The sequence below is a fragment of the Phasianus colchicus genome, chromosome 3 (assembly GCF_987193195.1).
Source record: "Phasianus colchicus chromosome 3, bPhaCol1.hap1.1, whole genome shotgun sequence".
Taxonomy (NCBI): domain Eukaryota; kingdom Metazoa; phylum Chordata; class Aves; order Galliformes; family Phasianidae; genus Phasianus; species Phasianus colchicus.
The window spans coordinates 93,199,883-93,271,971 of NC_143438.1; the positions used below are offsets into that span (position 1 = coordinate 93,199,883).

The 72,089-nt window shown below is 40.3% G+C and overlaps 2 long non-coding RNA genes and 1 other non-coding gene across 4 annotated transcripts; 2 read left to right on the plus strand and 1 right to left on the minus strand.

Moving 5' to 3' along the window:
- Positions 1 to 9,379: 9,379 nt before the first annotated feature.
- LOC116227527 (uncharacterized) lies at positions 9,380 to 18,879 on the minus strand. 2 transcript variants are annotated; one of them, XR_004166593.2, is made up of 4 exons: positions 18,729 to 18,879; positions 11,149 to 11,277; positions 10,235 to 10,421; positions 9,380 to 9,566 (listed from the first exon to the last, which is right to left on the minus strand). It is a non-coding gene; the product is annotated as an uncharacterized LOC116227527 (long non-coding RNA). The 2 variants fall into 2 exon arrangements; XR_004166591.2 differs by lacking the exon at positions 11,149 to 11,277 and having other exon boundaries at positions 9,400 to 9,566.
- An 11,137-nt stretch (positions 18,880 to 30,016) lies between these two features.
- Positions 30,017 to 35,183, plus strand: LOC149918746 (uncharacterized). The gene is made up of 3 exons (XR_016465684.1): positions 30,017 to 30,134; positions 31,318 to 31,451; positions 35,028 to 35,183. It is a non-coding gene; the product is annotated as an uncharacterized LOC149918746 (long non-coding RNA).
- A 34,139-nt stretch (positions 35,184 to 69,322) lies between these two features.
- Positions 69,323 to 69,395, plus strand: TRNAF-GAA (transfer RNA phenylalanine (anticodon GAA)). Its single transcript has one exon. It is a non-coding gene; the product is annotated as a tRNA-Phe (tRNA).
- The last annotated feature ends 2,694 nt before the right edge of the window (positions 69,396 to 72,089 follow it).

Below are 72,089 nucleotides of genomic sequence, written 5' to 3' on the forward strand. Positions count from 1 at the left end.
TCTCCCTTCCAAAACGGGAAGAGTTAAGTGCCATATAAGCCATTTGTCTTTGTGCCTCAGTTTGCTGCTAACATTAAATAATGTTACTTATACATCTCAGTGACATTTTGAGGCTTGACCTATCAGCATTTGAAAAAACACGTGTAGCTCTCAAATCACCGAATGATTTAGAATCATAGAATGGTGTAGATTGGAAGAGACATTTAAGATCATCTTGTTCCAAGCCCCTGGCATGTGTTATCTCCACTAGACCATGTTGCCTTAGCACCACATCCAAATGGTTCACCAGTGCTGAGTACAGGAGCAAGATTACTTCTCTAGTCCTGCTCACCACACCATTCCTGATACAAGCCAGGATGCCATTGGTGCTCTTGGCCACCTGGGCATGCTGCTGGCTCATATTCAGCTGACTGTCCATCAGTACACCAAGGTTCTTTTCCATCAGGCAGCTTTCCAGACACTCCTCCCCAAGCCTGTAAGGTTGCCTGGGGTTGTTGTGACCAAAATGCAGGATCCGACACTTGGCCCTATTGATATACAGTTTACCTTGGCCCAATGATTCATGCTATTCAGGTCCCTCTGTAGTGCCTTTCTCCCTCTAGCAGATAATCACTCCTCAATTTGGCTTCAGTAAGCAAACTTACTGAAGGTGCTTTCAATCCATTCTTCATCCTGTCTTGTACTGGGATTGATTAATGTGCTAGACTTTACATTTGGCCTTATAGAACCTAACTAGGTTCACATGGGCCCACCTCTCAAGCCTCTCAAGGTTCCTTTGGATGGCATCCTTTCTCTCCAGTGTGTTGACCACATAGCTTGGTACTCGATTCCTCTTTGTTGGAATACATCTTTGAGCTTGGAGAAACTGATCAATGAACATTACCTAGCTTTCTGAAACCTGTCTTCCCTCCAGGGTTTTATTCCATGGTACTCTATCAAGCAGATACCCGTGGAAGCCAAAGTGCTCTTCCAAAGTCCAGGCTTGTGAGCTATGTGTGTACCCTCCTCACTGCTCCAAAGATCTCAAAGTCTACCATTCAAGCTTGTCCTTGAATCATAGAATTGGCTAGGCTGGAAGGGACCTTTAAGATCACCTAGTTCCAATCCCTCTGCTATAGGCAGAGACACCTCCCACTAGACCAGGTTGCTCAAAGCCTCATCCAGCCTGTCCTTGAATGCTTCCAGGGAGGAGGCATTCATAACCTCACTGGCAACCTGTTCCAGTGTCTCACCACCCTCACAGTAAAGATTTTCTTCCTAATATCTAGCCTAAATCTACCCTTTTTCAGTTTAAAACCATTTCCCCTTGTCCTGTCACTACATGCCATAAAAAGTCCCTCCTCAGCAGAATTTCTGTTTCCCCACCCATTCACTCCATCTCATCACTGATAAAGAGGGAGACGCTTCTTCCCCACCTCCCTCCTTGTCTTAAAAGAGCATGTATCCTTCTATTTCAACATTCCAGTCATAAGAGCCGTTCTACCACATCTCTGTCATACCAATCAGATCATAGCCCTGCAGATGCACACACCTCTCCAGCTCCTCTTATTTATTCTCTATCTCTAGAATTTTGAACTTTCTTGTTTATTGCTATTGCATCACAAAAGTGTGTGTTTGTATTAGGTAGACATATGTTATTCTTAAAAACAGCCTCACCAATAATACTATTAGCCAATCAACCATGAAAACACAGACAGCTGAGTGGAGCAGGGCTCAGGTGCTCCACTTGGTCCAATTCTCAAGCCTGTTCAGATCCCTTCCTTCTGGATGGCATCCCTTCCTTCTGTTGTGTCAACTGCACCACTCAGCTTGGTGTCACCTGCAAATGTGCTGGGTGCAGACTCGATACTACTGTCAAGGTTGGAGAAATCCTTTGTATGTAGATTTGCAGGCTAGGGGCAAGGAGAGAGAGATAAGTAACAGCTTAATGTCCTGGAAGCAGTCTTTTGTGTGGGGAGATAGCCATACCTGCATGCTCAGGAATGCTGCACATGACTCTTACCTAAGGACACCCAGGAATGCCTACAAATTACTCTTATCCAAGTGCCCAGGAATGCCATGTTGGCAGAAGAAAGAAGATAAAAAAGGGACCTGCAACCAAGAGGGTTGTGTCTGACATCAGATGCCTCATGATGTGATACCTGCCTGCTTATGGACCCTCCTGGCCCTGAATATCTGAGACCTGCCTCTTTCTCCTGGACTCACTGTCGCTGGTTGATTAGGATTTGTAATGAACTGGCTGGACCAACATTTGAACTGTTGTTTCTTAATCTCATGTGGGATATACATAAATCAAAAAACCTCTTGCTCTGATAATCGGAGTGAGACACAACCCTCCAATTGATTATTTATCCACCAATAAATCCATATCTCTCCAATTTAGAGATAAGGATGTGGTGTGAGACCCTGTTAAAGGCCCTGTGCAAATCCAGATAGATGACATCCATTGCCTTTCCTTTGTTGATCAATGCCATCACTCCAGCACAAAAGACCACCAAGCTGGTCAGGCATAATCTGTTCCAGTAATTCTTCAAAGCCCCAGTTTCCCTCCTACAGTTTTTGCTTCTTTAAGCATTTTTACATCTTCATCAGTACTCAAGTTTTGTTGCCGTGCTCTGCCAAGCTGCTCCCACCCACCTCCCCAGAGTTAGATGCAATCTTACAGAGCCTCTAGAGAAAAGGCAAAATTCCCTGCAGCTGGTACTTACGTCAAGACGTGTGTCTCCATAAGTAATGGTAAATTAGAGAGCTTGGATTGCACGCAGCTGATGGAGTATTTTTCAAGGTAGTGTTACATAAAGATCATTCCTTTCACTGCACTTTTTTTTTTTTTTTTTTTTTTTGTTAGCAGATAAGAAAAACATCACAGCAAAATGCATCATTAATTTCTAGTCTGTTTTTTTTTTTCCCCCTTCTTAATTCTCTTGTCTTTCACAAGAGGGCATAATATATAGAATAGGAAAGAAAATATCATTGTAACAATCGAAAGTGCGAGGTGAAGGTTTGATCTGTTTATTTTTCACAGTGAGTTACTGGGCATTGTGTAAATCAATATGTTTTTCCCTTGATGTTTCAGTACTTAGCAAAGTAGATTTAAAACAAAACACAACTGCACTATTACATGAAGCCTTGCAAATCTGTTAGCTTCAAGCCAGGGTTCCGTGTCAGAAAGAGAACTTGGTATCAATGGGAAGAACTGGCAACAACTGTGATCCCTTGTTATGATAAAGGTTGCAATGTCAAAAATGGCGAAGGGGAAAGCCAGAAACAACCTGACACCACTAAGTTGTGTGTTGTCAGACACTTGGGTGAAAAACTGAGATATTGTTCTCAGCTCACTGGGAGAAATAACCTTCTTGCCTCTGAGAACTTCACACAAAAAGGGAAGAAGGTCTTTTTTTCCTTTTCCCTCTTTCTGGTGGCATTTGTTATAATACATGTGGCATTCTCTGTACCTTTACTAGAAATTCTTATCCAGCAGACAGCATCTTATTCCTCTCCCTCTTTTCTCATGGGAAAATGTAAACAGTTGGTGATGTTTTATTTTCCTTGGGAAATCTGTCTCGTCAACAGCATAGCAATCCTTGTCAAAAATATTCTAGCATGGACCCAACCTTCTGCTGAGTTAATGCTCTCCTTCTGAAAATGAGTGTTTCCATTTTTGGATGGAAATGCAAAGTGCTCTTTAATGGTTAACACTCTCTTTGTTGTTCCTTTTTGCTGGGTTGGCTGAGTTTTTTGTTTTAATGAGCCTTTTTTAGCTTTGCAGTGAAACTAGAGATCTCTAGTCTCATTAGTTTGGCTAATTAACCATTCCCTTCTAACTGTCTGAGGTTCATCTAAGTTCAGGAAACCTTGAGAAAATAACTAACAGTTGCATTATCATGCAAACTTGTAAGTAGAAGTGAGCCAAGCTCCTGCTTAAAAATATGTGCACCTTTTAACTGTGTAGGCAGTACAGTATGCCCCAGTGATGCAAGAATCATAAAAGCAATCCCTCTCCCTTTAGCAGAATGAGAGATTTTTAAAAAGGATGTATACAAGTATACTCAGGACTCAAATCAGTCTGTAGTTAAAGGGGAGATCTTGTCCTCAGGGGAAATTTTCCAAAAATGTACTTCTGGCCTTAGAGAATCATAGAATCATGGAATCCTTAAGGATGGAAAAGAACGCTAAGATCATCTAGTCCAACTATCAACTCATCACCACTGTTATCTAGATGAGCATCTTGTCAGGAATGGAACAGGGCTGGCCAGCTCAGATCTAATAATGGTCCACACTGTCATGGAGTACACTGGAGCTGGTAAGTTCACATGATATTGCTTTGCATTGGGTGGACATCTTGAGGTATGCAAAATAAATAGAGAATTTCACTGTGCCCTATGTAGGATGCAGAATGGGAATGGAGATGGAAAAACAATGGTTCGTTCAGGAGAAAGACAAACCTTCCCTGACCATTCCAGACAATCCTCTAGGACTCAGTTTTCCACTGGATTTCCCTTGGGTAATGAAGATCATCTAGTTGAACCTTCACGACCATGTGTAAAATACCAACAGAAAATACTTTCTGACCTGACACCATGGAAAACATTATAGTGATGCCTACAGAATTTAAGGTATCATTCATCACATCTTAAAGTAGATAACGACATCTATCCAGAAGAATCATCTCTGTGTTCCGGTAACTCCATGCATTAATTATCCATGGTCTAGACAGGGATCAATGCCACTCAGATTAGATTAAGACACTCACCCTTCACAATTCCTGTGGTGCATCTACGGCACATGGCTTTTGTGTTTCTTCTCCCATTCCTGGCACCCAGACCTCTCACTCAAACTGCCAGACAGCCCAGCATGACATTTAGCAAACTGTCCACACATAACAAGTTGTATGCTCAGACAGAAAATAGTCAGGAAAGGGACTTGGTAAGATCAAACTGTGATGGATGTCAGACAATGGACAAAAAAAAAAGATTTTTTTGGACTCAGCTAGTTCTTTCTATCTTTCTTTCTCTCCATTTCCCCATGCTGCTTCTTCACTGTCCTTCCCTTTCATACCTGCCTTTCTCTGCCCTGGTTTTCTCCCTGATAAATAGGAGTTGGATTTGATGATTCTCATGGGTCATCTTCCAATTCAGTCTATTCTATGATTCTATGAAATAATCACCCCAATTACTTTTCTCTCCATCAGTCCTGCTACATACCTCCCAAATTTGGTATTTTTGAAGCAATTACTGCAGCACTGGTGGCCTTGCAAAATTCCACTTCAAAAAGGTCCCCAGTGCTCCCTTTAATTAACTGTGAATTTTGGCTGTCTCTCACAAAACTCCTCCTTAAACATCTGTGAAATCTGTCCATTCCTCATGGCACTATCTGTAGCTTTTGTCAGACTCTCATTCTGTTCATTTGTTATATTCAGCAGTTTCTCATGCCATATTGAGTAGTTTCTTTGAGTGCATTCATCTAGATAAATCTCAGGCCAAGATTTGGTCTTCTGCTGGCATACCTTAACAGAAATTATTTTAATTTAAATGTGGTGGGGTTTTTTTGTTGTTGTCGTTGTTTTGTTTTGTTTTGTTTTTAAATGCAGAAGAACTGAAGCCTCAACAGTCAAACTGACAAGCATTTGGCTTTTCTCTCTTCCACATTTAATTTCCTCGGGAGGGACTTTAAGAGAATTGCCTTAATAAATGCAAAATGTCTCCAAATCCTTGTGGTCTCCCATGTATAAAATTCTTCTGTTACTTACATAATTACTATGGATTTTTTTGTTTTTTGGGTTTTTTTTTTTGAGTGGAACATCATATAGATTTGCACCCACAGAGTCTCCTTATGCAATGTGGTGTTAGACATTTATGTGGATTAGAGGCTAAGGGATATTTTAAAACCTCTGATGATACTCTTTGCTATAGATTCTCTGTAAAAATGTAAATCAACAAGAACTACTTGTTGCATGCCAGGATGTGGTTGATATTAAAGGCAAGGAGAGGATAATAATACAAAAAAAGAACTATGCTGGTCAGAGTAAAGCACGGTTTTAACCCTGAGGTTGAATGACATGTGTGAAGATGGTTGGATTAGATGATCTTATAGGTCATTTCCAACCTTGTGATTCTATGATTCTATGATTCTATGACTTAACAACGCATTTGCTCTTTGCTCTTATTCATAAGACCAGAATAGACTCTTTTCCCTGGACTTAAAAAATGGACTGTACTTGGCAATGGTAAAGCTGCACCTCAAGTACTGTGTTCATTTTTGGGCCCCTCACTACAAGAAAGACATTGAAGCACTGGAGCATGTCCAGAGAAGGGCAATGAAGCTGTGAAAGGTCTGGAATACAAATCTTATGAGGAACAGCTGAGGGAACCAGGATTGTTTAGTCTGGAGGTGGGGAAGCTCAGGGGAGACCTTACAGCTCCCTACAACTCCCTGAAAGGAGGTTGTGATGAGGTGGGGATTAGCTTCTTCCCCCCAAGTAACAGCAATAGGGTGAGAGGTAATGGTGTTAAGTTGTGAGAAGGAAGGTTCAGGTTGGATATTTGGAAAAAAATATTCTCAGAAATAGTGATCAGACATTGGAACAGATTACTCAGGGAATTGGTGGAGGCATTGTCCCTGGAGATGTTCAAGAAATGTGGAGATGTGGCACTGAGGTTCATGGTTTAGTGGACATGGTGGTGATAGATCAGCAGTTGGATTAGATGATCTCAGTAGTCTTTTCCAACCTTAAAGATTCTTTTGTTCTATGACTGCAAAGGCAAGTGACTTAAATAACCCAAACCATGCCTGATCAAGCAAGCAATAGAAGAACAGATTCTAGACCCAAGTCTCACAAGATGTATGATGGCAACTTTGTGGCCTGAAATGTTTGTGCCAGAATTTGCATGTCAGCAAAACTCCAAAGGGTCTTCTGGAGAATGATAAAAAAATAACTTGGATTTTTCAGGCTTAAGAGTATGATTTCTACTACTTTTGAGTCTAATATGAGGCTATGGAGAGCAGCGTTCACTTTTACTACTGGCTCAGGGCAGTTAAATCTTTTCTAGATAGCAAGATTCTAAATATTCTGTAGTTGGAGGAAGCTGATATTTGTAACATGTGGCTTCCTGCAGATTCATTTTCTGCATTCCCCATACTTTTTAGGAAAATGTAAGGACAAATAAGTTGAAACTTATTTCTCTAAGCTACTGAAGGTAGAGACAGTTCCATAAACACATGTAAGTGATTAAAAAACTATTCAGGCATCTAAGTAGAAATGAATGAACAATATATTTCAGGAAAACTGGCTGGTCTTCTTTTATCTCTAATTATAGAGCTTCCTATGATTAAATCCACTTCCTTTGGCTTGTGATACTTTATAGCTATATTATCTCCCACCATACCAGTACCAGGATGCTACCTGCAGCTTCACTGAATACTGTCATCTTCAAAACTTTTTTTAAGTTATTCTCCCAAAAAAGACCTGTAAGTCATATTTTTAGAAACACAGCTGAAGCCAGGCACACTGCAGTATCAGAATATTCTTCTCCCTTTTCCACACACCTCATGCTTTGAGAAGGGTCACAGCTGCTTCGTGAACACTGATGCTGTGCTATGATGACACCCCTGTGATCTTACTCTGAGTTAAGAGAGCGTCATAATTCCAGATGCACTCCCCCAGGTTTTGCATCAGAATTGCCCCCCGTTCCCTGGACTCCAAAAGTACTGACACTTCTCACTTTCCTCAGGAGTGTAGATTTATGCTTCATTTGAACACACTTCGTTCTATGCTGACGGATCTCCTTGGCTCCTAGGAGAAAGTCTTTATGAGAAATGTCAGTAAGCCATAATGATTTACTCATATGTCAACACTAGAAGAGAAATTCCTCCTCTGTCTTTTATTTCCAGCATTACAGTAGCAATCATTTTCATATTCATTTCCCCATAAACATTGGTTTTCTAGTGGCTGCATATGCTTTATGCAGGACAGTAAATAATAGGTAGGTACATTCACATAGATTGGCAGAGCCTTTGTAGCTAACCCATGTGTTAATGATGGATTGGAAGGGTTCTCAAAGATCATCTAGTTCCAACTCCCCTGTTGTAAGCCAACCACTAGATGAAGCACCATCTCAAGCTGCCCAGAGCCCCATCCAACCTGGCCTTGAATGCCTCCAAGGATGGGGCATCTACCTCTCTAGGCAGCCTCCTTCAGCATCTCACCACCCTTTCAGTGAAAAATTTCCTCCTAACATCTAGCTTAAATCTCCTTTCTTTTAGTTTAAAGGCATACCCCCCTGTCCTATCACTATTTCCCTGTTTAAAAATGTTTATTTCCCCCCTGTGTGTAAGCTCCATTTACTTATTGGAAGACATTAATGAGGTCTCCTCAGAGCCTTTTCTTCTCCAAGCTATACAAGACTCAACCTGTCTTCATAGGAGAGGTATTCCAGTCCTCTGATCATCTTCATGGCCTCCTCTGGATCTTCACTAAAATCTCTGCATCTTTTCTGTGATGGAGTGTTGAAGGATCTGCCCTTCGTACCACACCAAAATACAGGGCAGGGAGGCAGCATGAATTTCACAGCAAAGCCACAGCACAGACCAAAATGGATAAGGGGTAAGCCAGCTCCCAGGTGACAGCAAGACCAAGATCAAAGGGTCTAATCCCCTCTGGAGAATTATTAAAGAAATGGCAGATAAACAGAGGATTTGTTTTAAAGGAAAAGCCCTCACAGTTCAACCAAGGATGCCCCAGCACCTCTATCTTACAGCACACTCTCGTTTTCCAAAAGACTGAAATCTTTCCTATTTGTTGCAAACTTCATGCACTTATCCAAATTTCTCTAGGACATCCAGAGGAGAAATTCCCTTCTGTGCTGCTGGCACTTTAGGAGGATGCAGGGCACAGATCCAGCAAGCCAACTGGATGATGCTTGTAAGTGTGGTCATCTCCTGGGAAGCCCAGTGCTCAAGACACATCTGGGATGCATTGACATGATAAGGGCTATGGCCAGGCACGCTGTTCAGAGGGGTTCTGTGTTAATAGCTTGCTGCTCAAGTAAAAGGAAGAAACCCTGGATTAACTGAGGCTCTGAAGGCATAATAAAATCCAGAAACTCTTATTTGAGTGTCACTCGGGAAAAGCTGTCTTTGAGAAAAATGTGGTAACTTTGCACAGGGAAAGGTGTTAATTAAAACCACAATGACTTCTGCTAAAGCCACAGTAAGGTACAAGCAGATGAGAGACGCTTCAAGGACATTTGTTTGCCTCATTACTAACACCGTTTGTTGCCTTTAAAGTCACTCTGATAGCTTGTTGGCTTCTTTCTAACTAATTTTAGTGAAAAGAGAATTAATGGAATGAGGCTTCCAAGTGAATGCTGTGCATCCTGCTGAGAAACCTTTTATGATGTTGGCCATTGGAAAGACTTTCCATCTCCCATAATCTGGAATAGAAGTCTGGACAAAGAGGAGTGCTGCTGAAGATCTGCTGTGGCAAAGGACACTTTTCAGGTCATGGTTTATTAGATATCCAGGCTTGGGGGAGCTGGGTATCTTCCTAATTGGTCACTATTGAGTTGCTGAAAAAAAGAGACAGAAACACTGAGAGGCTTAAGAGGATGGTAACTCCTCTTAGGAGGAAAAGGGAAGGGAAGGGAAGGGAAGGGAAGGGAAGGGAAGGGAAGGGAAGGGAAGGGAAGGGAAGGGAAGGGAAGGGAAGGGAAGGGAAGGGAAGGGAAGGGAAGGGAAGGGAAGGGAAGGGAAGGGAAGGGAAGGGAAGGGAAGGGAAGGGAAGGGAAGGGAAGGGAAGGGAAGGGAAGGGAAGGGAAGGGAAGGGAAGGGAAGGGAAGGGAAGGGAAGGGAAGGGAAGGGAAGGGAAGGGAAGGGAAGGGAAGGGAAGGGAAGGGAAGGGAAGGGAAGGGAAGGGAAGGGAAGGGAAGGGAAGGGAAGGGAAGGGAAGGGAAGGGAAGGGAAGGGAAGCTCTGACCTGACACAAACTAGAGCAGCTAAGCTCAGTGTCTGATTATTGACCTTCTGCAAGATTAATAGAAGGAGAGAGTCTATAATACCCCAAGCTGAATAAAGCTCAGCTACTCTCTACATACACATGAATTTAAAAATAGATATATGCACACATGGATATAAATGAACACATAGATATATATGCACACATAGATCTAAATATGCATATGCATAAAATGTTCGCAAAAGGGAGAAGATGGTTCTTAGTCATACCATTCTGGCATACCAGAAAGTTGCGTGACTGCAACTTTCTCCCATGCTTGAAAGGGAATATTGTCCCACTGGGAGTGGTCCAACCTGCTATCGCACCACTCACTGAAGTTTCACATCTTCTAACATAAGGACAGCCAAGATCGTTGCAGGGTGTCATACATCTCTGTGTCCCTCTGGATAGGCAGGTGGAATGATGTAAGCTGAAAAGATATTATAGAATAAACAGCATTTTCTGGTATAGTTCATTTTTAAAAGTAGCCCTAGCGTGGACATGCTAAATGCCAAGGACAGCACAGTCAAGCTCAGAAGTTGTGTGGCTAGTAAAATGTCATGGCAAATGCAAAATTGGTTTTCTGACCAAATACTGAGGAGAAAAACAGAGGACCAAGGTGGGCTTACAAATAGCTTGGAGGAAGGTGCAGGTTGGACTCTACAGAGGACTGCAGAGCTATGGTGGACTAGATTTATTTCAAGCCTGGATTGATCTCTCTCCTCTTTCTGCTTATTTCACTGCAGAGAGCTAGCTGATAAGGAACCTGTTCCTGATAAGGAAAAGGATTAAGAGGGGATCTCTTCCACAGATCAGCCATCAGCTTATTTTAGACTTCTACAGGAACTGGTCTCAGAGCCCCTTCAAAACCTTCTTTTCCCCATCAAATGTGCCTGCCTGACTCTGGATGAAAGCCCAAACCTTAGTATTTAAGACACTTAACTATTCAGGAGAGAATTGGAAGGGATTTTAGGATCCCATAACCAGCTCTGCCCCCAGTGACACTCATTATGCATTGCTGCTTTCAGGTCACACGTGCAAAGCAACTTAGTCTAGCTCCAAAATTTGCCATCTGGCATCTACCAAAAAACTGAGAAACAGCAAATGGTGTGCAAGGACAGATCATTGACGGTAGAAGATGGGCTCTGTGTTGATACCTGTCACAACTATAGCAGTCTCAGGCTTTCAGGATGTAAGCAAAGATTCTGGATGCTATCAGGGAGACACTGGTACTGCAGGTGGTGCTGAATTTGCTTGTAGAGGGAAATTCATTTATCACTGGAGGACTGCAAGATCAATGGGGTGGGTACTTTCAGTCATAAATAAATGTAGAATCATGGAATCATAGAAGAAAAACAAATTTTCTTTTTAAAATGTTCGAAATGCCTTCTGTGGTTGGGGTAGTCATTGTTTATCAAAGCAGTTCTTATCAGATATCCATTCATACTGCTTTGTGCTACATCCTGTAGGATTTATTTCCTTTTTTTAATACAAAGTAAATTTTCCGGTTCAAATCAAGAATGACCATTTTCACCTGTCATTAAGAGAGAGGTTAATTATCCACCGGAGGACAAAGACTCTAATGACTATTTCCAATTATGTATGTCAGAAACAGTCTGTACATGTGGGAAATTATTTATGGTTTCAGATGCACTGAGGCAAGAAAATATGGAATAATAGAATCATAGAGTCATTGGAATTGGAAGGAACCCTTAAAGGCAATCTGGTCCAACATCCCTGCAATGAACAGAAACACCTACAGCTTAGGTTGCTCAGAACCCCATCCAGCCTGTCCTTGAATGTCACCAGGGAAGGGGCAACCACCAGCTCTCTGGGCAACATATATTGTTTGTTGAATCTCAAAGTTGGCAATAAACAAAAAAGAATGTTTAAAAGGCAGAGGAAAAACACAAGAAACTCTCTCTATTCTCATTCAATTTAGCTAATCCTTTTGATCAGCACCTTTGAGATTTGCTGCCAATCGGGCACACAAACAGTATTCATCACAGAATCACAGAATCACAGAATCAGATTCATCACAGAATCACAGTATTCATGGGTCAACTCTCTTTGACCTGAGTTCTCCTGAATGTGAAGATCATCAACCATTGGGATTTCATCAGTGTCTACCATTTTGTTTCCTCCCCAAATTCCCCCCACTGCTAAAAAGCACTGGTGTCTCCTGAGTTTTGCAGTGATTCAACATGAGAGGTACACTGTGTAGGACACCAGTACATATGTGGGGTGATTTCCATCCTAATAAATAAAATGTGCCAGCAGTTGTTCTCAGCCTCCAAGGCCAACTGGCAAAGGTAGTCTGTATAATTCATTTTTTTTCCCCTCCAAAGCAGTGTGCTGCCTTCCAGAACAAACATTCTGGTTTGTTATATTCAATAACAAAAATTCAGCCCTAATATTAAGACTTTTCTTTACGAAGTCCAAGGTGGCAGAGGGGACAAATTCAAGTACAAAGCTGATGTGATACATTTATCTGTCTACTGAAGTGCAGCATGAATACAGGAGAAAGCTGTTTATCTCAAAACCACTCTAAAAAGATTGGTCTTCAGATAGTCATCAATAGTCATCAACAAGGGTAATTCCCAAGTAAAATGACAGGAGCTCACCTCAGTTGATGACTATCTGAATTTTTTGTTTGATTTTGAGTAAGATATTTCTGGAACCTAGCTTCCTTCTAGACTTCTGCTGAGGTTCCATGTGAACATCAGGAAGCATGGATCAGGATTATTTCACCATTCTAGATTCTAGAGCTGATTTTAGCATATAGCAATAATATGTATGTGTGCATTTCCAATTCAGAGTATCTGAATGCAGACAAACAAATAATTCCTTATTCATATTTTTCATTTATCCATATATTATTTATAATTGAGTATCATTTATTAATGTGAATTTTAACAACGCATCCCAGACCGAAGAACTGCATGTTCTGGGGAGTGATTGTCTGATAGTGCAGAAAGTGCAGGGACAATGAAGGCTAGAGGGATCCATCCATGATGCTTACTGGTTCATAATGGTTATTCAGCATATCTGTGATCTTTTTGTGAGTGAGAAGATGGGTAAAGAGGAAATTCACAAGGTTTATTACTGACTCTGCTGGGTGACACTGAGCGGATGATTCCTGCATTTCCTGCAAATCCTCTTTTTTTGTTGCAGAACATTTTGCACAGCATTTGGAGCAGCGTTGATGTGAGGCCCATTAGAAATGCTGCCTTTTTGTTCTGCTATGGGAAAAAACATTTGTTGTTTGCTCAGCAATGAGCACAACAGGACTTTGATCCATGATTAAGCATCCAAGTTCTGGCATAAGAGCAGGAACAGATAAGGAGGAGGATCTGAGCACTGCTCATACTCCCTTTATAACTGAAAGCATAGGTGACTCCCATGACCTAAGAATTACATCCAGAATTATTACACAAAGACATCGCCTCTGGCACAAGATGTCACTTTCTTCACACAACACACAGTTAAGATGTGAAATTCTTGCCACAGGATGTTGCATAGACTTCAAGAGTTTAAAAAGTAATTGAATAATTTCCTGGGGGAGGAAAGAAGGGGCTATAAATACAGGGCTATCAAAGACAAAAACTCCATGTCTGTATTGGAAGATACTGGACCACAGACATTCAGCCATGAGGAAAGTGCTCAAGGGGAATATATCACTGCATACTCAGTTTGTTGCTATAACCTTTCCCGTGCACCTGCTCTTATTTCTTGAAGATATTGGATATGGGTTTAGGGGGATTTTATACTCATCTTGTGCAGATATGCTTATCTATATTATGGTCACTCATGACCTGCAGGCATGGTGGGACACAGGGCAGGCCAATAGGCTTCTTTGCCTTTTGCCTTTGCAGAAAGTGCACGTTTGGGATTATCTCACCATTCAAAGTAATGACTCATCATCTCTTCATAGAACCTGGTCATCATCTCTGGAGAAAAATTCTGGGTTAGCAGGTTCACAACTCACACGGGTTTTCCTTGTTAACAAAGAGTGCTAAATAAGGAGGCCTCTTCCAAAGTTGTCTTTGTGTCTGTAGGTACTTATGTCCCTTTGATATCTCAGTGCTTTGATGTCAGAGAAGATGGTAAACTCAGCCCTGCCCTAATCAGTTGGTCTGTTAAGAGGGGACAGTGGCTCCATAGGTCCTAAAGAAGGGTGAGAGAGTTCAAGATGTTTCATAATGGTTTGTGAAAGCTACCAGCAACAGGAATTGATATGAACCCTACACTCAGATATCTTGAACATATACTTATGCTGGTTTTGAAAATTAAAGCTTATTAGAATGGATTTGAATGAGCTAATATGAACAGAAAATGAATGAACAGGAAACTAACAATGAAATAAATCCCATCTTCACTTCATGTTTTGAGAGATGGAGACATGGCCAGAAACATCATGACAAGGAATATCTGTAGCAAACCCCAGGTGGGCTAATTTCTGCACTGCTTAACATTTTAAAAGCTCACATGTGAATCCACAGGTTTCATTGGCAGCTACAGTGACCCAGGGAGAGGCTGTCATGAGTGGTATTAACTAGGTGAAGATCAGGAGAAATTAGAGGCAATGAGACCTAAAATAAAATTTATCTGGGATAATTCAAGCTGAAGCTCAGCTTCATTTCCACTTAAAAAAAGAAACATCTCATCCTGGATCTGTAGAGATCCAGAATAAATAAAACATTTCAGTCTGAGAATGCCAAACATGAATTTTTTTTCTTTTTCTTTTTTTTCCTAGAATGCCCCAAGTGGGTGTCCTGGCAATTGCAAATCAATTATTAGTTAATCTCTTATCCTTTTCCAGTTTCCAATAAGAAGAGATACCACAAATTTACAAATGAATAGCAATTCTTCATTCTAATTATTTCACTGGAGTTTCAGAGAACCTTAACTAAGATTCCTTGCTATCTCTCTATGTCCTTCCATCTTTTTCTGCTACCACCACTCTTGTCTTTCACCCGCACTGCTGTACATTGAGACATATGCAATATTTAGATCGGCTATTAGGAAACATTTCTTCTCAGCAACAGTGGTGAAGTATTGGAACAGGCTGCCCAGGGAGGTGATGGGGTCACTCTCCCTGGAGGTGTTCAAGAAACATGGAGATGTGGCACTGAGGGATGTGTTTTAGTGGGCATGGTAGTGATGGGTTGATGGTTGGGCTGGATGATCTTTTCCAACTTTAATCATTCTGTGTTTCTATGCAGTCTCTTCACCTTGCATCTACAAGGCACCTATCGTCTTGGTCCACTTCTAGTACAGATTAGTGATTCTATCCCACCATAAGGAATTGTTGTGCCACGGTAGCAAAGCCACTTCTACAGAACGCTATGATAGTAGCTTAACACCTATGCAGATAACACAGGTTTTCAGTCTTTCACTCAGAGATGCCATCTGTCACTGGCACCGTGTAAAAGAAATGTGCTCTGATACTCATCACAGTACCTCTCTGGGAGTACAAAATTATCTTTTCACAGATGTGGCCAACTGTGTTTTGTGAGGAGACAGAAACACTCCAGGATAGGAACTCTGACAATCTAAAAATGAAATTCTTGATAACTTTAGCTCACTGTTTAAAAAGAGGAGATTTGTAGAATTTTTTCTACATTTTGGATGTCCCCAATTTAGACAGAAGTTACATACAACTGTAAGTAAATATCACTATTACTAAATAAACAAGAAGTTGCAGATTAAATCTGCCTTCGCTTAGCTTTGCACTTAGTGATTATTTTACCACTGTGCCTTTTGCATTATTTCCAGTTGAAATAATATGTGTCAGTTCCAGCTACATGCTAGGTGCAATGCAAACAAAGCCCATAAAGACTACCCTGGCCCACATCCTAGGCAACCTTAGTCATGTCTATGTAGCTGCCCTCATAACTCCTGATACTTAGGGAGATGTAAAAAAGGATTTTGAATTTAAGGAAGCCTGTTAATGGGCAGGATGGGTGGGAAGACTTCTTTTGAGCTGAGAAAAGCCAAGGGGTTGCATTCCTGCTTTGAGCAAAACTTTTTCCTGGTCTAACACACCCTTTTCCACAACACTGGCATTTCCAAGAGCAGGTCTTTGAAAATCATATTCTCAATTACATTTGTCTGCTACAAAATAGATTCTTTCATATCTAAAGGGGGCCTATAAGAAAGAAGGGGACAGACTCTTTAGCAGGGTCTGTTGTAATAGAACAAGAGGAAATGCTATCAAACTAAGAGGCGATTTAGACTGGATATAAGAAGAGGGTTGTTTATGACAAATGTGGTGAGGCATTGGCACAGGTTGCCCAGAGTGATGTAGGATGCCTCATCTTTGCAGACATTCAAGGTCAAACTGGATGGGGCTCTGATCTCCCTGATTGAGATGTAGGTGTCCCTTTTCGTTGCAGGGGAGTTGAACTTGATAACCTTTAAGGGTCCCTTCCAACTCAAATGGTCCTATGATTCTATGAAATCTTGCTTTCCTAGGCTTCCACATTTTTTTAACATTACTTGACATTTCTAGAACTGTAAAATCTGAGAAAAGTACCCAAATGTTCCCATCAAACTATTCATTTTTCCTCTTATATGTATATGAATTCATGGAAATACTGAAGGCAAAACCCTGTAGATCTAGAACCAATCAACTCCCTTTGACAGCCAGTCTTTGAGAAAATTTGTGCCTACAATTTCAGGTTTTAGGAGTGAAATGTGTAGCTTCTACTACAGGAGAGTAGTTCTCACCTGTCCAGGAACATACTTTCTTCACATTTCCTTGAAAAATAATTTATTATCCTCAGAAATAACAAATAAACATAACAGTTTTTATTTTTTATTTGTTCCTTTAGAAGTAAATACTGTGAAGAAGTGTGTTAACAGATTTGAAGCTTGCATGTCTTTTAAATGCTCGTCATTTGTACCTTACAGCAGGGCAATAACCTGTAAGCAATTTCTACTATGCTACAGAAACAGATAAATACCTATTTGCTATGAGTTATTTCAAATGACATTCCATAAACTCTCAGCGATCCATCAGATCTCTCTAATGCACTGATTCCTCAGCTCATCCTTTTTTGTGACAAAGCATGAAATAAATAAATATTTGGGGTGAATTGAACGCTCGTGAGTGATTCCAGTCATAGAATATCCTGAGAGTCAAAGAATATCCCAAGTTGGAATGGACCCATAAGGATCAGCAAGTCCTAATCCAGTCTATAGCAACTGTAGGTAAAAGGTGCCACTTGTGATCTGCTGAGAGTTAAATCTCTGCTAATGATACTAATCAGTAACATCATAAAAATGTACTTCTAGGGTGGCCAATGATGTCTCCATCCCTTATAGATCAGGGATACTCACTCCAGAGATGGATCATTTCAAACTGAGAGATTCCCAACAGATTTTTTTTCCCTAGAAGTAACTCCCCTACATGAGAAGGGGTAAGACTTTCAGGACAAAAGTTATCTTTTCAAGCAGAAAACTTTGTAGTAGGCATTTTTCTCTCTGCCTCTACAGATCTGCTTTCTCAATGTCATAGAAATTAAACGGGGTTGAGACTTTTTTCCTATCATTCCTAAAAGCTTGGATAAAATCTCTGCAATGTACTTTACTCCTTTAATAATACAGAAATTAGTGCCTTTGCATAGATAGGGAGTTTTCTTTACAGCTCTGGAGCATTAGCAATGCTGAATGTATACAAGCAATATTTTTAGAGTCCTTGGATTTAACTATTGTTTCTGCTTCCATGCAAATTTCAAATCATAAACACAGATCCATCTTCAATAAACACATTTTGATGAGTGTATGTAGGACAGAGAAACTCAAAAGGTTCAACTAGGACTGAAGCAAGAATCTGTCAGTAAAAAATAAAAGCCAGTCTCTTAAAATGATAACAACTTAATCACTGTTGACTGGGAGAAGTATTACTATCATTACTATTACTATCATTGCTTTCTGGGTGGGAAATGGAAACAGAGAAGCTATGTCTGTCCTGAACCAGCACTAAGATTCCTGGAGTGAGTCAACCCAGTGTGTTCCACACTTCATCCACTTGTTGGTTAGCCATTTCCATCACTGTGAGGCAGTGCCACTGGGCATCTTCATTGCTTCTTCCATGAGGAATCCACAGGGCTCTTGGAAAGTTGCTCTGACTCCATCTGTACTTTCTGGCTCAAAATCAACAAGGTAATCAAGACCAGTTTGAAGCCCAGGGCTATATTCTTCTAAGAAGAGGTGTAAGAGGTGAGGTTCACTCAATGGCTGCTGCCAATAGAGAATAGGGACATGCATTCATATCATTATAGAGTAACCCCATGTTAAGTTGACCCATTGCATTTAGATTGCTGTGAGTTCTGAGTTCCTTGGAGTGGTCCATAGCTGTTCTACAGTAGCATATCACATAATCATAGAAACATAGAATCGTTAAGATTGAAAAAAAACACTAAGGTCACTAAACCATATCCCTCAGTGCCACATCTACCTTTTCTTGAAGACCTCCAGAGACAGTGACCATCTTCCTGTGCAAAACTGGTTAAGACTCATCAGTTCTAAAATTTTATTTGCTCATCTCCTGAAATACTTCTGTGCCTTTCACTGTCCATCTCATATAAGCATAAACCTCACATTTTACCTAAGGATTTTACACGTCTGCCTATTCTCCTTTCCTGCAATCACTTGAATATTTTCCTTGGCAAAAAGAAAGCCAATCCAGCCACTGTTCTAGCAGGAGTTTCACTGGCTCCTTGCCTTTTACCTGGCTTTGCCTCCAAACAATGGTCTTGCTCAAAAGTCACACCCTTGGCAAAATGTACTCTACAGACAGAGACAGACACAAGAAGGCAGGATTATGTTGTCAGCTGTCAATTTAAGCAGCCCTTTCACTGCAGCTCTTAGCACCTATTATGGTTGCCAGGCACTGAGCAAGCTACATCATAAAGATGCAAAGTGACTTGACAGCTCCAAGGCTACTTCATACATTTGTTGGTGGAACTGGGGAAGCTGGTCCTTGCTGCTGAGCCATAGGAATACATTTTGTCCTAGGACTGACTGCTCTAGAAGGTTGGATATTAGGAAAAAAAAAATATTTTCAAAGAGTGGTAATGCATTGGAACAGGCTGTCCAGCAAAGTGCTGAATTCACCATCCCTGGAGCTGTTCAAGAAAAGGCTAGTTGTAGTACTTGGAGACTTGGTTAGTGGTCATGGTGGGGATGGGATGGCAGTTGGACTTGATCTTAGAGGTTTTTTCCAATCCAGATGATTCTATGAAAAGGTTCTGCATGCCTGGGAAACAGTTTAGGCAATCTGTGCAGGTGGAGGAACAGAGTTAATTGCAAAGAAATAGGAATTCTGCCTATACCGTAGCATAGGGTTCTGAATAGAAGATCCAGACACAAGGTAACATCATCAGCCATTCTACAAGTGATGAAAAAGTGACAGGGTCTTAGAGGGGTGGGAAATCTTCCACTCACCTGGTTATTAGAGATTGTGGAAACAAGGGACAGTTATTCATAGGCACGGACTGTGGACTTTCAGGAGCTCTTCATAATGATGCAATGGGGATATATCAGCCTCTGCTCCTCATCAAATGTACAAGAAACAAGTTCCTCTGTGTACACACTGATGTGCATTTCTGCCAGACTTACTGCTCAGGTCCCTTGACATGGACACATTTACCTTTGCAGTTACATACTACCCCCTAAGGAAGCAGCAACCACAATTTAAAAGACAGTATCAGGAGAAAATGACCCAGGAAAGAAATCACACCAATTCACTTTGCTGTCCAGAAATAAATAAATTCACAGTGCTCTCAAATGTATTCCCAAAGCTGCAGCTCTGCTGAAAAGAAGAAGGTTTTGAAAGTCACAACAGAAAAGAAAGTGACAATTAGTTCCATAGGGAGCTTATTGTCCCTGCATTAATTAGCATGGGGAAAATTACTCTGACGTCCACTATACCCATGGTGAACCACTGTTGTAAGCAAATATTTTTCTAGCAGATACTATTGTAATGAAGGGAATGTCTTTCCTGCAGGAAGACATATAGATAAAGCCTCACTTCCTATCATCAAGGATCCCAAAGATCAGCTTCCCAGAAACTTACATAAATAAGTTTCTCTGCTCCCTATTAAACATAATTGATATTTTCTCACCTGTTTTACTTTTATACTTTGCTGCCATCATCTGTACTATGCTGATACTGCATCCTACTTTTGACTATGCAGACCAAATTCCTTTCTAAATTGTTCTCCCTTCTGCCAGGGGAGATGCTATTGATGTATTGGCTTCCCAGGGCAGCACTATTACTCATTACAAGGAGGATGGACACCCCAGTGTCCAGCAGCATCTCTTGGGTAGCGTCAACATCTTTGTTTGCAAGACACAAATGGGAACAGTTTGAGAGATCCAGCTGCAAAGATCCTTTCATGTACAAACATGAGAAGATATGTGATATCCCCATGGACCAGATTCACTGACTGCCATCCCAATTATACTACGATGTGAATATCTGCTTTCTCTGACAACAATGTACAGCTTTTCAGAACAGCCCAGAGGCAGTCGAAGTCCAACTCACTGCAGGGGCAACTCATGGCAGGGCTCTGGGTAGTGACTTAATTGACTTCTGGCTGTTTCATTCATTAGTTCAGCCAGAGGATGCACAGTGAGTAAAACCTTGCTGCCTGTACCAAACAAAGGCATTTTCCACCTCTCTTCAAACAGCTTCCACAATGAAAGGCGGTGATTCATCCAACCCCACTGTGTTTTTATCCATCTCTTACATCTGGGGCACATAATATTAGAGCCAACAGAAGCTACTGTTTAAGCAGTGACTCTTTGAACTGAAGAAGAAGAGTCCAGCTCAGAGTTATTAGCATTAGACTTGATGCCAAGCAAAGCACATCCAGACATTTACAGCACAGAGACCATTCTGTTTCCACATAGACAAGTATGAATGACTCTTCTGGAGGGAAAAATCCCAATCAGCTAACATAAACCCAGAACTGAGGTACTGCTGAACTCAAGCCATAACTTCAGCAGGATTAATGCAGTGCTGTCTAAGTAAAATGGAGAGCCTGACACAGGTAGGAAATAGCTGGAAACAAAAGGATTCCCCTTTCCTGAATCTGTAATAATTCAAACTAAAACTTGAATTCTGCTAATAACATAGCAAAATTTATACACTGCTTTGAAACAATTCACCATAAAGCTTGGATGTAACCTTAGTTACCCTTTGTCTTTTTTTAGCTGGAGATAATTGCTTCTCCTTCATCCATTACTGAAGGACTCCTGCATGTTTTTAGAAATGATCCAGAGTCTTAGCAAACTTGGTGTTATGCCCAATGGAGGTCTCTCCAGTCACCAACAGAGACTCTACCAGGAAGAACCTTCTCTTTCATAAAGTCTCATTTCAGAGCCTCCTCTACCTCCCTTTGCCTCCCCATTAGAAAGGATCAGAGCTGCACATACAATCCCATCAGTTCCAACTCAAATGATTGTTTGATATCCTCATGCTTCATTGCAGTATCCTCTGCTTCCTTAAATGTCTATTTTGAACTTCAGAACTACCAGGCTTGGACCCTAACAAATCCATCATAGCCCTCTGTAGGTCTGATCTAAAGTTTCCAAACTGAAAGCTGATGCCAGCTTCATTTTACTTTTACACAAATGAATTCTATGCTATAAGGGCAGAGCCATCTACATCAACATCAACATCTGCATCTGTGTCTACGTCCACGTCTATGTCTACAACCTAACATCTCAAAAGAAAATCTACCCCAGATATATCTTGTTGGTACAGTTCCTGGGGTGATCTGCAATGTAAATCTCACAGATGACTTTGTGTTGGCATAGTTAACATAACATAGATGCTGTTTTCAAATGCGATGAATTTCACCTGCAAATAAAGGCTGTGTGTCTAAGGTCACGGAATTGCAGAATGACCCGGATTGGAAGGGATCTCAACAATCATGAATCTCCAACCCCCTGCCACATGCAGGGCTACTAACCTCCACATTTAATGCTAGACCAGGCTGCCCAGGGCCCCATCCAATCTGGCCTTGAACACCTCCAGGGATAGGGCATCGACAACCTCTCTGGGCAGCCTCTTTCAGCTCCAGGTCCTGCTGACAGCTGGTACAACTTATTGCCAGGGATACTCAGACTGGAAACTCCTTCTGTGTGCTCACCCACTGGAGTCTCATGTGTACTTTCCATTCAAAGGAGTATTTCAACTGGGCTTCTTTTCAAGAAGCCAAAGAACTTTCATTACTCCAATGACCCTTTGGGTAAGATAGGCTCATTACATACCATCATTTCACTTCTGATTCAAGATATGCTACTTCCAAGTTAAAAATTTCCATAAATGAAATAAAATTTCCATAAGTTAAATTAAATTTCCAGGACTGGAGAGGTAGAGGAGGTTGGGTTATGTCACAGTGTAGCACACTTATTGTGAAAGGTGTGAGATTTGAGAGTTCTTTTCCATCCCTCCAGCAAGGTCCTTTATGGGAAGTCATATTTTTCTCCTTTTCTATTCCATCATAATTTGGTCAAGATTATTATCAAGAGTAGGTTCCCAGCTCTTGGCTTTTTTTTTTTTTTTTTTTTTTTTTTTTTTTTTTGGTTCCTTGGTGAAGCTAGACTTTGCAGTTTCAATTTTTGCAACCTCATAAAAGTTCATAGCTGGGAAGTTAAGCTCGTTGCTATCTGCAGAATGCTTCTGTAAAAGGAAAATGAAGCATCACTATTTAACATGGAATACAGTGAGGCTTCCTGGTCCTATTCTTATTCTCATTTTCCAAGCTTAACTGCTTCTAGTCTAGTATTTTGAAAGCACTCCCAATACCCATTAGTTTAAGTAATGTGTGTCTGTAGTGTGACTCTGCAAGTAAATCTGGACTTAATACGCTGTTGTTCTGTCTGACAGATGTAACATATGTGTACCTGCTTTTTGCTCCAATGCTGCTTAAATACAAGGCAATTATTTGTTATGAAAATTCAATAACATTTTAATGATTAAAAAATAAATCCCATCTGTTTGGTTTTCCCCAAAAGGAGCAGAAGATTTATTAATAGAAATCTATCTGGAAGAAAAAAAAAAAAAAAGATTTATGTAACCAGGGATAACTACATGAAAATAAAGTTGACAACAGTTCAGTAGAATAAGATCATAACCACGCTAGTTTGTTAATTTGTAGCAGGACAACAGGAATCCCAGGGTTGAAGGTGGTGGAAAGCAAAATAGGAAGGCCAGATGTTATTAACCTCAGGGAGTCATAGCTACAAAAAAAGGCTGCTGATGCCCACAGGTTGTGTGTCAATGGATAGATACATGGTGGAGCAAGAGGAGATGCTTCAATAAAAAGATGCAAACTGTGCCGTGTAGGGAAGCACTCTTACAGTGATGAGTTTTCAAAGGTACCTTAAAGAGTAGCTGTCTTATAATTTATGACAAAGTAGAGCTATGCTGATAATCTCTGTTTGCAAAGATTTTTATGATAAAATCTGGACCCAGACATTTTCTACTTCCCCAAGTATTTTCCAGCTTCACTGCATCAAAGGAGAAGAGGTAAAACGTATTAAAGCTTCAGTTCAGCAGTCAGAATATTCTTCTGGGACCAAGATTCTGGAGATCATGTCTGAAATTACACCCTTTTATTTTTTTTGGCAAAACTTCCAGACCAATGCCTTGCTATAGCCTTTGGAATCTGGCTCAATCACAGTCTGCATTAACGTGGCCATGAAAGAAAATGGAAATCTTTTGATTTTCTATGAAATTAATCATCTGATTTTTAGTCCCTGCCATTGCTCCTGAATCTTTAAACTGTGAAGAAAGAAAATAAATTAAAATCCAAGGATCTTAAATCATTTATGGAACAGAAAGACAGAGTTACAGATTTGCAAAAGAAAGAACTAATGATTTCCACTTTTACTGATATCATCAAATTTGATAGCAATGTGCTGTGATCTTCAGAAACAGACAGTGACCTTATTAAGAAGAACATGTTTATATTAACTGCTTTCCAAGTGTCAGTACTGTCAGCTGTTCTTTCTAGGGAAACCCAGGATTTTTTCTTGGCAGAGAGTCATAGAATCATAGAATTGTTTCACTTGGAAGAGATCCTTAAAAGTCATCTAGTCTGACTCCCATGAAATGAAGAGGGTCATCTACAGCTCAGTCAGGTTGCTCAGAGCCCCATCCAGCCTGACCTTGAATGTCTCCAAGGACGGGGCAAAGAACTGAAGGAAAAACTACATTCCACCTACTTTGCATAAAGAGTAATTTATTTTGTCATTTAGTGATGCCAGTAGAAACTAAGAAAAGTTTCAAGAGAGCTTGAACAAGATCTTTTGCTCTTCTTGAAGGAGACTCTTCTCTTTGATTTAATATCTTTTCATGCATTGTTAAAATAGATTCACCTGAGCTTTGACTATTGCTGTGCCAAGTTTAACCACCGTGAACCCATTTGTCAGCATCTCCTGTCCACAATCCAACATCTCAATGTAAAATAATAAATTACACCAATTAATTTCTCATGAAGGCAGGATCAGAGAATGTAAAGTGCAAGACTTTTAATCATGAGAGGACAGAAGAATAAGAACAAGTAGGAAACATTTTTCTTAGGGTCAGGTCTCAAAGACACAATGGTCAGAGGCAATACCCCCAATGAAAGATTGCTCAAAATGGAAACTCCATTTCTACACTGATGTGGAAGGAAGTAGCAGTAGCAGTTAGAATGTTTTTTTACAAGCACACAGCACAAGTCACTGCTATTAAAAGTGCACAAGACTGATTCATGGAAAATTCCAATATTTATTGAATTTTTCAGTTCTGAAATTGAATAACACCCGAAATGTTGATATCTTCTAAGAAACACATAAGAACAGCAAAAGTTTGTCTCAAAGAGAAAGTTTTTATTCAGTCACATAGGAGCACATTGTTTTGGTTTTTTTTTTTTCTTTCGTTTTTCAACTCTCACAGTGTACGCTTCAGATAAAAGAAAGGGATCTATTTCAAACAGGTAATTTCAGATGAAGTACTGAAACATTCTGTCCTTTTCAACACTGTGAAGAAATGCTTGAATACCTGACATTTGGGTGTTCATTAAATAATTTGTCTTAAACTGGAGCAGAATTTCTCTCCTCCCTGAAGTTTGTTGAAGAACTTCTGTACCATAATGAAAAGTAGATAATCTCTCTCTAATGTTCTATCTCTTCCCTGTGGCTTCTTACATTTAGCATCTCCAAAATTTTAGAAACTGGTTGATGATGACTCCTATAGCATATCTGTGCTGTCCCAACACATCTGGGAGACCTCAGATCAAATGGGCACAAGCAACATTCATGTATTTATGATATATCCATATGCCTATGACAAACTCTATGCTGCACCAATCCTAACCTGCTTACAGGCTTGATAAAGTATCTGTTAATATTTCTTCCTGGAAGAAATAATGCATTTGAATTAACATGAAGAAAAATAAAAGCAAAAAGGAGGTAAGGCAATAGGCAAGTATGGGGCAGAGAGCAGTGTTTGGTCTCCCTAGTCATTCCATATCCCTCAAATGGGGCTGAAGAAAAAGAAACTGGAAAAATCTGAACAGTTTAATAGTGATCCTCAAAGATATTTTATTCATGGAGCACTGCTTCTGTTTGCCTACATGTAATATGTTCCACATGTATCCAATTACGATGCCTAATGCCTGCCAAATACAACATCATCAGTACTCTAGCAATTAATCTCCTCTGGACTTATTATTTTGTCTGCCACTTCACAACATGTTTCTGTGGCTATATTCACACATATACTGATGCAAACCATCTGAAAAGGGAAAAGAAAAAGAAGAAAGCGAAGAAGAAGAAAAGAAGAAGAAGGTGAAGAAGATGAAGATGAAGAAGGAAAAGGAAAAGGAAAAAGGAAAGAGAAAAAGAGAGAAAAGGAAAAAAAAAAAAAAGAGAAAAAGAAAAAAAAAAAAGCCAAAAGAAAAAGAAGAAAAAGGGATGGAGGGATGGGGGGTGGGGAGGGCTGAGGGGGGAGAAAAAAAGGAAAACATTCCTGGGGGGAAAAAAAGAAAATAAAAAATACAGAACAAAAAAAGCCCACTTTGGGCTTTGGAGAATTTGTGGCACTTAAGAACGGGAGTTTTTGTGTTAAGAAGATAGCATGTTAAAGCTAAAAATATCTTCCTGTGACAGGAAGAGCACTGTATTTTCCTAGGGGTGTACTCAGCTGTGCTTAGTCACAAATAGATCTTCCATCTGCAGTGGTGAGAAGCTGTAAATTCCAAAGGGGAGCAGATCTGGGTGCACTTGTGAGAAGGTTTTGCCCTGTTCAGGATCTTGCCCTGAGTCAACACCAATCCAAGATCTCAGTCCACTCTGTGTGCTACCTGCCAGGGATGCAGAGAGATTCATGGAGGCCATCTGTGCTTCAATAATTTGTGCAGAGTGTAAGCTGAGTTGTATACTCAACGTTGAACATACTCCAGGTTGAATTGTGGTGGAATAAGGCTCATTCTAGCTTAGGAAGAGTATTTACCCTCTTGAGTTCATTATAGATGTGTTACAGAATCACAGAATCACAGAATCACTAAGGTTGGAAAAGACCTATAAGATCATCCAGTCCAACCATCCACCTATCACCAATGGTTCTCGCTAAACCATATCCCTCAACACAACACAACATCCAAACGTTTAGGTCTCCTAGCAAAAGCCCTGCTGTTTGTAACTCATGAGGTAGAAGCACTTCAACTCATTGTTTTTATTTTTCACTCCACCCAACCTTTCTCTGATTTTCTTCCCACATTTACTTTATAGTCCATTGCATAAGCCCTTAAACCTGTTTGCTCCACCCCATGTTCTGAAGTTATTCTGATTTCTTGCCATAGGAATTGGATTCAAAGTTTTCCCCTCTTTCATTCTCCAGCAAGTTCTCATTTAACTCAGTGTTCAAGTCAGTTTGTGATTGGCCTCGTCAATTTTGAAGTAGAAGAGAAAGAAGAGAAGGGGGAGGAGGGAGGGGAAAAAAAAAAGACTTGTAAAGATTGGTCTCTCGAGGGGGAACGAAAAACAAAAAGCAGTCTGGAGGGAAAGTTTAATTAAAAAGAGCAGAGTTTTTAATTACCAGGAAAATCTACTTGAATGATTCATTTGCATAATCCTGACGGCAGTGGGAGAACAGGCAGGAATGAGATAAGGTTTCTATACAATCCTTCTCTTGCTTTTTCATATCTCTCCAAAAATGACTCTGATCCTTCACTCCTCATCTCTCCTGCTCTCTGCTACATTTTCCTCCCATCTGATTGCACATTTTGGCCTTAGGCTGCCTACTTGTTTAGCTCTTCTTTTCTTACAGTGTGATGCATTTTTTTTTCTCCATTGCACTTTTTCTCCTACTGGGGCTGACTAGGTGAGGTGCTACCATTTCTTCCCTTCTTTTCCCACCATCCCCAAACTGCTGGATTATCCTTGTTTCTTGAGCATTGTGCCATCAGGCATATGGAAGGAAAGAGGCTTCTTAAGGGACCCCAATACCAGCCACGTCCTCCAGCTGCTGCTTTGGTGACATCTTCCAACACCCTCCATGCCAAGCCTCCATCACCCTGCATGCACCACTTGGCTTGTAGTCAACTGAATAGCCCATCCTAACAGCTCCTCTCCTCAAGATGTCCCTGGAGACTTTCAAGGCAAGGCTGGACAAAGACCTGGGCAGCCTGATCTAGGTGTAGTTTCCCTGTTCATTGCAGAGGACTTGAACTAGATGGCACTTAGAGGTCCCTTCCAAATCTGAGGATTTTATGACTCTATGATATGGAAGCTTGAAATGAGCTTGTAACTCTTAGTGTCATGATTCATGTGCTTTCTACCTCCGTTGGAACCATAGCATGATAGAATCATGGAATCATTTAAGTTTGAAGGGGCCTTTAAAAGTCATCTGGTTCATCTCCCCTTCAATGAATAGGGACCTAGAGCTGGATCAGGGTGCTTAGAGCCTTATCCAGCCTGACCTTGAATGTCTCCAGAGATGGAGAATCCACTACCTCTCTGAGCAACCAACTGGCCATTCAATGAAAGGCTCATTTTGTTCTTGCACACTGACATGCAGAGCACAATCACAAAACATGCATACAAAACCCTCTAAAATATGATCTCCATGCTCTCTCCTGCAATCATCTACACTAATAACATGTCAGCTTGCTCCTGGTCTATGCTCATTAGCAAGTCCCTAGGCAACAGCTGCTTGGGGGAAACTGTGGTTCAGGAAATAAGCAGAGTATGAAAAGACTGGATTTGCAGGTCTATGTAATGTCCTGTATCCATCCCTTCAGCCCAGTCTACAGTCTAATCAGCTGCAAAGTCCAAAGTCCAGTTTAATCTTCCTGAAAGTGGCACTTGGAATCTGATACCCCACCAAGTGGTGAGACTGGAAAGTTTGTATCTGGTTATTGTCTCCTAGCTTAGAAGTACTCCATTAGATAATCCTATTGGAGTGAACATTGTCCTCACTGATTGGTGTGACTGATCAGACATGGTTCCTATCACTGCCTCTTTTCTTTTTTCTTTTTTTCTTTTTCTTTTTTCTTTTTTTATTTTTTTATTGTCCTTTTTTTTTGCACTGGAAAAGGTACTCAACAAGATACCCTTAAAGGAGTTCTCTCCTTATGAGCCTTATGAATGCATTTGCAATGCCTAACAAGAGGTGGGAGCACAATACTCTCTACCATGCAATGGTCATAGCTCAAGAACAGAACAGAAGGACTATCCTGGATCCTCACGCAATGTTTTACCCAATGAAGACCCTCCTCCTCTCTCCCTGTCTGCTTTGCAAGACAAGTCTCAAGTCTCTGAATTTGGAAACTTTAATGGAAATGCTATGGAAAGAACAGGGTTGCCTGAGCTTTCCTCACCTCCTGGCATCCTTGGTATTAATATAAATTAGGGATACTGGGAATCAATGCAGTAGGTCAGATGATAAACAGCCTATGTCTGTACCTAAAATGGAAAAGAGGAAGGAACCTAATATAAGGCAAAGTGCAAGGTTTTGCACTTGGGCCGGAAGAACCCCAGGCACCTGTACAGGCTGGGGGGAGTTGTCCTTGAGAGCAGCTCGGCAGAGAAAGACCTAGGGGTCCTGATAGATGAGAAACTTAACATGAGCCAGCAGTGCGCTCTGGCAGCCCGGAAAGCAAATGGGATCCTGGGCTCCATCAGGAGAGGGGTGGTCAGCAGGGATAGGGAGGTGATTGTCCCTCTCTACTCTGCTCTTGTGAGGCCCCATCTGGAGTACTGTGTTCAGGTGTGGAGCCCTCAGTACAAAAAAGACATGGAGATTTTGGAAAGGGTCCAGAGGAGGGCCACGAAGATGATCAGGGGGCTGGAGCACCTCCCCTATGAGGACAGGCTGAGGGAGTTGGGTTTGTTCAGCCTGGAGAAGAGAAGGTTGCGGGGCGACCTCATTGCAGCCTTTCAATATCTGAAGGGAACTTACTCCCAGGAGGGGAGTAAACTCTTCATAAGGGCTGATAATAGCAGGACACGGGGAAATGGTTTTAAGTTAAAAGAGGGAAGATTTAGGTTGGATGTTAGGGGGAAGTTTTTTACTAGGAGGGTGGTTAGGTCCTGGAACAGGCTGCCCAGGGATGTTGTGGATGCCCCGTCCTTGGAGGTGTTCAAGACCAGGTTGGACGAGGCTCTGGGCAACCTGATCTAGTAAAGGTGTATGTTCGGTGGCCCTGCTAGGCAGGGGGGTTGGAACTACATGATCCTTGAGGTCCCCTCCAACCCAGGTCATTCTGTGATTCTGTGATTCTGTGACAAACCATGTGAGAAACATAGAGGGGAACAAAAGGAGTGATGGAGATCTAAAGAGGAGCACAGAATATTGTTTTATTGTGTAGGAAGGGACCACAGAATGGAGACATGGGGAGTGATAGTTCAGTGTCTCTCTGTTTAGGTTGACAGATGAGACCTGAGGCGTGGATTAATGTAATTGCTATTAAATTAATTCAATTACTATTTGCTTTTAATTTTTCAGATAAAAAAGGGAAGCAAAACAAACTTTGGGATTAAAAAAACCATTTTGAGGGAGGCCTGACCCACATGAGTGTAAAGCACTGATTGCCTCTATATATTGAAGGAGACACACAAATGTAGTAGGCTACAGGTGAGTGCACACGATAAAATTGTTTTCATGCACTGGGACAGAGAAAATGAGAATGTACAGAGGGCAGCATCAGTGTGCACGTGTCCACTGAATGTGGCTTTAAGGAGAGATGGGGCTCTTTTGAGGAAATGGGGATATCTGTGTGTATAACAGCAAGCACCGAGTGTCTGTGATATGTGTCTGAATGCAGTGAGCTGAGAACTAGTTGTTCCAGCCTGTGAGGGGGAGGTACGAGCCTGCAAGTGTGTGTGTACAGACTGTAGTCCATGTGTGTTGTGTATGGTGAGGAGCAGACACGTGGAGAGCTGTGTCTGCTAAGCCTCCTGCATGCACGAGTGCAGTAGGCAGCAGGTGGGCTTGCTTACATGTTTCTATGGGTATGATTCAGGCATCTGCATTTGCGTTGTGAGCATTGTGTTGCTGTACAGTAAATGATGAGTGCATACAGTAGGGTTTACATCAATGCCTGAGAGTGCTGCACGTGCATCAGCAATCCACGTATGGATTTGGGCACGTGTGTCCTCACCATGACACAGAGCATAAGTGAGGGAGCAGCGAGGGAGGGAGACTGCTGATCCTCTCTCCATCTGAAGACCATTTACAACAGCAGGTAGTTACCAGTTTGCCCCAGATATGCTGCTGGGAAAGGCAAAACATTATGAAACTAAAAGAAAAATTTCAGCTGCCCGGAAATCATCAGCAATGTGCTGTGATTGGTAAAGTGTGTAGGAACCATCATGTCCTTTGCTGGGAGTAAACACATGTTAATAATGTGGAAGATTATGGGATCGTGATCCACTGATGAGGTAGGTAAGTCAATTCATTAATGAGGTAGTTGTGTCCTGCAAGTCCTCCAGAGGATCCACTGATCACTAGACCTTACAGTCACAGCTATAGCTTTGGTTGCAGAGCTCAAACTAAATCATAGAATCACAGAATCATAGTATCATGGAATCATAGGATGGCTTAAGTTGGAAAGGACCATGAAGATCACTGAGCTCCAACCCCCAGCTGTGGGCAAGGTCGCCAATCACTACATCAGGCTACCCAGGGCACTATCAAGCCTGGCCTTGAACTCCTCCAGGGATGGGGAGTCCTCCAATACTACCCCATAAATCTCTAGTCCAGTGTAGTACAACCTTTTCCCTTATTGATTTCTCACTGACCTTTTCTATCTTGCAAGATCCTTCAGCCATCTTCAGCCACATCCTGCAACTGCTTGCTCTGTCAGTGCAAACAAGTGCTCACCTCTCCTCAGACAGCTATTTCACAAAGCAGAACAGACTTGAAAGACTTCAAACCCCATTGCAAATGGAGGTGAGATCATCTGGGATACTAGGGTAAGACGAACTGGGCCCTCTGTGTATTTCATGCATTTCATTTTGTCAGGAAACCATGCTGCAAAGGCAACCAGCCATTAATGGTGTATTGAAATGAATTCTAGGTTGGTGGTTAAATACAGGAATCAAAATAAACTAAGATGAAATAAATCTCCAGCAAGTCTGGCATTGCAGTCCTACAATTTGCAATTGTTTATTTTTCCAACTGCATTTTTCCACTTCTCTTGTTGCAATGCTTCCTCCAGCAACATGACTGATGGTTGCAGGGTCCACTGTTGGCATCTCAAATAGCCCCAAGGAAAACATCCCTCCAGCTGTATTAGGTAGAAAAGTATTCAATGAGCATGTCCTGGGATGGTCCATATCTGTTCACAGGCCAGCTGTGCTGTTAACAATCCCCTGCAGCATATTTCAGCCTCTGATCTTTGTTCTCACATATCCTTTTGTGATCAGCTGGTATTAAACCACATTTGCCTGAGGCAGTTTAGGGAACTTTGTGCAGTTCCTGGACGGAATAAGCACTGGTCACTCTTTGGTCTGTTAGACCTCAACAGTTGTTGATCTACTGATGAATTAATAGATGGTGAAAAATCAGTTTTGCATAGGAAGTCTGGGTTATTCAGTACTTTAGATGTCTGGTATCTGCAGCTGATCAACATAGTCTAAAACTGCCTTGAGTAGTAGTAGCACTGCTATCAGTAACAGAGGCTCTAGCCCTTTACTTTCTGTATTGACCACATCTCCTTGTTACAGTCTGACTTCTTTTCACAGTCATTCCAGCAGTCAGCCAGCAGGTTATCTGCAAGCCTTCCCTTTTTTTCCTACTTTCCTGTTAGGCTCTCATACAAAGAACTTCAGGTTTCTGCCTATATTCAGTAGTACAGAAGACCCTGTGTGAAATGATTATTTTCTGCCTGCAGAAGAAAAGATAAGCACTTTTCTGTCTTTTACTTGATGCAGAAGTACCTGCTTCCACCAGATACTTACATTTATCTGCCTGCATTGGCTGGTTCAAAAGCAACTGCCTACTTCTGTAGGCAACTGCCTACTATAAAAACTATAGCAACCCTACTTCTGTGGAATCATAGAATCATTTAGGTTGAAAGTGACCTTCAAGACTGTCAAGTTCATCCATCAACCTGACCTAATGACTCCCAACACTAGAATTGAATAGGATCATCAAATGGTTTGAATAGGAAGGGTCCTTGAAGATCAACTAGTTCCAACCCTCGTGTCATGGGCAGGATCACCTTCCACTAGACTGTGTTGCCCAAAGCCCCAGACACACTGTCCTTGAACATCTGTGGGGATGAGGCATCCACTGCAGCTTCTCTGGACAGTCTATGCCATAGTGAAGTATTTCTTCCTTATATCTAATATAAATCTCCTCTCTTTTAATTTAAAGTCATCCTTGTCCTCACTACACCTCCTATAGAGTTCTTTCTCATCTTTCCTGTAGGCCCCATTAGGGAGGGGAACACTACTATAAGGTCTCTCTGGGGGCTTCTAAACTAGATATCACCTTTCATGGAGTCAGAGGGAATATCTAGGTAGGAGCTCAGCACTCCTCCTGTTCCCCAAGGCTTTTGCTTTTCAGCCATTCCATTTCTCAAGCAGAGAGCAAGGGTATGGCCTGTACTTTTTACCCTTGGACAGATTCTTGGATTTAAACTCTGTTTGCTAGGGAAAATGAACTGTTGTTTTCCCCTTTCCATTCTTCACCAGTTCTTATAAGCTAGTTCTTTGGGGTTATCATCTCAATGTTTTCAATTGGCATAGTGGGATGTTTTGGAACCAATGAAAATGATGCTTCAATTGAATTAACTGATAATCTGCCAGAGCAGCAGTAAAATTTTGTGATATTTTCCAAAGACTGTATATAGCTGCTAAAGATCTTCAGAGCACCACAGTTCAGGCAGGAGGCAGTCCAGAGATGGTGACATGTTCAGGCAGGAGAAATGAGATGGTAATTCTCACCTGGGCATCAGTTCCATACAAAATAGTGAAAACAGTGTTACTAGCTGAAATCAATAATGAACCAGAGGATAAGAATACAATTAGTGTCAGTCAACGTGTTTTAATGGAAGAGGTCCTTGTCAGGCCAGTCTGATTGTGTTTCTGGTGAGATAACAAGTTCTGTTATACTGACAACTGCATCATTGTAAGACTTTCGTAAAGTGTTTGATTCATTTCCAGATTATTACTTTTTTTTTTTTTTTTTTGTAATGAACAACGTAAATATCAAATCACTTAAAAGCTGACAAAATGACTAATCTCAAAAAGAGTTTGTCATTGACAAATCAGCACTGAAGCAAGAAGTTGTGCAAGAATTATTCAACATCGTTATCAATGAGTTTGGAACAAGATTAAAATCACTGCTGATAAAAAGGCAATAATTGACTCTCAGTGAAGTCAAGTGGTTCTACAGAGAGATCTGAGTTGTTTGGGAAACCTGATCAATTCAAAGATGAGCCAAAGTAGCCTATCTGAATGCAAATTTCCATATCCAGAAAAAAAACAATGCAGACTAGTTAATCCAAATAAAGGTTGTCCAGGATGTACAACACCAAAGACTCAACTCTGCTATCCCAGAATAATAGCACAACAAAAAATATATCAGTGATTATTTCTGGATTAACTTAATTATTTTGGCCTATACCTGGAGTATGGTGAGATTGATACTGCAAAATTTTGTTTTGAAAGAAATACAGAGAGAAGAGGCAAAAAATAAGTGGATAGATGGGGAGAAGAAAAGAAGAAGGGAAGGGAAGGGAAGGGAAGGGAAGGGAAGGGAAGGGAAGGGAAGGGAAGGGAAGGGAAGGGAAGGGAAGGGAAGGGAAGGGAAGGGAAGGGAAGGGAAGGGAAGGGAAGGGAAGGGAAGGGAAGGGAAGGGAAGGGAAGGGAAGGGAAGGGAAGGGAAGGGAAGGGAAGGGAAGGGAAGGGAAGGGAAGGGAAGGGAAGGGAAGGGAAGGGAAGGAGAAAATTAGCAAAATGTTTTCACAACCTGTTTGCTTAGTACATGCAAGATTAAGAGGTAATTTGATTAGTTACTGGGCAAAAAGAAGTTGCAGTGAGTTACTTCAGAATACCAAGATGTGAAAAATATTGGATGAAAATCAGTGTCAGGTAAGGCTAGGAAAATTTATATTTAAAATGAGGGTTTGATTTATTTGTTTTCCTTTGTAGAATGATCAATCAGCCAGAGAAGGCATTCTGTAAAAGAACACAAACTCAGGAGATATTGTATTTTGTGCATCAGCATGTGTGAAACAGGTTAGGGCAGATAAATGAGCTGGTGATGCATCTTTCTGTTCTGAATATTTGTATTGTGTTTCTCATTTGGTGCACTCTCCTCCAGGGAACTGCATTCATTCAGTAGACTCAGAGCACAGCATCAGGAGAGAACGGTCCCTGCTGCATAAAACTGTAGATTTAGACATTAATTCTTTTCTGAGAAAGCAGATAGACCCTGCTTGTGAATAGTCCACACCACCTAATGGTTGTTAGTACATTCTGGCATGATTTTAGTCTATCCCAAATGGTTCTTTTCTAGGAAGTCAGAACATATTTTGGAGGACGTCAAAGGCCAGTGGCTGTTCCCAAATGCTACATGAATGAAGACCAACTTTGCACAGATTATAGGGGAAACACATGGATGTGCCATTTTGCATCAGAGCCAAAGAAAGAACAGACCCTGGACATTTGTAATTTATCAGGTTAGGCGTAACCCAAGAGAAGACAAGCCATCTTCTGTAAAGTGAATAAGGTTTTCATTTTTTTGTTCTTGATTTGCTCCAGGATCAATACAGAAACAACCTGTTGGTGATTCTTCTCTTAAAAATGGAGAGATTGTCCCAGTATTTTTGGTGGCATTTCTCTCCTTGTGCTTTGAGATGTCTCCATGGCCTTTAAAATTGGATGCAAGTAGTGTTTAGATCTATGAAGCTCCATGAAACTTACTTCAAAAGGTAATACAAACTGTGAGAAAAAATCAACCAAAATCAGTCAAAGGGAAGTTTTCATGAAGATAAGGCAAGAAAATGTGGAATCTAGATATTAACTATGGATGCTTCCTTTCAAAGTATCTAGGGGCCCTTTACTTCAATAGATATTTAGCTTCTTTCTTCTTATGGCAGAAAAAATCACATTTAATCTGGTGAGTGACCAGATCTCAGCTCCTTGATGACACTTCACTTTCTGATCATTGCCATCACCTCTTTTCTCTCTTTTATCCACCAGCTCCCAAACTCAGATGCTCAGAAGACTTTCCAGTGCATATTCTTCAATTTCATTAATAACAGAAATTGTCACTTCATGAAAGGTCCAGGTGTGATATACCTTCAAGACTTGAGCGTGCATAAATTAATCACAAAGGAGCTTGCTTTTACTCTCTTTATCTTTTAATTAGATGCCTAAAAGCTTCTTCCTAAGAACTGTTTTGATATCCAGAGTAGCCTGTAGTCCCTATGCCCAGTTCAATCCAAAGACAGAAATCCTGAAGAACAGAGCAGACAAACATTGCTGGGAATAACTCAGGAACAGCTGTTCTTGCCTTCAGGCCTGGACACTTAGAACTGAGTGACCTGGTTTACCCAGCCATTTTTTTCTCTGATTTACATCCTTATGTCTGGTGATAATTGGTGCTTTTCTAACTGTCATTTAAGCTCAGTTAAAGTTAATATTAGCTCTTAATTACCTCTTGCCTCACTTCAACTATTGTATTTGTGCTTAAGCAGAGGTTTTATTTTATTTTATTTTTTTTATTTTAGGAGTATTGCTGGGGCTGCTTTTTGGTTTGCTGCTTTTTTGCTCCAGGCACTGATCTCACTGAACTTCTAAAACACTAACTTGGCATGCTGTCTTCAAGCAGCTTTGCAAAGAGGAAATAAATAGACATATGGTGCACGTGAGCTTAATTCATGCAAAGTTTCTCATCCTGGGCAGATGGAAATGGATGTTTGAGTACCTTGGTTAGAAAGATGCCTTTAAAACTTACCTTTTTTTATTTTTGCTTTGTCATCAGCTTGGTTAATGAGCACCTCCAAGGCAACTTTTCTTGCTGCTCAGACTCTGGTGCAAGATAATTTTCCAGTGATGTGTCCTCCATACTCTTTCCTGATTAATTTGCAAGTTCCAATGATAGAACAATTACTTTAATGGAAGCAAATATAAAGTATATCCATGCTGTTCCCAGTGGTAACATGGAAAAGGTTGGTCTGATCTAGGAGACATAGAGAAAGGGTAAAGAGAGGGACAAATATGTCAGAGAATTCACCATGAATCAATAGATTATTCCTCCAGTTCTTTCTCCCCTGTTACTGGGTCTGTGAAACACTCACATGCTGATGCTCTCTCTGAAACTATGATTTTCAGTAGGCAGAGCTCATAGAATCAGAGAGTCATTAAGGCTTGAAAAGACCTCTAAGATCATCAAATTCAACCATTAACACATCACCACCATGCCTGCTAAACCGTGTCCTTGTATGGGTAAATACTGTGATTTGAGGGGATTTTTCAGGGACTCATCCTTCCTTTTTCTTCATTTTTTTCCTTTTTTGTTTTTCAGCTATTTCCTGTCACATTATGACCCTGATTATAATGAAAGATGTGGTATTTTTGCCCCCAGAAGATGGAAAGTCAGTCAACTATCTCAAGTTAAATATCCACTTTATTATATGATTTCCCCCTGGGAATCAAAAGAAAATAATGTTGGATCAAAGCGAGTGTGGCCCCTAAAAAACTCCAACTATGAGTGTCAGAAAGATTGTTAATGCTCAGATTTAAGTTGAATATTAGGAAAAACTTCTTCTCAGAAAAGAGTGGTAATGCATTGGAACAAGCTGCCCAAGGAGGTGGTAGAGTCATCCACCCTGGAGATGTCCAAGAAAAGGTTAGATATGGCATTGAGGGACATGGTTAATGGGCATGGTTGGAATGGGTTGGCAGTTGGACGAGATAATCTTAGTGGTCTTTTTGAACCTTAATGATTCTATGATTCCAAAATAATTCAAGCAAGATTAGGCATTTTCAAGGCATTTAAATCTGTACAGTAATTCCATTATGAATCATGTTACACTGATCACAGTAATTCAGATATCTGGCTAGTATTTTGAGGAACTAGAGCTCCACAGAAAGAAAGTACTTTAATTATAGTTTCCTTCAGCGTTATGGTTCCAAAACAAGAGAGTTTGAGCAATGAAATCTATTTATAAATTCCTTTTGCATCTCTTAGCATCCTTGCTGGAAAGGACAGACATGACGATTTTAGAAAGAAGGACATTTCTTTGATAGGCCATGGGCACCACCAGAGTAGACCATGCATTTTGATAGTTTCCCTGAAAACCTTCTTACCTATTTCAGAGCACTAGACATTGAACTTAGAATGACTTAGAATGTTTCGTGTTACAAACAGACATAAGTGAAACCTTGTTTTTCTCCATCATGCAGTGCAGCCTGGAGGCTGTACAAACAACAGAGACCTGATTAACTTTGACCAAACATTTCAGCTTTTGACAGGATGTTAACCTTCACTGGTGTGTAATTCTGTAAGAGGGATGCCCTGGAAGAATCTGCATTTCTACCACTTTCCCTTATATCATAGTCCACCTTCTACCATGCTCTACTCACTGTCCTATACCTTTTCCAGCTACTACTTATTCACTTCCATCTCTGTCTTTTCATTCCTCTCTAGTACTCCCTACTATGGTACAAACAAAACAGCATCATTCTCTTCCTTTTGAAATTCTGTCAGAAAAACACAGTGTATGAAGCTGAAACCTATTGTTCAGCTGATACTTCAGCTCCTGATAGTTCTGTATGTGGATGTTACACAGGTGAATGAGGTCATGTACAGGTTCAGTAATAGGATAGAGGTTAGCTTTTGTGCAATCATGAGCAGCTGCTGTTATAAGCAGCTTTGTTTTGAAGCTATAAAATTGCTTTTTGTGGTTGGGCTTCTTTATACATTCCTCAGCTTCTCACTCTCTGTACACGTTTTTTCTGCCCTGAGATGCCTTTTACTGGTATTCTTTCTTCTCCTTTGTGCAATTCAAGCTCTTCGAGGAAGACGAAAAAGAAGCAGCTATGCAGACTGTACACAACAGTGCTTTTTATAGATCTTCGTTTTCATGTCCTTCAGCTGTCCATCGCTTTGAACACCTACAGCTGAATCAGAGCCCCATCCAGTCTGACCTTAAATGTCTCCAAGAAGCTGGTTTGGTTAATTGGCTCAGTAAGTCTAATGCTATTGAAAAATATATATGAAAAGGAAGAAAAAAAAAATTCCTTTCCTTGTGAATTGCTTTTAAAATGGCCCTTCACCCATATTCAGAATGTTCTTGAGTTGCCACATTTTGCTGATGATCCTCCCAGCTGCAGTAGTGTACACTGACTTCTCTTCTGTGCCTTATGCCACAGGGCACACAACACCTTGATTGTGAAAGAACCACATCCATTTACAACATTCCATTCCTCTGCATTAGGCATTTGTGCTTGCTACTTAATCCCTCAAATGGCTTATGGGTTGGAAATATTATTAACTGCTGACACAGGATATAAAGGTATAATAGGTCCTTCCAACATACAGTGCGGAGAATGGGCAGTACTCTTGGAAAAGTATAGGATAGAAAAAAATATAGAGAGACAAAAAGGGATTTTTGGTATCAAAGAATCATAGACTGGCTTGAGTTGGAAGGGAACTTAAAGATCACTCAATTCTAAACCTCTGCCATGGGCAGGTTTGCCAGCCACCAGTTCAGGCTGCCCAGGGCCCCATCCAACCTGGCCTTCAGCACCTCCATGGATGGAGCATCCACAACTTCTCTGGGTAACCTGTGCCAGTGCCTCATCTCCCTCCGAGTATTAAAGCCATTTCCCCTTGTCCTATCACTCTCAGACCATATAAAAAGTCAGTCTTCTTCCTGCTTATAAGCTCCTTTTGAGGGCTAGAAGGTTGCAATGAAGTCCCCCCAGAGCTTCTCTTCCTCTAGAGTGATAATCCCGGTTCCCTCAACCTTTCTTCATGAAAGAGGTACTCCAGCCCTCTGATCATCTTCATAGCCCTCCAACAGCACCTCATCCTTCTTGAGCTGGAGGCCCCAGGTCTGGATGCAGTAATATTCTGTAAATATTACTGAACCATATTCAGAAGCAGCAGGGTGATTATTCTAGCAGCAAGGTACCTGTTTGCTTGTGTGTTTTCTAAGGCATTTGGATTTTGTGTAAGTCCAGTTAGCTTCTAGCAAATTTTATGTTTCATCTTCATCTCAAATCAGAGCAAGTGAGAGGATATCCAAAACTTTGAAAAAGTAAAATGAAAGGGAGGCAATAGGAAAAATTAATTCACTAAAAACATCCACATGGATTCAGAAAATTCAAGCTCGTATTAATTGTTGTATTTCTTAGGGACATCAGTGCTTTTTTCATGGGCTTTCAAGGGCTTAGATATATTGCCAAACTAACATGGATTCATGTGGGGAGTGTGTGTCATTTTAGGAGGTAAACAGAGTCTTGCTGTAGGCTAAGAATGAGTGAGTGGACAGTTGCTAAAGCCCAAATAATGTACAGCAAATGGGTGAGTATAGTAACTTTAGCCTGTGATTTAATCCTTAAACATTTAAGAGGTTTAAAATGAGAGGAAGGGAGGTTGTGTGTTGTGTCCCTGAAGATAGAGCAGATCTAACCATTTAAACAAGCATTTTATTTCCAATTCAAAATCCTTTGGTTTCTTTCTGGTGATGTCTTGGGTTTGAGCAAACATACAGTCTTCATTCTTTGAGTTGGAAATGCTCCTTCCCTTTCGAGTCATTTGGCACGAATTAATAACCCAAAGTTATTAAGACATTTTTCCTTTGTGATGATCAATCAGAGAAGGTCTTTGCTGGAGAAACACCTTTGTCTGCATACATAAAAGCAAGGAGTTCTTGGCTCCCATTTGCCCTCTGGAGTTTTTTGATAGCAGAAAAGAAGGAAAAGAAATTAGCACAACCTTTGGACTGGAGCAAGTCCCCAATCTCCAATGGAAGCTGCTTCCCATTGATCAACTTCTCAACTTTTGCCAGGGGGTGAATGTAACAGCTTGTTGCTTTTTTCCTGCCTGAATCATCCCTGGAGGATGGCTTATAGCCACTCTTTGGAGCTCCTGGCTAAAAATAAACACAGTTTGTAGAGACAATTTGTATTCTGCTAACCCTGCTGCAAAGCTCTGTGCCCTCTCTATGTAACTGGCTGGTTTTCCCTCTCAGCACATTACATGCACCACATACAGGAATAATCTCACACAATGCCAGGGCTAGCACAGTTCATAATAGTGGTGACACATTATGTATAAAGGAGTGTTGCACTCTTCAGAGTGTTGTGAAATAATTGCAGTAATTCTCCATCACAAGCAAGGTTAATTAGTGTGGCATTCCCTTCCACTTTTTCAATTTTCTTCCTCAGCCACAGGAAAACAAACTGAGCTGTTGCAAGTTACAGACATTCTGGTCCCTACAGCAACAAATGGTTTAAATGGTTTCCTAGTGCAGCCCTATCTGAATTGGTGAGACTGATCTTTGGACAGAGACATTCAGCACTGACAGAGACAGTCAGCACTGGGCATAAGCAAAAGAAGAAGTAGTCTAGAGAAGTAACGTGGCCATTGCTGCCTGCTTTGCCTGCTGAAGTTTGCCATTACTGTTAAGGGAAAACCTGGGTAAATTGGGTAGTTTACAGTGAGGTGCTCACATTTTATATTTTTATTTTTTTCCCAAGACAGAAGACAGAAAATCCAAGCAAATCTTTAGATGAACAAAAAACATTTTTTTCCCCCCTGTGTCACTAACCCTGTCCATCCTTAGGCTTCCAAGTGAATAAAGAAAGGTAGGATCATGTATCAGAGCATAGAATGAATCACAGAATTATAGAAACATTCGAGCTGGAAGGGACCTTTAAATGTCATCTGGTCCAACTTCCCTGCAATAAACAGGGACACCTGTTTATCAGGTGCTCAGAATCCTGTCCAGACTGTCCTTGAATAAATATATCCAAGGATGAGACATCCACTACCTCTTTGGATAACCTGTTCCTGTTTCTCACCATCCTTATTGTAAAAGCCTTTTCCTTATATCTAGCCTAAATCTCCCGTAAAAGCATCACTTAACATAATTGTTTTAGGTTACACCCACTCTGGATACAGATTCAAATGAAGTTTAAACTACAAGTGGTTCAAAAATTGTATAAATTCCACTCTCCCAGATGGGAATTATTCCTGTTCTGCTGGTAGCCATAATCTTCTTCCTATCATACTGTTTTACCATATTTCTTACCATTGTCTCTATTTGTGCAGCTGAAGACCACAAAACACCCATATATCACCCAACACATGCTTAAGAGACATTATTTCCTGTTATGTGGGAACTTTAAAGACAATTAATTCCCCAGGGTTGAAACATGTTAGGAAAGAGATCCTCATATAAGCACACCAGCAAAACTCACCTGACCTGATATTTTCAACAAAGTCATCACGACTTCCTTTTGAAATCTGCACTTTCAGCCCAAATTACAGCTATAACATAGCAGCTTACACCACCGAGGAATCAGTACATGTATACTGATTGATTACAACTTCTTCTCAATACCAACATGTAGGTGTGAATATGTTTATTCAAGAAAAGGATAGACATGGCACTGATGGAGGTGGTTTAGTGGGCATGGCCATGAAGGGTTGGAGGTTGGATGTGTTGATCGTAGTTGTGTTTTCCAAACTTGATGATTCTGTGATTTCATGGACATACCTCTCATCAAAGGTATGACTTTTGGTATTTTCAGTGAGTGATCACGTCCCCACTATATTCCAGAATGGGGATGATAAAAGTTTTATTGTTCCTAGTGTGACTCAAAATGGTGGTCATATGATGGGCCTTTTAACTCAAACACCATTTTAATGGACCCCTTTACATGGATTTAGTTGTAGCACTTCAGTTAATGAACGCAGTGGAGGATCAGGCCAAGAGACTGCACAAGTGGAAAAGACACTGTGGTGAAGGGAGAAAAAAGTGTTTTTATACCTGGGATCCAGATGATTTTCATTGCATACAAAAATATGGCACAGTTTGGGCATTTTCATTTCAGATTCTAGCTGGGAAATTAAGTTATGTTCACTGGGATTAAAGTGAGAATAATGAAACCAAAGAAAGGAGGAGCTCAGCTGTGATGGAAATGATGGGGACATCATGAGATAAAGTCTGCTGTACAATGGGAATGTTCCATTTCACATGAGGATTTCCAAACCTCAGTCCTTATCTCCCTGTTTCAATACTCACTCGAATGTGCAATGCACATTAAGCAGTGCATTGCAATATTTTCTCTCACAATCTCTCTTATGGCTAATCTTTTTATAGCTCATGCCCATCAAGAATATTGGTTTAGGCCATTTTTACTACTTTTTTCTTTAAATTTAAAGTGTTACCTTGCAAGATTTTCATGTACAATGTCCCTGTCTTGAAAAAGATATTTGCAGCCCAGACAGAAGAACAGGGTGGGGAGCTGGACAGGCCCCTTGCTAAGCACTTTGCTGAAATGTTTATTATCACTGAAACCAGTCTTGCTCCTAATGAGTTGGAATGCCATACATCTGAATGTCAGCTGAGCTTTCAGGGAGCCAGGCTGCCATTCATCACCCGTTTAATCTCTACTTAATGGGCAGCACGTGAGGAGCAGCCACCAGGAGAAGTGGGGCCATTAATGGGACAGCCGAGATGAAAAGGGGGAGCTGAGCTGAAAAGCCTCATTAAGTATATAAGTATCCCAAGGAGAGAAGTTTTCTTAATATCTCTGCCATCATGCTATCTGTCAGGGCTGTGAGAGATGTCTCACAGAGTGAGGTTTCAAGCCACCCACGTATGCCCAAGCTTTGTGGGCTTTTTATTCATTCTGGTAGTTGAGCATGTAGGAATATTTGTGCAGCCATAAAATAAAGGAAGATGTTACAACTTCTATTAATAAAAAGGCAGCACTTGAGTTAAAGGAGGGGACAGCAGATTCTGCCAAATGGGTTGGCAAGCCCTGGGGCATTTTCAGGTCTTGGTCACTGAAATCTTAAGCAAAATTAGCAGGGAAAGTTTTAAGCTTGGAGTTTTTCTAACTGCAAGTAAAGATGTACTGGGTGTTGAGTACTCAAAGACATAACTTTTATAGCCAAAGAGAAGGAAAGCAATGATTCTGCCTCACCCTTTCCTTGCTGGATTGCCATGGCCAAACTTTTGCCCAAGGAGATCCACAAAGACGAAGGAAGAAGCCGGGCTATATGGTGATAACTAAATCATAAGCACCTTTTCTTGGGTCTTTTTGCCTGTGTAGAGGAAAAATTCAACTATTTCCTCTCTTCAAACAGCCTTAGCTCCGCACTAGGTGGGTTTATTTAGTCTTCCTTTGGAGACCAATGGCCAATAGTAGGTTGAGGAGGCAATTTTCATTAGCTAGGAGTATTTTGTTGCAATTGTTTTATTTTTTGCTGGGTTTTGAGGGATTTACATTCATTTTTTGCAACATGAGAAAAAAATTAAGGCTATGTAAGGCATCAAAAAACTGCTGCTTATGTTTGAGCAATTACACAGTGACAGTGTTTCTTCCACAGATAGTCCCAATGGATCCCTGTCTTTTACTCTGATCCCCTAGGTATTCATGTCTCCTCTAAGAGGAAATAGGTTTTTTGTCCTCCAGTTCTTCGGCTCATTCGATTCACAGCCTTTAGCTTTTATTTCTCAATACCTGGTTCTCCAGTGAGATGTAGGTTTTCTGATGCCATTTCCTTCCATTTCTGATATTTTGATCTGTGATTTTTTTCCAGCGTATCTCCACTGAACAAATTAAGTAAAGTTTCCCAGGAACTAAGCCAGGGTGTCACATCCTTGAATTATCTTAACTAGTTTGAAATTCTATCTGTCCTATCTTGAGGTGAGCAGTGAAGTTCTGATGTAACTGCAAAGTTGACTCGTGAGTTGTCACAAAAATAACTGCATTTCTCTACCCTAAAATATTTTATCCAGAATTAACCAAAAGATTTATAGCATATTGCTGGGCATATAAACAAAAACAAAAACCAACCAACAGAAAAACAAACAAATAAAAAACACCAAAACCCAGAAACAAACAAACAAACAAACCCGCTAGATACTTTGATTACATTTTTGTACCATTTTTAAATGGAAAGGGAAATTGAACAGATTAACAAGACTATTTAAAGCCCTAAGAAATGAAACTGTGTGCTGGTGCACTAAGCTAAACTATTGCCTTTTGAACTAGAGCTGACTAAAATATTCATCTTAAGAAAATGGAAAACAAGAAAATGTTTCTAAATGGTTATAACCATATTAAGATATGTTCATATTCATCTTAAGAAAATGGAAAACAAGAAAATGTTTCTAAATGGATATGACCATATTAAGATATGTTCAATTTTCAGTTTTCTACTAGCTCATATAGACTTAGATCTCTATGTCAGGGAGTCTTATGACCAAAGTAGCAGAAGTTGAGACAAGTTACTTCCAATGTGGGTTGGCAGAACTGAGAGGAAGCAGAGTTTCCATGGTGGCAGCACTCAGAATTATTAAGGATATGGTTACAGTGCTGCTGGCACAGTGTGAAAATCCAGCTTAGGTGTGATAAAGACTATGGGACGAGATCAGCATCTCTGGCATAATTGGCTGTGGAGGGCTAGCTCTGGGAGGATAGGATTCTTCATGGCCATTTGGTCTCCCTGACAGAAGTAAGTAGTTTCAATTGCAAACTGTCACTTCACATTAAAGGAACTTAATTCTGCTTCTGTGAGTACTGGAGAAAGAAACAACAACAACAAAAATCAGAGAATTGACTAGACATGACTCTAGGTCTTTGGTAATGACCTTTTGTTAACAAGGGCCAGCTGGCTAATAAATGAAGCCCTTTCCATCACTATCTGGATGAAGGAGCAGGGTCATTTGTTACTGCATTTTCCACTAGAATAGATCCCCATGTAGCAAGACAGAGGAAGAACTGTGCTGGATTGATGTGCATTGACGCAACCAGATGGTGGATTTCCAGCAGTCCATCCTTTTGCAAAACTCATGGCAGTTTGACATCTGGGTTAAATTCCTGCTGTTCTGTCAGTGGACAGCAGTCTTAGAGGGCTGGCCTAGTAGCCACGGATGAAGTAGGAGCACTCACCTCTGTGCATGAAGGTTGAAACAAGCTACAAGCGATCAGCTGAGGTTACCCTCATCCTTATCCAGCTCTTCAGTCATATTGAGTAAAAGGAGATGCTACTGCTGTGCCAGTATTTCAGAATGCTTCAGAGGATTTAAAAAATGATATTATATCTGCTCAACTTAGAAATGAAGACCTCTTTATTTAACTTATATATATATATCTGTCTATAGATACAGATACAGATGTAAACAGATTGGATGTTAAGTGGATTTCATTACCTTATGACTCTTTTTCTCATCTCTGGGCCTTTTGTTACAAAGTGGAGGTGGAATTTAAGCTAGTTTTCATTTTGAAGAGGAGATAAAATGCTTTCATATCCTCAGTTCTGTATTCTAAATACCTTACTTTCTTGACCATCTTAACTTCTGATAGCATTGCTCTGTTACAGAGTGAATACAACACCCTAGTGAATGGATGCTTTCATGGAATAGAATTATTAAGGTTGGAAAAGATCACTAAGGTCATCTAGTTCAACTGTTAACTCATCACTCCCATGCTCACTAATCCTCACTGACTCAAGCTACACATCTATGAACAATTCACAGGTACCTAACTTTGCAGTAAAGATGCAGGCAATGCATATGTACACTTAACAGTGCAGGTAGCCTAGGTAAGCGTAGTTTCAAACTGACACAACTCTCCTGATCTTGTAATTCAGCCAGGCCATTGGATCTTAGGAAAAGAGGTAATGGCTTTAGGTTGCTCCAGGGAAAATTCAGTTTGGATATTAGGAAAAATTTCTTCCCAGAAAGAGTGGCAGTGTATTGGAGTAGGCTACCTAGGGAAGTAGTTGAGTCACCTAGAGGTTTTCAAGAAATGTGGAGCTGTGGAATGGAGGGACATGATTAGTGGGCATGATGGGAATGGGTAGACTGTTGGACTTGGTGACCTTAGAGGTCTTTTCCAACCATTCTACAATGCTGTGACCTGCACTGCACAGAGAATACTGAATGGGCTTCTCAAGCATGCTGAAGGAAGAATCCATGTCACTGCATCAGAGCTTGACGTTGTTGGAGCTCTCAAAAAACAGATGTTTCTTGAGCCACTGGAAGATGTCGACGATGTTGTCCTAATCCTCTCAGACTCACTGTCTGAAAATGTCCAGCATATCTTCTTTGTCTGGAAGAGCCATGTCTCAAAACAACAGGCAAAGCTTCTCCCCCTCCTGGGACTGCTTTTTTTCCTAATCTTTTTCATTCTTATTTGGTTGCTAACGTCTCTGAATCATTAACCACATCCCTTCTGAACCTTTGTCATTGTCATCTTCTGCCTAGACCGCAATCTTAGTAGCATATCCCTGAAATTTCAGCAGACATGGGAGAAGAAGCAAGTTGCAAATAAAAGCAAGGTTTTATCGAGCAGAATAATTTTACTGTGTAGAGTGAGTTATTTAATTATTTTTTGGAAAATGCCTTGAGATTCCATCAATTAATGGAATGAGGATGTACAAATTATCTATAATTATTATTGCCTCCATAATCAAGGAACAGATCTTCCTTTTTCTGAGATATGCTGGTTATGAGCCAATAGGGAGATTCCACTTCAGTAGGTGTGCTGAGTTTCAGTACTTAATTTTGCTGGCTGAGTGATAAATGGCATTGAAATACTCCTCACTCTCTTGGCTGTAAACCTTTTAACGGTTTCAATTTTTTACAAACCATAGACCTTGCATTACAGTCACCACTACAGTCAGCTTACCTCCTTGTGCTGCTTAATACACTATAAAATGTCTCTACTAAAGAACATTTCCATGGAAACAGTCCATTAAAAATGAATTTTATATCTTATGCTTTCTATAAATGGGCAGCTCACTTAATAGCCTTTTACTATTGCACTTTGCCAGAGCAGTTTCAAATTTAATCATATTTAATCATTTTATAATTTGAAACAGTGCTTTTTTTATTATTATTATTTCTTTTACAAAATCTCTGCTTGCTTCAGTGAGCTCTAGGGTATCTGGAACACAAAGGAGGTGAAGATCAGGACTCAGGACTCATGTTCCATATACAAAGAGCCTAAACACATCCTTAACAATGTGAGGTCTCTTTTCTGATTTAAGTACTTCAGTGTGTGTCAAACTCTGTATGTTTGACCCTGATGCCACCTTCCACCACAGTTCTCCTATCACCAAATAGCACAAAAATATTCTCTTCAATAGAACAAGCAGAAAGTCTAGCCTCAGAATACTTCTCTCTTCTTTTGGCAAGGCTCGTTAAAGGGAAGCCCTGTTTTCCTTATGTCTTTACTTGTTGAAACCCTTCTAAAATAAAGATGAAGTAAATTTGTAGTGAAAACCAGAATCTACTTTGAGTGCAAGAAGAAAACTAGACAGATAGCTAGACAGATGGATGGATGGATGGATGGATGGATGGATGGATGGATGGATGGATGGGTGGATGGATGGATGGACATTTCAGTGTTTTTGCCATTTGAGAAGAGCAATAACTCTCAGTGGTTTGTAAAATTTATGGATGGACTTCCAAGGGAAGTCTTGGCCAGTGCTGTGTCTGTGATTCTGGTTTCAGAGAACTCAGGAGTTTGGAAAATCTATTGCACCGTTACAAGTAATTATTTGTCAGTGGTTCTTCAGAAATATTACTATCTGTGTTTGCTTTAATTGAGCTGCTATTCATCAAAATTTCCCTAAATATGTCATCTTTTTCCAACAGGATTCTTAACTTGAGGATTTTAAATGTGTTGAGAATTGCAAGTTGTCCATGTGGAAATCTTTACTGTGGTCTCTTTGCACCTGAGTCACACACATGTTGACCAGTGCCTGCTTCCTCTGATGCCTTCCAGAAGACACACGATTGACCACAGACACAACTCTGGGCACAGAAAGTTTAGCTCCAGAAGATTCTATCCCCTTGCATGTGCTCCAGCTCTCTAACCACCATAATGATTTCTGTAGGATTTTCATCAGTCTGTCAATGGGTTTCTTCTCCCTGATGAAAAAGATATCTTACAGAGGAAGAAAACTGCTAAATTTCTTATTTTTCCCCAACATAGACAGCTCTTTCTACATTTCCCTGTGCACCTTTACAACCTTGCCTTGGATTTCTCCACATTTCAAGTAGAAAACCCCATAGTAGAACTGAGTACAGCTTAACTCGCAGATGTGCAGCTCCAGTGACATGTTGCAGGAATTGTCACAGGAACAGTGATGAATGAACAACTGTAGATCTAAATTCATATTTAAAAAAAAAAAAAATAAAAAATCCTGGGAATCAGGAAGAGTGCACTATTTTTATATTTACTTCTTTTTTAGTTGAGTGAATGCGGATGCTAACCACATACACACAGTAGGGAATACCTAAAGGGGAGCAGGAAACTTCCCCTCCTTTCCTGGACAGATTTTTCACAAAATGCTAAGTATGTATCCTGCTGAACATGTCTTGATGAACTGCCATTGGAATTTAAAAGCATTTAAAGACTTAACAACTAACAGACATAAAATTTTGCTTCCTTTTAACCATGAAGATTTCAATGAAGCCTGACTAACAAGAGCTAATTAATTGGAAAACAATCTTAGTAGGAAAAGATGCTATGAGCAGTTATAGTGATATTTTCTGTAGTATTTTAAAATAGTATTAATTCATGCTTTCCACATTCCTAATTCTGTCCCTCTATCCCTCAGTATTGTCACATACCAGGATCTTGATTTTAACCTTCAGTGAAATCATTTACTCATAATGCAGTTTGTGATCTTGGATACTAGTAGATGATTGTAGAAATATCTTGGTCTATACATTTCTAAAGGACCAAGAGGATAGGATAGGATAGGATAGGATAGGATAGGATAGGATAGGATAGGATAGGATAGGATAGGATAGGATAGGATAGGATAGGATAGGATAGGATAGGATAGGATAGGATAGGATAGGATAGAAAGAATAGTTCAGTTTAGCATGATTGTTAATATGTTAAATGCAATCCATTTTGAATATATGTTCCTACATAATGAAAATTCTTCCCTATAACAAAAGTGGGTTTTTTTCCGAGTGTTAGTGTCATCATGGATATCTTAAAGGAGTTTTGAGACAGTGAAGTGAAGTGCAAGTATTATTTAGTAATAGGATGTAGTAGGCTGTAAAGTCCAGAACTGTGATTATTTATGAGTATCAAAAATAGATGTGAATATTATCATTTGAGAATATATCACAGATTACATATTAAGATGAAGATAAATGAGTCTGTGTAGTACAAGACTAGAAATCATTGTAACTATCAAATTCTGCTTATGGAAAAGCAAATAACACTTGCAATGAGAACGTGAAGGGGAATGAAAACTGAAACGATATCAGTTGCATACAAAGCCACTCGGATCAGATGAACTGTGCAGAATTTACAGTGAAAGACCTCTTATTCTCAATACAAGTTAAAATATGTTAATGCGTGTCAGAATCCTCTCCCCCCAAAAGTCCTAACCTTAAAGATGTACATATGCCTTTCAAAAGGAATGAGAAGGCAAGAAGCCAACAGGCTGTTCCGAGAAAGTATCCAGAAAGTTTGTCAGTGCTTGTCAGCAGAAATCAAGATGGGGAGACAGTCCAGGCATGTTGTTGAAGTCTTCTCTCTGATATAAAGCCCTCTGGGGAGCAAGCAATCTGGAATAATTGTAGATACACCATGATAATAGACTGAAGTCAATTGCAGTTAGGTCAGGTGATCAATTGATTTTTCCCTTTCTCCAGCTTGATTCAGTGTCTAATAAACACAGGCAAAATGCATTCTACTGCCCCTCAGGTTAGCATACTTAAGGGGATAAACAAATTAAAGAAAAATTAAAAAAAAATAATCTTGGTTATTTTCATTCTTATTGATTTTGTGCTCACAGGGTTGCACAGGGAGGAAATTGGAAATCTTTATGATGGCAGAGGGTAAGACCATTAGCACCATATCATTTTTTTTTCCAAGAGGAGAGATCCATTCAGCAGGCAGATAGGTTGCTGCATATATAGGGAAAGCTGAAAGTGACTGGAGGTCAGCACACCAAACGTGGTTATGTGGGCCTAGGATATCAGAGAGAGAGATTTGATAAAAAAAATATTTGGTAGGGAAGATGACAGACATCACTGAGACAACCAGGTGTGGACATTTCAGTGTTAAACTGGTCCTGGCATTCTAATTTACATCCTTCAGGGAAATTCATTCTGCAGTCCCCTAAAACAAGGTGGTTTTAGGGGGGAGTTCTTTGGACTCAATGATCCTTATGGGTCACTTCCATCTTGGGTTATTGTATGACTCTTGGGTTATTGTATGATTCTATGATCTATTAAATGACAGACCCAGCAAAACAGAGGAACTGCATCACATTCAGAGCTTCATATCTGTGATGCCCCCAAAAGCTGAGTTTCTCTCACATCACAATGTCTCCATTCTTGTCATGAACTCCTCATAGTGGAGTAGTGCAGACAAACAACTGTTCTTCCCTGATGTGCCCTTCTCAGTATCTACACTCTGCAAAAGTTTGGTTTGCAGCATCTGTAAACTTATCTCAGAGAAATTTTATCTACTTCTTCCCTATCTGGAAAGGGAGTGATTGTAATCACTCTCCCTTTCTCCATAGTGATGAGGAGAAAGGTCCCCAGCAGCTCTAGATCTCTCTTCCCCTTTCTTGATGTCTTCATCATTCACATAGTCCAAAAAAAGGGCTCTGAATTTCCACAGAATTGAAGTTCCGTTAGATTTCCTAGGTTGGACCACCTAGATGCCTGAACAACATGAAACCTATCAAATACTTATCTTCATGAAACTTCAACTCTCAGTCTTTCAAACTCAATGTAGTGTTGGATCTAGAAGTGCATTCCAGTTTCCATGGCTCACCTAGTGTTTGACTGAATTCCAGGATCATGTTTTTGTTCTCTTGGCATACAAAGTAAAACACAGAACACTGCAAAGACCTTAACACTTTTAGAAATGTTCTTGCTATGCTATGGCATGCAGACAGTCTGAATGCCCCAATTTCCATTTTTGAAAGGCAGAAGAGGATAGGTGTCTTCTGAAGATGACATTACAAAATACAGCTGTTGAAAAATTGACTTACTAAAGAAGGGAATATTATGTAAGAAGAAATTCTTTTATATTGACACTTCATTAATACTAAAACAAATCACTCCATCACATTCCTAAGGGAAATTCATTTCCGGGAAGCTTGTTCACTAGCTTGTATGAAAGATTAGTTTGTTCCCGAGGTACTGTAGATGTAGTAGAACCAGTAAGAAAACGTGTTAACAATGTCCGAACCCAGCTCTGAGTTCAGGGAAGGTTTAGTTTTGATATTAGGAAGAAATTCTTCTCAGAAAGAGTGGTAATTCACTGGAATAGGCTACCTAGTGGTGGAGTCACCATCTCTGGAGATTTACAAGAAGGATGGAGATGTGGCAATTAAGGACGTGGCTTAACTGGGCATGATGGAGATGAGTCAATCCATTGGACTTTTTTATTGATAATCTCAGAGGTCTTTTATAACTGTAATGATTCTATGATACATCAAAGGGATGGGTGGACAGTAAACTCCATGTTTACCCCATGACCAACAGTACATGCCCATTAGGTGCTGCTGATATGAAATAGGCTGGTGGATTACACTCTCCTGCTCCCCAGTAAATCCACCTCTGATCTCAACAAATTGCCAGGCTTTCTTGTCATTCTGAATGCTCTTCAAGTCTAGTTGCCTTCATGTTTTCCTTGTGAGCATAGTATAAGTCTGTGTGAATATTTACCTTCTGATAATTGCACTCTATTAGTCCTCAGGGCCGCAGCTGCCTCAGGAACTGTAGTTAATTTTCCCAGTGTTCTGCTATCTTGTAATTATTTAAAAGTTGACACTGGAATATCAATGCAGTTTCGTTATTAACTGCAAAGTAGCTTTCTTGAGCATGCTTTTAAAATGCTAAAGCAACCTGTCTGAAATGCAGTTTGGGCAACTTATATTCTGGAGAGCAGAACAAACTCAAATAACAGAACCTACCTCCTTTGCTCTTCTTTCTTGTTTTATATTTCAGACAGGTTGGATAAGTTATTCTGCCCACAGATTAATTCAACTTTCATTTCATTAAAACATCCCTAGCTGCTAAGTGAAATGTAAGATGAAATGAAGTCTGCGAGATAGCTTGTGAGGTCTCTCCTGCAGGGTCTTATCTCCCACTGAATTCTAATCTCGTGTTCTGAAGAGAGCTTTGCTTTTTGGTGGTTGACACTGAAGTAATTGGGTGAGCAGTGATTATTTCAAGATAACAATCAGGCAATGTGCCTGCAATCCAGATAGGGCACTAACGATGATCAAGATCATCTCTATGCATAAATCATGTCTGATATAATAATTTCTGTCTCACCTATGGAACAGAGAAACAAGAAAAAATCCTGATCTTTTAAAAACCTATTCTTGCTTAGAGGTTTCTGGGTGGAAAGTTATTTTGTTGTTTGTTTTGTTTTTTTGTTTGTTTGTTTTTTTTCTCCTGTGGATCTGGTAGCTAATTATCTTCTCTGCAAAATGAATAAATAAATAAATACGCATTGTTTCTACTTCTGTTTCAGCTTCCACCTACTATTTCCTGAATGTCTCAGGGGGAAAAAATAAATAAATAAAATAAATAAATAAATAAATAAATAAATAAATAAATGAAATGAAATGAAATGTCCCTCAGGTAGGGATTTCAAGACTTCCTCATTAGAGAGCCATATTCTCACCTGATCAGAGGCTTCTGAACATTCTAGACTGTTCAGCTACTACTCAGGAAAGGGAGGTTACTTGCGTCTAAATAACTTGTGAATACTAGTTAAACTGCTATAAAAATACCCCTGTGAATACATCAGCTGAAGTGATTTTGATCTTAGATCCAATCTCAAGGCAGTTTCTGCAGTGCAGAGTAGAGCCAGTTTCTACTCCTGATGCTGAATGCGTGGAGTTCACTGAAGATCATTTGGAACCTGGTGGTTCAAAGATTGAAACTGCCCAGGGTAGGCACTCAAAACTCCTTTATGATGTAAGTCATCTAGCAGTGCTTTGCATAGCTAATGCTGAACAAACAAGGGAACAACATGATACTCTTATCCAGAAGATAAAAACTGTTGTAGAATAGAAAGTTACGTGGCTGTTTTGTCCCCATATTTTCAGACCTACAGCCAACTATCCTCAGTATTTCTATAACCTCCTTCTTCAGTGGCCAAGTGGAATAGAATCATAGAATCATGAAGGTTGGAAAAGAACTCCAAGATCATCAAGTCCAACCATCAACGCATTCTCACCATGGCCACTAATCCACATCCTTCAGTGCCACATCTTTCCATTTCTTAAACACTTCCAGAGGTGGTGACCCCACCACTGTTCCGAGCAGCCTGTTCCAATAGCTTACCACTCTTTCTGAGAATTATTTTTTTTTTCTGAGTGTGCAATCCAAACCTCCCCAGCCCATCTTAAGGCTGTTTTCCTGCAAATAATTCCAGAGCAATTATATCCTTAGGGAAACGGTGTGAGATCTGGCTTTGTTCAGTCTGGAGAAGATGAGGTAGAGGACATTTCTTATTGCATGAAAGCATACAGAAGACAAAGACTTTCTGTGTAATAGAATGAGGTGCAGAAGCATGGAATGAAAAGCAGGAAAATATGATTTGATTTTAGAGTAACAAATACAAAACTGGGGCTGACAAATATCAAAACGCTAGAAAAAAAATGTGAGATTTTCATCTTTGGAGATGAAACTTTGCTTTAGGGACAAGTCCCTTAGTAGCATTCACTAATTTTGAATTGGTGCTAACTTTCAAGTTAACTGTGATTTAAAACTCTGGGGTACGCCTCCAAAGTTCCTTCAATAATTGTATGATTTTCTGTTGAGAGCTACCTGATCTCTGTGCTCTATGGGTCTCCTTGAATCTCCATCTGCTTCTGGGTATCCACTACCTCCAATGAGGAAGAGCTTCATCTTTGCTGAGAATGAGGAAATCTGGTGTCACAAAGACAATTGGTTTCTAAAGTTAGTGTATTTACTTTCACCTTCCCTTGAAAAAAATTCCTTGATAGTCTTTCTGAACCTTCCTCTCACGTTTTATTTTTTCTTATCAAGCCTCATGAGGCTTCAATACAGCCAATCCCAACTGTTACAGGTTCTCAAATCATTTTTTTTAGGGGAAATAAAATGCAGAATGGCAACTTAAATGTTAATGATGTGAGATGTGGGTTTTTTTATATCTAAAAATCATCACTGCTTAATGATCTAAGTCACTGTAGACTCCTGGTTAAGGTAGATAAGAGCATGTGGCACTTCCAGAACAGCAGATACTTCAAACCCACACGGTAATGATTAACAAAGGATCTTTGCAATGAGTAAACAAGAGATCAAAATAGCTTAAGAACACTTTTAGCTTTTTATACACTTTAGCTTAAGGCTTCCCCAGTTCTGCGGAAACCTTTTGTTTTTTTAACTCTATTTACCTTGAAAATGTGTGAAAATGAGGGGTCACAATCATTTATACATTTTGAGCTTTAGGTGCAAAATGAATGTGTTCACCCATCTATATGCATTTTGGTGCATGTTGAGTATTCATTTCTATAGCGTCTTAGTGTCATAAGATAATTCCTGGTTCATTTACTTAGCAAATGGAGGAGAAGGCTGACAACTAAAAAGATACATCTACAAGTATAGCATAGGGTTCTTCTCTAATTTCTCTAGTTTCTCTTACTCCAAAGTAAAAACGTGCCTGTAGAAACAATGTTTTAACCTCCAATCTAGTGTTGCTGTATGTTGTAGCTTTTGTTTATGTACACATAATAAGGGTACCATTAGCATCTTCACTGATAGCAGCAGATTAAGAGTGGCATAAGCCCAAGAAAAGACATCACGTTGGTATTAATGCACAGCAAAATATTTCCTTAAGTATTTTTTCACTTTGAAACTGTTGGACCAAAACTCTCCAGGTCCATTTAGCAGCAGACTTCTTCAGCTGAAAAGAAAGATTTCAACAACAATGTTTTTGTCTTTCTTCATAGGTAATATTTAATTTAGAAATATAGCTCCAAACAACCTATTTAGAGGCAAAAAGCATTTGATCCAGATTGAATAACTGTTTTACTCAAGATGACAACTTGTTTCAACAGAAGAATTAATTATTTGGGGTTTATTTAACCCAAGAAAATATTTTTTTCCTGACTCAGTTTTTCCAGTTTGTCACCTGTACAAATGCAGAGATGGAAGCAAGAAAAAAAATGGTTCATCTATCACATACAATTCCAAAGTTGTAATACAAGTTGGAAACCATTCAAATTTGATTTCTTTCTGCCCTAGGTCTTTCCTTCAATTGACAGCATGTGTAGTGGAAGGTATGTGACTGTTCCTTGCTTCTTCTTTGATGACTAAATGAAGTATCTACAATTTCATTGTCTATTTTCTTGTACTGCTTCTATCATGCATTAAAAAAAAAAAAAAAAATTGAGAGCTCAGGCCATCCATAAAGTACTATTGTTTCCCTTCCCTCCCTATCTTCCTCAGTCACGTCAATGTCACAGTCATAAAGATTTCATAATCACTAACCACCCAATTGGCTCCAGCTTTGCTATTTAATTTGGAAGTCATCTCTTTTATTTTGCTTTTTAATCGCTTGGTTTTGACAAAGTGTGTTAAGTGGGTGGGTAGAAGCAAAGCAGCATACCCATAAAACAGTTTTATTGGGGGAATTGTTCTTTGCCAGCTCTGCTACAGCCTCGGGATAGTGGTGATGGTGAAATAAAGACTAGAGCTGTGATCTGCACAAGCAGGAACAGCTTTCTTTGAGCCTAGTAGCATTTGACTGCAAAACTAAGTGTGTGAGAGTGTTTTGAACTTCTAAGAGTATTAAAATTATCTTAGCTTTGGATAGGAGTTACTTTCCATTTCTGGAGGCTTGGAGTATCTAGAATTTCCATCCTTTCCACTCTCAAGGAATGTGCTATGTCATGATGCATCAGAATATAACATTTCTGTTGCTTGTTTCAGGAAGAAATTAATGTCATTCTACCTCGAACGACTCAGCTGCCAAAGTCAGGCTAGAAAAGACACAGGGAAGCAGCCTCACATGGAGGTAGATGCACATAATTAATCCCATAAGGTTTGTTTCATGTTGTGGGTACAATTTCTAAGATAGCTTTCTTCTTCTCCTGAGACTTCATCTTCAGTTACTCCCTGCACTGGTGGCTAAAATTGCAACTTTGCAGGTACGAGTCAACCATACCCTCAAATCACACCAAAGAATACTCCAATGGATCTCATCAGAAGTACATGCATAAGAATCTGGCTGGTGGAATTTGATTTTGCAGTGCTGCTAATCCACATGCTGTTCACCCATGAGTGTTTCCAGCACAATGGGAAACATAGATCTTGTCATACTGGTGTCCTTGTGACTTCTTTCTTTTCAGGCATTCTCCTTGAGTATTCTCTCTCTCCTTTCTGTCTTACAATAATACCAATTCCTCATCCCCCAAAAAGCTATATGTGGAGCCTTTACTCCTAAAGCCCAAGGAATCATCGAATAGAATAGAATCATTTGAGTTGGGAAGGACCCTTAAAGCTCATCTACCCCAACTCCTCAGCAATGGACAGAGACACCTACAGCTGGGCCAGGTTCATCAGAGATCCATCCAGCCCAACCTTGAATGTTCAGGGCATATCTGGACAGTCTGTGCCAGTGCCTCACGACCCTTATTACAAAAACGCCTGCCTTATATTGAGTCTAAATCTCCCTCTTTTAGTATGAAACAATTTCTCCTTGTCCTATCTCAATTGACTCTGCTGAAGAGTCTATCCCCTTCTCTCTTATAGCCCTTCTTTAGGTGCTATAAGGTCTCTATTAGGTCTCCTTGGAGTCTTCTCAGCTGTGGGGGCACATTGCTGGCTCATGTCCAGCTTGCCATTCAGAGGTACCCCCAAATCCTTTTCAACAGGGCTGAGCTCTATCCTTACATCCCCCAGCTTGTATATCCTTACATCCCCCAGCTTGTATTGATAGCATGGGTTCCCAAGACTCAGGAACAAGACCTTCCTTTGGCTTTGTTGAACTTCATGATTTTCTTCTGGGTCCACTGTTCAAGCCTGTCTAAGTCTCTCTGGATGGTATTTTATCCCTCAGGCATTTTGAGTATGAACTATACAAAATTAGGAAAAGATATTACAGTGTTTATTGCTATTTTTATGTGTTTTGTATTGCAGTTTGTCTGTTATATTGCTGATATCAATCTTGACTGCAAGATTGTCTTACTGTCAGTTCACTGTGTCATTAATAACTCAATAAACTGCTTCAGTTCAGAGTTGGTTTAACACGAGCTGAGCAGTTTTTCCCTGCCACATGTATTTTGCAAATCTAGACAGAGACTTATAGGTTATGTAGCTACTGCACTGGTAATATAATTTCTGGCTGGTTGCTGGCCATAGCATTTCATGTTTCTTAGCCAGCTGGATGCAGAGTGCACAGCAGGAAGGGTCTGGTGGGAGATTGTCAGATGTTAGCAGGGGCATAAAGCAAAAAAATTTGGAAAAAGTAGAATTTCTGGCCATAGCTGAAGCAGCACTCCGCACAGAACAGCAGGGATCCAACTGCCTCCATCTCTCTTAATTACTTTGTACTTCCACTTGATATCAATAATAAATGAACAGCCCTTAAGCTATGCTCTCCCCAGTTAACCTCATGGGTGGGATGGGGCTTCAAGTCCTCGTGGTGCTGGCAAAATAATTGCTCATGCTCAGTGGGGCAGATCACAGTAGCAATTACAAGGCTGTGGTTTAGAGTAGCCCATAGCCTGGGGTCAGCACGTGCTCAGCAATCGTGTGGGAAACTCCAAGCTCAGTCCCTGAAGTTACAAGTAGTTTTGTGCTTGAATAAAGCTTAAACACAGCAGATGAGTGAAAACTTGGGATTTTTTCACTTAAAGCCTACTGGAGAGTCAAAACCCCGTCCACAAAAATGAAGGAGGTCTTATGGACTCTTACGTGATTAAACCATTGCTTGCTCTGCTCTGTAATGGACCTTATTTACCAAGGCATCCATTCTTGGACTAGGGCTTGCAAGCCCCAAAGCAATTTGCTCTGGTCATGCTTATGTGCATCCTTGTGATTTAAATAGCCTCATGGTAGACTATAGAAAACCGTTCTCTCAGAGAAGTGCAGGATTTTATGCAATAGAGTTTTATAGCGGAGGTTAACAACAGTTAAGGAACAGAGCTAGAGAAATCAGCATTTATTCTTCCTCCTATATACAATTTTGAATGAGTCCAGATGTTCAAGGATTGTTCCTACACTGTAGGTCTTGGTGGGACATCAAGTATCTTGTCAGAAGAAGATCTGGGCTCTCAGACAGGTTGAAAGAAAAAGGATCAAGAAACCAAGACCACATCAAATTGTGAAAGACTCAGCTTGCTGTAGTGCTTCAAGGGCAGTTGGTACACATGATTAGTGGGAATGGTGGTGATGAGTTAATGGTCTTTTCCAGCCTTAATAATTCTAACTGTTCTCCACTTTTACCTCTCTTCTGCTATTCTCACAGATTCTCTTACAGAACTAATAATAGGATCGTATTGATAGGATCCTATGGCAATAACTTGTTGAGATGAGTCATTTTCCTCTTACAGTTCATCCATCAGTCTATCAGCATATCAAGATCCAAAGGCCCCTGGCATCCTTGAAGAAGCCAGAATCTTGCCTCAGAGAAGCCATAAAACCTGCACTTGACAGTGAATATAGCATTACATGAGGCATAAGCAAGCCTGTGAGATGTTTATGTCTCTCGACTTTTAGCAGGCTGTCTCTGCAGACCATATTCAGAAGGAAATATGATGAACAACAAAGGAGGCGAGAGGAGGGGTGGAAATCCCTCTGCAGACACAGAGCTGTGCTCTTTAGATCTATTGCAGCTCTCTTCTCAGCGCATCGATTGGGAGCATTTGTTTCCCCTTTAACGTCACCATTGACATTTCATTGTTACAAAGCTTGCTCCCTCCTAAATGCCTCTCTCTTTCAGGGAAATATTAACCAGGGTTGAGAGTTATTTATTGCCCTAGAGCGTTCTGACTGGGAAACAGTTTTGTGGGACAGTTTGTCATATTTTTCTCTGCTCATGCTTCAAGTCTGAGGAGAGATCTCTTCTTCTCATCATCTCAGATAACGTTTGCCTGCTAAATGTTCATTTCCCACTTAGACACAAGTCCTGATGTAAATTCCACAAACCTAGGAGACACGAATATTCAGGATGAAATCACAGCTCCCCTGTCAGATGCTTTTCCCAAGCTTCATTTGCAATAAAGAAAGAGTTGCCTGTGCCAATCTTGGATGCTATGGCTTAATTCAAGAGCAGACTCTTTTTTACCGACTTATGCTTTGGGCAGTGTACAACCACACATAGAATCATCATAGAATCATAGGATGGCCTGGGTTAAAAAGGACCACAATGATCATCTAGTTTCAACCCCCCTGCTATGTGCAGGGTTGTCAACCACCAGACCAGGCTGGCCTTGAATGCCTCCAGGGATGGGACATCCAAAACCTAAAGTCCCAGTCATCTAACTGCATTCTTGTCATGTGGTCCCTCTTTTCAGCAGTCTGGACACACATCCTTAATATCTTCAGATGATATTTCATACAAGGAAAATGTCCTTATCTTGATAGTCGAACTAGATCACCTCAGTCAGTCGTTTCCAACCTGCAGCCCAGCCCAGTTCCTGTATATGTCCTGTGAACCCAATTTGGGCTGAAACCAGTACACGAGGCACACTGCAGTGCCAGCTCAAGTTATGGCAAATAAGTTTTTGCATTTTGATAAATCGACTAAACACAGTCCAGTCCAGCAAAAAAATATGCTTTCCATTTTGATAAAGGAATTTGTGAATATGTTTCAAGATAGCCAAAGTAAAAATGTATAGGGTTGCAATCAAAAATTTGATCATGTCTTTTTATCAGACTTCTATAAGCCCTCTCTTACCAGAGAGAAATATCCCTCTCTTCACAGTCAAGCCTTATGTATGTCATTGCTTTTTGGCAGTACATCTATTTGTGAACAACTCTTTTGAAGGATCAAAATAGGAAGAGCAAAATTTCATATAAAAATTACTGAGCACCTTGAGAACTCACAAAGAGTTGCAGCCCCTGCCATTGAGCCAGACAGTTGCAGTGGATCCATAAAAAGATTGTCACATATCCTACTAGCTTTATGTTTTTGTTGCTCCCTTTTTTATGTTTTAATAAAAAAACATCCAAAATAAAAATTAGTTTTGTTACTTTTATACATTAACTGTATTATATATTTAATGAGGGCTGCTCTGAAAGAAATGCTTCCTATTTTGTGATGCTGGCCCGTGATGTCAGAAGTAGATGTTGGTGGTACAACAGTAGAGGTTGAACCTTCCCACCAATATTTCATTACATTTTGTTGTCCTGTGACAGGTGTCAACAGGGGGGCAAATTGACAAAATGGCATCTGACACGGAAGTGCAGATGAAGCAAAGATTTGTCTCTGAAATCCCCTGTGTGGAAAAAATGGCACCCATTAACATTCATTGATACTTGCTGAATGTTTCTGGTGACCAAATAATGGTGTGAGCACGGTGAGGTTGGTGGATGGTGTGTTCCAACGGTGGTGACAGTGATTCACTTCCACTGGTGTAGATTTTTACGTGTGGCATGCAGGCTCTTGTTCATTGCTAGCAAAAATGCATAAGTAATGGTGGCACATTTTTAGAAAAATATTGTTTTGTAGATGAGATTTGCTCTATCAAGCAGTGTTATTATGCTCTTTGTATCTGTTGTTTTCATGGAAGTGAATAGGAGAAACTACTTTTGGAGCTACTTGTGACCCAAAATGATTCTTCTTCACTCACTGCAACTGGGTGGCCTTTTCCAATCTTACTGATTCTGTGATTTTTTGTGCCATGTCTCTTCTCTGGTCTTTCAATAAAATTGCTTGTAGCTAAAAACACATCTCTCACAGGATCTTTTATCTGCTCTTGAACAGAACTTCATTTAAAAGAGCAGAATTTTCAAGTGTATGAAATCCAGTGCAATTCTACATCTACAAACCAAAACAAAATGAAAATCAAAGGCTGCATGAGTGAGAGTAATCCTTCTCCTTGGCTGTTCAAATCTGCTTGTAGACCTCCATCAAGGGGAAGAGCTCTTCAGGACTGAGAGAATTATTACTGCAATGGACTCAATCCTCGTTCAGTTACCAACACACACAACTTAATTCATAGAACCAGAATCTTCATGTCTGTCATTTTTATTTTCAACCAATTTGAATGCAAGCAGATCATATTGGAAAGACTATACTGACAGTTATGGGAGGATATTATGTGGGAAGATAGTGATTACCACAGAAATAACTTAAGTCCAAGATCAAGAGCTTTAAGAAAAGCACAAGCCATTAGGATGCTCATTAGAATTATGAGGAGGTAGTACTCTACTCAGTTAAGGGAAAATGACCAGAACAGTACAAGTCACAAAGAAATTTATTTTAAAATATGCAGACACACAGAGTAAATGAGCTCAAGAATCTCACTCTGTCTTTGTTCCTTGATTCTTTGTAATGAAGTGGGACTTGGTAGCAGCCTAGGCTGAACCTGAGGTTTAAACCCCACTTGCCATAGTGACCCTTACAAACTCACTGGGATGTGAAGGTATCATATTAGAAGAAAGCTCACAGCTGGAGGCATAAGAAGATGCTTAAGTCAGTTGATTTTCCTAGATCTATAATCAAAAGAAGATGAGTTCTTGCAGGTAAGTAACCTGGGTTTGCCTAAGCTTAACATTTACGATTATTTTTTCACCTTCAATTAAAACTAAATGTATTGCAGTTTCACCTGATCACGCAGCCAACCAAGTAAGCAGAAACAGTGAAGGTCACACAAGTCCCTAGTTTGGTTTGCCTGCCAACATTAGGAATTATCACTCCACCAAAGATTTGGTCTTTCTGATACTCCCTGCTCCGCCTTACTGTGCCGACAGGGCTCAGGAGAGATGTGGAAGGAGAGGGAGGGAACCAGGTTTCAAAATTTTGGAGTAGTGGAGCAATTCATGAAGCTGGAATGGACTGAAAGACTGTGGTAAGCAGCACTTGTCAATGACTGATTTCCAATGCATAAGTTCCCCCATTATTACCAAGAGAAAGATTCAAATTCGTAATACCTACCATCATTTAAAGCATTATTGATGCAGCTGGGTTCTGGAACACCCAGTATTGCTGATGTCTCCATAGAATTTCATGGCACTGTGGGAAAAGTGTGGTCAGGAGTTGTTTTACTTATTTTTGTTTTGCTCTGTAAAAAAGAGCAGTCCTGATATCAAATAGAGTTGAGGTAGACAAACTAGCTTATTTCAACCAAAGAAAGCCCTTGCGTGAGCAGGGTCAAGATCATAACTATATACCACTCTGTAAGGTAGGACACTTATATTTAACCTGAGCAACATCCAGCAGTATGATTCAGTTATCCATAAAGGTGCCCAGTGATATCTGGGGCCCAAAATGTCCAGAGGGAACGAGCACATATGAAACAGGACCTTCAGTTCAGCACTGATGCAGCAGTGGAATTTAGGCTGGAGCTGGCACAAACACTTTATCTTACCATGTCTAAGCTGACGTGGATCTAACAGGATCCTACCTGACTATGAAATTCAATAGGTTCACTTAAACCCTTTCCTCAGTGGAAAACCAGAACTCCAAAGATCATCCTAAATACTAGTGAGCAGTATTTCAAGTGTCTTATCTCAACTGAAAAATGACACCTTTTCTAAACGCTAATGTCATTGCATGGGGTACAGTGACCATGATTGTCACCAGACTTCACTGTTCATTCAAGAACATCATCATCATCATCATCATAGAATAGTTTGGGTTGGAAGGGACCTTTAAGACCATCTAGTTCCAAACCCTCATCGCTGTAGGCAGAGGCACCTCTCTCTAGACCAGGTTGCTGTCCCATCCAGCCTGGCCTTGAATGCTTCCAAGGAGGGGGCATAAATAACTTCACTGGGCAAACTGTTTCAGTATCTCACCACCCTCATAGTAAAGAATTTATTCTTAACATCAATGAAGTTCATTCCATATCATGCACCCTGTGGGGTGTAGTTGAATTTATACACCTCTTTTGGAGGAGTGTAAAAGGAAAACTTGCAATTGAAGGCATTGCTGTTTACCCCACCAGTCACCCTGCAAAATCTTCCCTAGTTGCAGTGTGTACATATGACACCATAAGCAAATCCCACAGAATGGAAGAAGCCTATTGTCTTCTAGAAATACTTTGACCCTGAACTACTCTAGGAAAATTAATATTCATCCTGAGAACATATGAAACTATTTACAAGGACACTTGAAAAAAAAACCAACAAAACATGAGCTTTTACAACCCCTCAACTGAACTGAACTGTTCTATGGTACTAACAACAGCCAAAAAATAAATATTAATAGCTTGTAATGAAGTACCTGACCAGGAAAACAAAACAAAACAAAAAAAGCACAGCAAACAAACCAGCAAAAGCCACAAACACACACACACAAAAAAAAAAAAAAAAAAAAAATATCAGCAGCAAAGCCAATAAAGAACAAGAAAAAAATTGGAATTGGAGCAACCTAGCAACGCAGCTTTCAGCAGGGGCACTGAGAGAGCACTTGAAAAGCTTTCCTAAACACCACAGTAACATTGCATTAATGTACTCTTCTAACTAATAGAGTTTCTAAAAATTGCCTGGAGATGCAAGCAACATTCAAAATGGCAGTGTTGTTTCAGGTGGAAAGGTGCCCTGTGAGGCACTGCTGACTTTTTGCAAAGGAAACAACACCTTCCCAGCTGAAAGGTCAGAAAGTAAAGTCAGTCCTGCCTACATGTGCTTATATCCAACCAGTCCTAGGACTGGTACCAGTACTAGCAGCATCCAGAGAAAGGCTCCTGTGGTCTAAATTAGAGCTGACATCAGGTAGCCTGTGGCTGGTTGTGCTGGAGAATGGAGTGGGAGAAGAGGATTCAGAAAGGAGATGTCACATCTGAAAAATGCAATGTACTGCCAAAAAAAAACCCCAAAAAACAAAAAACCAACAACCAACAAAAAAACCCTAACTAATTACTTTATTTATCTTCACACTCCAAAATAACTCCCAAGAACAGGTGTTTTTGGTTTGGTTTTTTGTTTGTTTGTTTGTTTGTTTGTTTTTGTTTTTTCCTTCACTCAATATCCAGCACCATTTACAAGTTCTAGCTCTGGTTAAATCAAATCTGGTGAGGAGCTCAGAACTTCTTCATTTGCTGGAGAGCTATTGTTGATCGTGCAAAGACCTTGTTTTTACTTCTTGTCCAGTTCTCTGGAGACATTCAAGATCAGACTGGACAGGGCTCTGAGCACCCTGATCTAGCTGCATGTAGGTGACCTTATCCTTTGCAAGGGAGTTGGACTAGACGACCTTTAAAGGTCCCTTCCAACTGAAACAATTCTATGATTCTGTGATTCATTTGCCTCTAATGATAAACAGCAAATTCCTAGAGAATGAATTGAGAATCTATAGATGCATCAAGGATTTCAGAAAGGTACATTTGTCCACCCAAGGTCCGCAGCCCAAAATGTTTGTTAAGACGGAGGCAAACTAAACAGTCTTCAAAGGAATGGAGAATAGCCACCCTATGGGCTATTGATATCACAAAGAGAAATGACATCTTCATGTTAGAGCTACTCATGCAAGAGGACAGACAGAAATGGTCTGGCAAAAAATGTGTGAGACTATGGGATACGAAGATTCTTTTTTATTGGACCAATTAATCCACGACAAATGGATACATACATGATGGAAAGATTTACACAAGCCACTATCTAGAATGACTTGTGTTAATCCACACTAAACAATGAGAGAGAGATCTCACACTTAACAATGCCCAGAAAGGCAGTTAAATTCACAATTCAATTTTGCAAATACAACACTAAGTTCCTGGTGTTGATAAAGCAGGTTCCCTAGAGTAGATTGCACAGAATCCAGGCAGACTTTGAAACATTAGATGTTGTACTAAGGGACGTGGATTAGTGGGGAAATATGGGTGGCAGGTGGACGAGATGATCTTAGAGGTCTTTTCCAACCTTAGTGATTCTATGATTCTATGAATATCTCCAGAGAAGGAGACTCCACAACTTGTCTGGGCAGTTTCTGTTCCAGGGCTCTGTAACTCCCAAAGTAAAAAAATCTTTCCTCATCTTCGTATTGAACTTCCTGTGTTCCAGTTTGTGCATGTTGCTCCTTATCCTGATGCTGGGCATCATTAACCAGATCCTGACCCCATCCACCTGACTACTACCCCTTAGATATTTATAAGCATTAATCAGATCCCCTCTCAGTCTTCTTCAGGCTGAACAGCCCAAAGTCTCTAAGTCTTTCCTTGTAATGGAGGTGCTCCAGGCTCCTCATCATCTTTGTGGCCCTCTGTTGAGCTCCATCCAGTAGTTCCCTGCAATTTTTTTCACCAAGGAGCACAGAACAGACACAGTCTCCACTGTGGTATCCTCAGGACAGAGTAGAGAGGAAGGATCACCTCCCTCAACCTTCTGCTCTTGCTCTTTTTAATTCACTCCAGGATATCCTTGGCCTTCTTGGCCACAAGCGCACATTGCTGATTCATAGCCAACCTGCTGGCCACCAGGACACCCAGGTCCTCCTTTCAGCAGAACTTCTTTCCATCAGATCAACTCCTAACCTATACCAATGCTTGCAGTTATTCCTCTCCAGGTTCAAGACTCTACACTTGCCCTTGTTTAACCTCATCAGATTCCTTCTCACTGAACAGTGTCAAAGGCCTTGCTGAAGTCAAGATGCACAATATCCACTGCTCTCCCTGCATCTATCAAGCTAGTCAAGACATCATAAAAGGCTGCCAGATTGGACAAGCATGATTTGCATTTAGTGAATCCATGTTGACTACTCCTGTTTAACCTTCTTCTGTTCCACTTGTCCATCAGACTGTAGCTAATCATTCAAAAGATTCTATGATTCTATAATTACCTGCCGATTAAAATCTTCCCCTGGAGATAATACCTTGCCTGTATTTCTCTGACTTTAACCCTGCAAAAATCTTAAACAATCTGACTGGATAAATATATGGTAAGGAATTTCCCATCACTATTACAATATCACTTAGATGAGAGGGGTGGCATTACTCCATACACTGATATTCTCCAATCACGTTTTCAATTATATGTCACTAAGCTGCCAGTTTTGTTATGTTAGCAGACATTATTCTGTATGAGAGGGAAATTTCTCTTAGATTCCACCAGGCTCTGGATCACAGGCTCATTTTCATTGGCTTTTGAAAATGCTATTTGTTCATTTGTTAATGAAAAGTAAATGAAAAAGTATGTTTATCGTTATTTGCTGCTTCTAAAGTTTATATTCCTTCAGCTAGTATTCCTCCTGTAGTAATATGTTGTTCTTACCATATCCTGAGATGGAGTTAAAAATATTTACCTTTTCCCACCAGTTTTATTTACTCTGTGGTTACAGCACTGCAGGCTCTGAAACAGATTCAGTCGACATTTTCATAGCAGCACCATTAGCAGGACTTGTACTACTCTGCTGATGTTTCACTTTGGCTCTTTCCAAAATCTGCCTTGTTGGAATGAACTTAGAAACACACACCAGAGTTCAGTTTGGTCCATGACATAACATCATGCAAAGTAAACACTCATGGATGTATGTATCTGCAAAGGCTTTTTATGTAAGTATTAATCTCCAGCTTCAAGAAAGAACAGTCTTCTGAGGCAAACAAATGGAGCTGCATAAAAACCACTGCAAACACTTCCTGCAATATTGAAAATGTCAGCTATTATGCATTCAGTGTACCTCTACTCCCACAGGCATTTCCCTTGACTGATGTTTCCCATAGCTGAATAAAATGCTCCAACCCACCATCACACTACTTTCCCTGAGCATTTTTCCTAAGCAATCTCTTCTAACCTTTGTGAACAGGCAACTTTTTGCACTCATGTTGTGATTAACATGTAATAAAAGCAATAAAATAGATTAAAACACACCTAACGCACAAATCTGAAGTATTGCTGATGGATAATCATTAATGGAAAAGGCAAAAATTTCTCAGTAAGTTCTGAAAGGATTGCTTCCAAACATGACTTTACTCTCAGCAGGTTGCTAGAAGGAAGTATGAATTTACTGATGGTAAAATGTATGAATGATGCAAAGGCTGAGGAGGTGGTGAAGTCCTTATTACAGGAGAGGCAGGGAAGCTGATAAGTATTCAGATATGTTGTACAACTAAATGAAAAATGTGGGTCATTGGAAGCAAAAGATGGAAACTTATGCAAATGGAAGGAAGAACTTTGGAGAAGGGACTCCTCTTGCAAAGGGCTAAAGACTAGAATGGGACAACAGCCAATAGTCCATAGTCATAGGCAAAAAAATAAAGCAAAGAAATAAAAAGCCAACAGCAAGTGAGGTAAAAGGTTTTAAAGACTGTAGAAAATGCCCTGTGGTGTTTGATCACAGGTGCTTGATTCTTTATCACACTAACATGAGAAAAAAGTGACCTAATTGTTACAGACATATAATTCCTTCGGCAGCTCCTTTTTTCTCTTTTCTGATGGGGAATATAACAGGAGCTACTGACTGATACATTTTCCCTGGAATTAATACCTGGTTAAACCATGAGCCTTGTAAAACTTGTAAAACCCTTGTATCAAGGGAAGAGATGGAGTCTCCATAAATTGCTTTATTCAGAGAAAGACTGACTTTCCTTCTAGACTTGTTATCAAAAGCAGATTCAGCCAGAAGGGAATGGTGTTGGTCACAGAGTGAAATACATAAGTGAATATATGGATAGAAACTACAGTAGCAGGAGTTAATGAAAACTCTTCTTCTTTGCTCAGAGCCTGGAGCTGGTATAACATAAAAGACATGAAGATGACTTTCTTCAGTCCTGCTGCAAATCTGGTTGGAGCAAGGAAATGAATACATCTGCCAGGACCAACTTTTACAACTGCTTGCCACTACTCAACTATTCTTGTTAACTTCTTCATTACTACTTGTCTTTAATACTCAGGTAATGAGAGGAAAGTGCAGCACTTCGTATTGAGTGCTAAAAGTTTGTGTGATTTCGTAAGTTCACTCTTAAACTGGTATTGAAATTTGCTATGTACAGTCCTCTCCATAATGGGAATATGGGATGTTTCTTAGTTCCAAAGTGCATCCACCTAAACTTTGACTTCAGGTTAGTGCATCTGGATTTCCCCTCACCTCCACCTGAGTTCAGGGAGGTAGTGTTAGAAGGGGGAGAAAAGCTCCAAGCAAACATTATTGGAGTAAATGACAAGATTCCAAGAGATGAGAAGGAAAGTGAGGACAGGTGAGAAGAATCTGTCAGAGTTCTGACCCCCCACTTTCACAGCTGAAGCACATCTTTGTTTCTTTCTTGTGCTATCATGAAATGGCAAGAAATGCTGGAGCTGTTGCTTGCTATTATTTCATATTCATCTTCTTCTAGAGAGCACCAGAGGAGATCAGATGCCAAAGAGAGAAGGATGCACAGAGAATCAGAAAAGGTGATTGCACTTTACTTAGCAAACAGTATACTGAGCTGTAAAGCTCTGAAACTTATTTATGATTGGGTCATGTAATTGTTTGCATCAGAATGCTGAAGTAGCTCAGCTGGGAGAGCGTTAGACTGAAGATCTAAAGGTCCCTGGTTCAATCCCGGGCTTCAGCAGCAGTTTTTCCATAGTTTTGCAGGTTTCAGGTGTGGCTTGTACAACACAGACATTGAATGGAGATGCTGGACAAACTGGAGCCCAGGAATTGGATCAGGACGTGCTGGGTGGGTGCCGGTGCTGTTAAGGAGACAAACTTGTCTTTAGATTGGAAAAAAATGTGCATTCATCTCTTCTCAAGCCTTCCCAGTTGCGCCATTGCTAATAAAATCTGAACAGTGATATTTTGTCATGTCACAGAAGTTGGGAAGTAAGACGTTTCTAGAGGTGACTGGTAAAGGTCTGTGCAAGAACAAGGATTTCCTGGTACAAGCTGTGTTCACTAAAGTGGAATCAGCATTGGTCTGGAGGAGACTTCAAGGACACTAATTCATTCTCTGTTCCAACTGCTGTCTGCCAACTTGCCCCAAAATGAAAGAATTATCTTTATCCACCAGGACCCCCAAGTCCCAGGGTCCCCAGGGAAATGGTTTTAAGTTGAGGGAGGCAAGATTTAGGTTGGATGTCAAGGGGAAGTTCTCTACAGAGAGTGGTGAAGTGCTGGAACAGGCTGTCCAGAGAGCTTGTGGATGCCCCGTCCCTGGAGGTGTTCAAGGCCAGGTTGGATGGGGCCCTGGGCAGCCTGGTCTAACATTAGATGTAGAGGTTGGTGGCCTGCATGTGGCAGGAGGGTTGGAGATTCATGATCCTTGAGGTTCCTTCCATCCTGGGCCATTCTGTGATTTCTGTGAATTATCTTTATTTCTGAACTTCCAAAAAATCTAAAAACCCAGCAAAACTCTACTGACACTTCCCATGAAAATGCTTTACCTGCTAACTGATGAAAATATTTACGTCCTCCTCCAAGTTTACTATTTACTGTTTGCAAACATGGGCACCCAGAAATTGGTGTATGAACAGCAGAAAATAACACTGTAGAAAGAAATGATTTGCCTAGAAACCAGAAATGATTACTTCAATTATAACTCCTAGTCTTTATGGATGTCCACATGAATTGCAAAAAAATCAAACTGGATATTGGCCCTGAGGGGTTACTGATGTTGGCACTGTAATAATTACTACTAATTATTATTGAATGAGAATAATGGGACATTCCCCATAGCTAGAAAATGGTCAGATGAAAGTAAATAGAAGAAAAGAAGAAATAATTCCATAAAGGTCCTGCCTTCGTTGATGAGACTGGGAGAATAGTAGGATTTACAAAAATTCTGTGATAAGAACATGGACATGGATAATTCTAGTAATGAAGGTAACTCACTCTGCTCGCAGGCAAATAGAAAACCAGTGGTAGGATAAATGTACACCTTCCCCTTCCCGGTGATAATCACAGATTCAAGAAGAATACTATAAAAAATCACATGCATAAAGTGTTTCTTCCCCTGTGCATTTCTCCTAGCAGCTGTCAACCTGAGAGGTAATGTTTGCTGTATTCAATACCCTACAAATTACAACACAGATCGTATACAGACACCAAGAAATGAAAAAGTGGTAACAGATTATTTTAAGTCCCCTAAACATGGGATTGAAATATTCTTGTGAAGGGTTTAACATATTTTGCTTGTTTCCAGAAATGTACCTTTGAAGCTCTGTGCTTGTTTTGTCTTAAGGCAGCTTAAATCGAGGTGATTGACCCATGGGCTGAAGTATAAGGATGGTCATGGTGTGACACTGACTGGTTCTGGTCTCAGAACTGGGTAGGAGAATTAACTTTGTGTAATCAATGTTAGCATTGTGTAATCAATGTTAATGGGCACAAGAGAACCCTGAAATCTTCTGGTTTTGGTCCTATTAACAGGGACATATAGGGAAAAACAGTTGATTTCATATTGAAACTTTTTACAGAAAACTATTGGACTGTCCTACTGAACTGTCTTTCATAGGAGCCAAACTTGAAGTCCTGCTTTTGCAGGCTTCAGTGATCTTTAAACACTGTGGAACAACAGCTCTGGAATGAAGAGGAAGGGAATAAAGTGATTTTACTAAACCCATTAATCAATTGACTGCAGCTCAAATTAATTTTTATGTATACTTCTTCTCACTTGTCAAAACACAAAGCAGATGTTTTAGCAAAAAAGCGTCTATTCAAATTATTATCAAATGATATGAAGGGAAAACATGGGGAATGGAAAGTCTTTCAGTGGGCAGTTTTTCAGGTGAACATTTATTACTGAGAATTATGCACTGACTGTCTCTGCTTTAAAACCAAGCCTTGGCTAATTTAAATTATATATTGAAAAAAAAAGACCGATGCAAATCCTTGAGCATGTTATCTATATTGTTTCTGACTTGTCATTCTTTATCAGGCAATTAAGTGCACCACGACATTTTCTTGACGAAGTAGCTCCATACAGCTGTGTATTTCCCCAGACGAAACACAAAGCAAATTAGATTGCATGCATCCATAAATCTCTGTGGTTGCAGCTGTAGCGGGGGGGGAAGATGGAGAGGAGGGAGTGATGACACGTGGAGATCTATAGAAAAGATCACTATCATCTCCAGCTTAGTTTTGCTGTGTTTTCTTTGTTATCACCTTCAATTTAAAAATGATAAGCATCATGTTGCCTGGTGATAGTCTTTTCTGTTTATGGATTTCAGTACATGGGTGCCTGTGGAAGGTATCTCACAGCTTTAGATAGCAAGCCACCGTGCCTTGATGTGAAACTGATGGGCAAATTGAGACCTCCAGTAATGAA